We start from the raw sequence: 72,089 nt of genomic DNA on the forward strand, positions 1-72,089 counted from the left end.
GGTGTAGCAAAGCTCCCCATTTGGATCTGATTTGGACTATACTATCCATGCTCCCCCTCAACACATGATGAATCTTCAAAAATATTTTCAAATGAATAACATGACTTTATAACTCAATTGAGTATGACCTTCCTATCACCAAGAACTCATACTTATGTCAATCACCCAATCGAGTGGGGATACATATTTGACTCAACCACCCAACCAAGTGGGATTACATATTTGACGTGACCTCAAAATTCTATAGAGTACAGTCAACATTGCTTTCTAAGTTGTGCTCAAAGCTTCTTAACCTAGCCATATATTCCATTTAAGTTTTCATTAGCATGTAAAGGATGGCTAACTTTGTTTTAAGATAAGCTCCATTGATTATTCTGCACATTGTGGTCCTCTCTTCCTTGACTAAGTCTCCTTCCTATGAAAATCCCCATTGACTCCATTAATTCCTTTGTGCATCGTGGTCCTTTCTACCTTGTTAACCAACTACCGACTCATCGATGCCATCATAGTTAATTTTATGGCGAATAGCCAAAATGGTGTAATGGCCAAACATGGATGGACACCCCTCCAAAAATGTTGATCCATTCCTTTCCCTATATATCACCTCATATAGCACCACATAAAGTAAGAACTTGGAGGCCCACATGCATGTAACTCCTTATAAAATGAAATTCTTCGAACTTTCAAGCTATAGTCTCAGGGTATGGCCCACAATATCCATTAAACCATAGGCCCTTAGTGTTATTTCTTTTGTTATTAGCATATGACACTTGGTAAAAAATACATGTGAAAACCACTGCAAAACAACCATTGACCCCACTCATATACATACACCCCTGTTGATTTGAAGCCCAGATGCCCTGTTAACAATGGTCACTCCTCTTCCTTTACAATGTTATTATGGGGTTTTTGAGCTTGGCCCACCTTCCACTTGTCAGCATTTAAATACCTCTATGTGTTGACTTTGACTTTTCTCCACTTGTCGGCCCCACTACAATGCCTATAGTGCTGAGTTGGAGCCTAGATGCCCTGGCGGTCGTAACTTTCTCAAAATAAAATTTCATAAGAGTTATAGGCTTGTGGGCTTCTAGGCATTAACCCATTAGTGTGTGTCACTTCCAATGCCCACATGACCTAGCGCTCTTTTTTTTGTAATTGGCCCAAAGTCCTTTAAATGATTGCTTGTAGTGGCTTTTCTTTATTAATAGCCTGAAGGTCATTAGTCACTAAAACACATCAAAACCATCGCAAAAACTAGACTTCGGTGCACCTTTCTTAACTTGACAGAACTATCAACTGCCGACAAAATCTCTATCTCCCAACTCTATTTTCCTAGCACTCAATTGAAATTTCTTTCAAGGATTCCACTTTCAAGGAATCTCTACTACATATTTTGTCAATTGAAGGTCCATCAGTTGTTGTCTTATGCTAGCCCAGCTCCTTGCCATCCAATATAACCTTTTAATAAAGTTACGACCTTCTAGATTTCCAGGATTTTGGGCACTTTGCCTACTACCCTAGCTCAATTCTATCTTTGATCTCTTCTAAATAAGGTAACGGGCTTTCGGCCACTTTTTTCGCTACCCCAAATCAATTTTATCCTAAATCTCTTTTAAATAAGGCCATGGGATTCTGTGTCTTTCGAGCTTCAAGACACCGTAACTTTAATCGTGGAGATCGTAACTTTGACTAAACAAAACTTTTGATTCTCGAGACCATTTTTGGAATTCCACATACCATTAGAAATATTTTCAAAGCACTATCCAACTATGACATAACTAAGAGCATCTGAGCTAAGCACATGGGGCAGAAATGCCTCCAAAGTTTCGGACTCCCAACCATCATAGTCATATTTTTATGCCTTCTCCACTAAACATGATACTATGATGATTCTCTACAAATGGCTGTAGACACCATAGGACTCCCCTGTGAGTGCCTCCAAGGCCTGAGACTCCTAACCATCATAGTCATAGTATTACAACGTCTCCAATAAGCCTGCTACTATGATGGTTCTTTATAAGAGTTTGTAGAAACCATGGAACTCCCCTTGAGCTCAACACACCATGCACACCAATGCCAACATATGTTGCCATCAACTTCAATGCTAGTCTAATTGACACTAATGCTAACACAATTACTGCAAATGCCACTTGTCCAATATCACATATCTTAGCATGACTGTTGACATCAATGTTAACACACTTACTGCCACTAACCATCCCAACAATGTCAACTTTCCAACAAAAAATATATATATATTTAATAAAGAATCAAATGAATAAACAAAGATAGATGGAGATTAAATATAAACTAATAATTCACACTGAACTAAAAATAAAAAACAAAAAAAATATAAATCATTTTAAAAGAATGCAAAATTATTAAACAATGATGAAAATATATCAATAAAAAAAATATGGTTAATTGATATATATATATATATATATATGATTTAAGATATTTTAAAGCCATTTTTGACCTCAAATTTACTTTACATACTAAAATTGGTTTCCATATTTTACTATAAATTAAATTAATATTTTAACTAAAATGAAAAAATTGTGTTTAAAAAATCTTGGGGAATAGGTATTTATGGTAAGTCAAGTTTAAAAGGAAAATGGACATTTTTGAGTGTGTTAAATTAATTAAAATAACTTGAATATGGTTATTGATAAATTTATAATTATAGCTTAAAGTTTATAGACGAATGATATTAGGTAATTTATAATTTTTTTCCAATAATAAAATTTTAAATTTATTGGTTTGATATTTTGTAATATCTTGTTATTTAAATTACATAAAAATAAATAATTATTAATTAAAAAAATTATATTTGTGATTATAATTATAATTAATGAATAAATCAATTTATTTTTATTGAGAGGAATTAAATTTCTTGAGGTGAAAATCTCTTTTAAAGTGAAAAGAGATTTTATCTCTACACTTTATAGAAGGAAATGGATCTATTTGGAGAAAGTCTGTGTTGAATCCATTATATATTCAAAAATACATTTTAAATAACAAGCAATCACAACCTTGATTGAAATCTACATTTTATAAAAAAAGATAGATCTAGACTGGTCTACTTTGAGTCCCTCAAAGTCTTTTAAGAATCCATTATATATTCAAAAATACATTTTAATTAACAAGCAATCCAGCGAAGAAAATCATTCCTCTATTAATTAAACTAAACCATTTATATTAAATAAAAAAAAATTAACCATTGAAATTAATCATATAATAATTCACAATAATTAAATACACCATTTTTACATATAAAATTTCCAATACTATTAATGAAAGAATACTGTAAAAACGATGAAAGGGAAAATCCTTGGATCAAAATTACAAATGCTTTTTTTGGGATTCCAAATGACTCTTTATTATTCAAATAAATAAAATTATTCATTGACATTGCTGCTTTTCCTTCCCAGTCCCCATTTTCAATCAATACTTCATTACACTAATTCCTGGCCTCAACAATATCTATTCAAATATTTCCTAAGAGATCCTGGCCGCTACTGCATTCACAACAATTGGACTTACTACCAAAGGAAAAATCCTTCAATCAAAATTATTAGTATTATTCACTGCCAAATGGATCCCAAATGTCTTTATTATTCACTGCCACTTTTCCTCTCCAGTGCCCATCTTCAATCAGGAGCTTATTACACCAGTAGCTGGTCTCAACAATATCTATTCAAATATTTCCCCAGAGGTCTTTAACTTTTCACAACAATTGGACTTTATCACCAAATACAGAGGTCTTTAACTTTTCACAACAATTCGACTTGGAACCAAATACTTGTCACTTCGCCATGTGAGGAACCCAAATGCATACCCTCCCCCAGTGCCCGCAGTGGGTGTGAGTGTCACATTGAAAGATTGAGTGTCCCAAGTTTTAGAGAACTGGAGCGTCGTTGGATCTACTGACACTGAAACTCCAGTAGGAACCACCACAGTTGCATTGTAAGACCCTGGTCCGTCTGCCACATTTGTCAGATTTCTTCTAACAATCACGGTCCCATTCAATTGAGAGACAGTGATGGAAGGATAGTTGAGGTCATATATCGGAGGTGTGAGTGCCGGGCAGGAGAAATCAGTTAGGCCTGTTATGACTTTTATCTGCTCTGAACTATAATTCGAGCTGCAGAGAAAACTGTAGTAATCTTCGATTGATATATCATAGACTAGGCCAGGATCTGCCGCGTTATTTGGATTGACCTGGCCTGCACCATAGTTGAAAGGACCTGCTGTTTGCCCAATCGCATCATTAATTGGCGCAAAGGTGTTGTCTAATATTGAAGCTGTCATTTAAACCAAAAAAAACAAATTAATATGTTGTTATATGTATCTTAAATATTCCAATCCATTCCACTAGATTTTTAATGTTAAGGAATTATTTTGAATTTTTTTCCAAATATTTGTGAGATGGATGACAAGATTAATTTTATTATTCTATTTTTAAATATAATTAACTTAAAATCAAACCGTTATTGCTATATGATTGAAAGAAATTAAAAAAAAAAAAATCTGTAAAAAAAAAATATTATTTAATTAATTATTATGATACTAATCTTTTATTTATGACATAAAAGTTCTATTTTTGGATAGCAACCTACCTAAAGAGTTGATAACTAATTTTATCAACTAATATTATTCAACGGTTAATTTGTTAAATATCAACTTACAATATTTCTCACTAAAGTATTTTAATTTTTTTTTTAATGCATATAGGTATACTATTTTGTAATAGGTTTTTAATTTCTATAGAATATAGAGCATGTGTTATTGATAGGACACGGTATTGTAACAAAACCTATTTAGATATTAAGAATCTTCATGATAAAATGAAAGTGAATCTTGTTGTATTTTGAACATGAAATTTAATTAAGAAAGGAAAAAATCATGCAAGAGGAGGAAACTAAATTCATATATACTGGCACAGAATTTTACATGGTAAGCCTATTTAGATATTAAGAATCTTCATGATAAAATGAAAGTGAATCTTGTTGTATTTTGAACATGAAATTTAATTAAGAAAGGAAAAAATCATGCAAGAGGAGGAAACTAAATTCATATAGACCGGCACAGAATTTTACATGGTAAAATCTTGATAGCATTTTAATACAAAGGCATCGTTACACAAACCATTGTTTGAAGAACAAAACAGGGCTAAATAAGGTAAATTACATTTACAAAGTCTTATAATTGTTGTCATTGTTAGCAATCTCCACCTTGATAACAATTTTTTTAATCTCTTTCCCATCCCCATTCATTATCTTTTTTGCAAGCCAAGAGAAACCAAACACCTTCGTAGATTCTCTACCAAAATTGGTTTCATGAACATGTCTACTCAATTCTCCTATGTGGGGATCCTTTTGAAAGTTACTTTGTTGCCATCAATTACCTATCTTACAAAATGGTATTTTAAATCAATGTTTAGTCTTGTTGTGATAAGTTGGATTATCGGCCAAATGAAGAGTACTCTAACTGCGAGAGAATACATTCTCTTTCTCCTACATCTTTCTAAGATCACCAAGTAGACCCTTCAACCAGATTTCCTCTTTACATGCATGTTAAGAAGTTATATATTCTACCTTAGTAGTGGATAAAACAATTGTTCCTTGAAGCTTTGACATCCAACTAATCACTCCATCTACAAAAGTAAACACATATCTTGTAGTAGATCTCCTTTTGTCCAAGTCACCAACATAATCTAAATCAACATATCTATAGACTAAATCTCCATAACAATTAAAGATGATACAATGGTCACTTTTTCCTCTCAAATGCTGAAGCACCCATTTCATTGCTCATCAATGTTCATTTCCTGGATTTTCCATGAACATACTGGCAACTAAAAATTCATGTTAAATTTCTAGTCTTGTACACATCATCGAATCCATTAAGTTGTCTTCTACATTAACATATAGTACACAAGACATATATTCCCTTTCTTCATCAGTTTTAAGACATAAACCCGAAAAAATATTGAAATGGGAAGCTAAAGGAACATTAATAGGTTTCATTTTGTTCATACCAAACTTTACAAGTATTTTCTCCCTGTACTTCTGTCGTGATAACAAGAGCTTTCCCATTTTTTTATCTCTATTTATCTCCATTTCAAAGATCTATTTTGCTGCTCTAATATCCTTCATAATGAACGTCTTAGAATCTCGATCCTTTAATGTGGTGATCTCTTCCATCATTTTTCTTACAATAAGCATATTGTCAACATACAAAACCAAGATAATGAATGCATACCATTGAAGTATTTATAATACACACAAGGATCATATTTACGTCTAGTGAAGTTCTAGCTCACCATGGAGTCAAACTTCTTGTACCATTGCTTTGGTAATTGTCTCAAACCATACAATGATTTCATGAGCTTGTAAACTAATCTCTTGTTGTGAACTTGCACAAAACCTTCTAGCAATTCTATTTAGATCTCCTCATCCCAATATCCATGAAGAAAATATTTTTAAACATCTAACTATTCTAACTCATGGTCAATTAATGTATTTAATGTTAATATGGTACTAATAGAAACAAGTTTTATGATTGGTGAAAACATCTCATGAAATTCAAAACCTTCTATTTGGGAGTACCCTTTTGCTACCAACCTCACCTTATATCTTTTAATATTTCCATAAACATTTCTCTTCAATTTGAAGACCCATTTACATCCAACAACACTTCTCCCTTTGGGAAGTTCTATAATATCCCAATTTTTTTTTTTGGCCAAGGAATCCATTTCCTCGTCCATAGCCTTCTTTGATTTTTTTCTATCTTCATCATCCATTGTTTCCTAATGATAAGAAGGTTCCCCATATTCAGTAACCAAAGCTATAAATGAAGAAACATCTTCATACCTATTGGGTGCTCTTCTTTCCCTTGTATGCATCTTAAGAGTGACTCGTTATTGAACTTCTACACTTTATATCTTCCTCACCTTTTTCTTCAGAAGTTTCTTCTTCCTTCCAAAATTTTGAAAATTTTTTGAGTCTCCCAATCAATTTGTTGATTTGGTGATACCTATTCATGTTCAAAATTTTCAACATCTTATTTTAGAACATAAAATTCATGAAATGTTATTTTTCTACTAATGATGATCTTATGTATAGAAGGATCCCACAATTTGTATCCTTTCATAGCAACGTCATACCCAACAAAGGCATAACATTTTTCAATTGGGTCTACTTATAATGTTGATTATTTGGAATAAGAGCATAGACATTACAGCAAAAATTTGTTCAGTACGAACAATTGCAAGACAACAAGACCAAACATTTTCAGGAAATTTACAATTAATAGCAACTGAAGGTGATTTCTTTACCAAATAACAAGAAATGGATAGGGATTCTTCCCACAACTCCTCCTATAGATTAGCATTGTTATTCATGCTTCTCGCTCCTTCCAAAATAGACATGTTCATAAGTTCAAGAATGTCATTTTAATGAGTACAGACAATGGTTTTGTGTCCTTCATCATTTCAATATTTTTCAAATGAGAACCAAATAAATTCATCGACAACGTAATTTTTTAATTATTTACTTGTATTGCATCATTTCTTTCCCACCACAACTTTAACTTATTTAAAAACATTGAAAATGTCAACCTTTCTTTTAACACATAAACCGAAACTTTTCTAGAGTAGTCATCAATATAAGTTACAGATTCAAATGCACCTCCATAAGACATTGTAGGAGATGTTCCCCAAAGATAGGAATGAATACAATCCAAAACCCCTTTACTATTATGACTTCTAGCCTTAAATTTTGTGTACATTATTTTCCATAAAAATAATTTTTACAAAAATCCAAACTTAACGAATTCAAATTAGGAAGTAGTTTATGATTCATTAATACTTGAAGGCCCTTTGCTTGTGTGACCCAACCACTGATGCCATAGACAAGTATCTTCTCATACCTCCTCAGATACAGTAACTGCCTCATTGGCTTAAGTAATACCTTTAAGTTTGTAGAGGCTTCTGATCTTTTCTTCTTTCATAACAACTAGAGTACATTTTGAAACTCTCAGTGCTCCACATTAACATGTGAATTTGTAACCCTATGAATCCAATACTCCCAAATAAATCTAATTATTCTTCAACTCAGGTACATGTATAACATTAGTCAATGTTATAATCGTACCATAATATATTTTAATTTTGACATTTCCCACCCCAACAATTTGCTAATATACATTATTACTCATAAACATAAAACTTCAATTCACGACTTGATATGAAGTGAAGCAGTTTTTGAGCGGACTCATGTGATAAGAAGCTCCAGAATATAACAACCAATCTTCAAAATGTTGAGAAATATTGTACATAAACAAAACTTCATCTATCATATCTCATTCAACATATAAAAACTCGTCAATCATACCTCACTCGACTTGATTTGCTTCGTTCTTTGGGTCTTCATTGGATGCTTGTCTTTTCGAATAGTCCTTCTCGAGATGCATTCTTTTGTTGCAGAGCCAACATTTGGCTTTACACTTCTTGCCTCTTCATTTGATCTGGAAGAAGCTCTTTATTTTTCTCCTTTCTCTCGATCAACTTTTTGCTACCATAGATTTTGTCTTAGAAGTTTCAGTGAAAGACTTCCTCCATACTTCTTCAAATAATAGAGATCCCACAACATAATCAAATTCTAGATATTTAGTTGTGCTCAAACTGATAGAAGTCACAAAATGGTTCTAAGGCTCAAGGAAGGAGCATAACAAAGTAATGACTTTATCTACTGCTTGAAAATTAACCTCCACATTAGTCAACTAACAAAGAAGGGTATTAAATAAAGTTAGGTGGTTTGTAATTTTAGTTCCTTCCTTCACCCGTAGGCTATACAACCACCTCTTCAAATAATTTATGTTGATTAGAGACTTGGTCATGTATAAAGTTTCCAATTTACCCCACATGTGTGTTGTTGAGGTTTCTTTGGAAATGTTGAAGAGAACATCATCTTCCAAGCACAACTTGATAGTACTGAGAGCTCGACCATCCAAGTCTTCTCATTCTAAATATGTCATGCCAACATGTCTCTTTATTACCCCATATAATGCTTTGTGAACCCTTGTTGCACCAACAAATCTTGTACCTTTAATTTCCACAATGCAAAGTTATTTACTCGTGAATTTTTCCACCTCAAACTTTGGTCTTTGTCATTTTACCATTTCTCCTCTTACATGGTTAAAGTTTTCTTTAATTTTTAAAAAATTGAGTGGGTGCTTTCAAATTTCCAAAAAGAATCCTTACATTAAGGTTTTCCCTTGTTTAATTTTGTGCTTCCTTATTTGAAATTTAATTTTCTGATTTTTCTTTCTTCTAGTTTTTCCATTGGGGTTTTATAAAAAATAACCCATTTCTCAAAAATAGGTTTCCCCTACTCTTTTTGTGAGAAACCCATAACTTAGAAATGTTTTCAGTAAATCTTTAAAAAATGAATTTTCTTTTTATGAGAATAAATTATTCTTTTAGATTATTTACTGCTAAGCAAAACTCTATTGATGTTTTTAAATTAAATACTCGCTCTACTGCCTAAGATCCCGAGTTGGAGAATCTCAATTCAATCCGATTCTCTATGACTGGCCACTTTTTCTCTGCTGGCCGATTTGTCTCGACTTTTCTATTGTGGTTGTCTGCACCTCTTTGGTGTTTGTTTTCACTTTGTGGCCACCCAAATCCGTAATTTTTGCTACTCGCTCCTTTACTCGGCTTCATGAGTACAAAAAAAGGCAAGATTACAAGTTCACATCTCCTCTGTGGGCCCTGCTTAGTCATAGTGCAGACCTTTTCTATGCACAACTTCACCATGTCATGGTTTCACTTCAAGGAAAAATGATGGACTTCAGCTTGTGACAACTACACATGATTTCTCAACTTGAATTTCCTTACATGTAAACTTTCCACATTCAATTCAATTTTTTCTCACAACTTTCTTTCTCTGAAATGGTTCTCCATCTCACGATCCTCACAATCAATTTGGCTTCGATGCCACTTGTTGTATTTTGAGTCTATAATTTAATTAAGAAAGGTAAAATGCACACAAGAAGAAGAAACTAAAGTCATATAGATAGACACAACGTTTTACTTGGGTGTCTCAAGGAAACCTCCATGGAGCAAGGGATTGGAATGCTTTTATTATTCATGGGAAACAATGTTACATAGTAGTTTAAATGGTAAAACAAAGTTTACTGGCGTAAATTACATATACAAATTCTTTTAATTATTGTCATTATTAACAAATCTCCATGATTGAAAATCTTGTTACATGTTTTTCTAATAGATTATATAAGTTTCATTTATATATTAAAATTGTTTCTTATAATTTTTTAAAATTTAACAATTTAAATAAGCGTTTTGATACTTATTATGAATTGATGTCTATTATAAATCGATTCATATAAACATTTACCAACTATTTAATTCATATAATTAAACTAATTTATTTTTAAAATTATTATCCCTAAACACCAAATTAATATAAATTTTTTATTTGTAAAACAAGATATCCAATTCTATATCACTATTTAACTGATTAATATTATTAAACATTTATTTTATGGAATATCAACCTGCATTCTATGATATACAGATATACCGTAAATAAAGCACCCAAATTTGTATATACCTGTGGTCATAATGGCAATATCACTATTTAACTATTTAATATTATTAAACATTTACTTTATCGAATACCAACCTGCATTCTATGATATAGAGTAAATAAAGCACCCAAATTTATATATACCTGTGGTCATGATGGCAGACCTGATGGCTGCTGGGCTCCAATCAGGATGTGCATTCCTTAGTAAAGCCGCAATACCAGCAACATGCGGGCACGCCATAGATGTGCCAGAACGTATAATGAAAGGTACAGCTGGTGTTACTGGTATATTTGCTGCGAGTATGTTCACCCCTGGAGCTGCAATATCAGGCTGCAATGGAGAAACGGTTAAAAACTTTCTTTGCAAAGGAATTATAATGCTTTGACAATGGATATATTATTTTACCATTATTTTATTTCTTTTATCACCTTGAATCCATAAATTGTTAGAATATGTTAGGTTGAGTTCAAAATCAAATTTAGGTTTAGCCACTACCCCCCCCCCCCCCAAAAAAGGGGCATATTTATCAAGAATTAAATATATCATGATATAAACAAGTGAGTTGTGGGCATTGGATTATAACCTTGAGTATATCAGGAGTCTCCGGATTCTGCCCCTGAGAAGAAAAGCTTGCCATCACCGGAGCTGGCTTTATGTTTATGTCAGTTGGCTGTTGATCAATGGAAGCCGACGGGGAGTCACTGAATGAGCATCATTTAATTGGGAATTAGCGTTTTGTCTGCAATAACATTCATCGTCTAAAAGTCTTCCTAACCAGCTTTTACTACAAGGAAAAAACGCTGTATCTAAATCCTACCCATAAGCGATGTAGTCAAAAACTTCGCTTCCATTAATTGCATCCAAATGTGCAGAAGGAAGAGTAAAAATAGTTGCAACAACTGTTTGGTCGCCTTCGACATCATTGCAGAGAATTATACCTACTCCTCCCGCCGAAAAAACTTCTTTACCTTTATCAACCAGTGGATTGCCACCGCGAAGGCAAGCAACGATGTTTCCCTTAACTTTAGACGGATCCAGTGATCCGGGGAAACAGTGTTGTCTGCAACATTTATCATAAAAACATTTACCATAAAATTGTTTTAACACAGCATCACAAAGAGGTGTATGATTGAACTAATACTAATCCAATAACTTCTTCTTTGGAAAATGTTATCATACCCAGAATAGTTGGTAGCATTTGGGTATATCACGTCCACTGATGATACCAGCGGATAGTGTTGTCCCTGAGGTGATATGGACGGGTCGAGACTTTGTCCCTGGCCTCAAACAAAAACATACAGAATTATATTCCAGCATAATCCAGAATTATATTCCAGCATAATCCAACCTAAAAACATTAAATACCAAATTTTAATAATTCACCCGAAAAGAAATGTGGTTAATTAAAAAAAGGGGAAATATCAAATTTTAAAATTTTCTTTTATGTTTTTCCACATCAAATTTGCTATCTTTACCTTGATGGCAGTATATTTTGGAAATCCTATGAACATGAAATCCAACATCTCCCACACATCTCTGGAATTATATTTCCAAAATCTGTAATTTAGTTACAGTCAAGTTTTCCATGAGAGAATTTCCACCATCAGTTTTATTGGTCTGTTAGCACTATAGTTACCAAATTCGTTTGAATCCGATAAAAACATTTGAAAAGTTGTCCATTTGATTTTAATAGCTAATGGTGCAATGAAATTCAATTAGGTTGATCTAAGGAATTGTTTATGCTCATGTCTCGAATGTTCGAGAAATTAATTTTAACTATTTGTTGCGTGGCAATTTAGGTGTCATAATTAGTTGTTTAGGTTAGTGGAGGAGTTTGATTTAATGTTGATGTTTTCCATGTAAATTATTTAATTGTTTAGAAATATTGAGAAAAATACTTTTACTCTAAGTTTTTTATTCTTATGAGAACAAGAACTTGCATAAAACTCATTCTTATCAGAGCAAGAACTTGCATAAAACTCATAGGCATTGGCGAGTATGTACTCTAAGCTCTGCCGCTACTAGAAGCTTGGGAGCTGATCGGAACGCTCCAAAACCGCAGGGAGCTTCAATGGGTACTTTGGAGATTTTGGAGAGCTTCACTGCAACTGATTTTGACATTTTGGGAGCTTCACTGCAACTTAGGTGTATTTGACATTGATAGCTTGGTTCTTGCTTAAAATGATGGAACTATGCAAAGGGAAGGATATGCCGCTAGGTTTAGATTTGGATATGGGTCTGGAACTAAGAGAAACAACTTTTTATGGAAAGCCCTTCTATCCAAATGAATATGAGGTGTCTGGCCAATCCTGATCTTTGTCATTGGAAAGTTATTCGTTCTCCAAATATATACGGATGGCGGATGGATATAAAAGAATTTAGGAAGATTGTTGGCCACGGGCAAAACCATCATTATGGTCTAGCTAAAATTATGAAATATAAATATTATTCAAAAAACAATTTTTAATTTAATTTTCATATTTATTTAAGTATAAAATATATATCAACTTGGAAATTTATAATTTTATTATACAAACACTTTTTAAAATATCATTGGATTAAAACTCTATTGTTAATTTTTTTAATTACTATCAATATATATTTTATTTGTTCCTATCTTTACCTCTATTATAATTAGATGTAATATATACAATATTGGTGAAGTTAAATCAACCATGAAGAATTGAAACAATATCTTAACATATAGCTTTGCATGAAATCGCCTAATAATAGAATAATAACGATCTTTTTTCTCTTTGGATGTTTTGCATGTTTCTTTGCTCAAAAAGAATTTGATTGAAAAATGATTGATGCTTCAAAAAATTGATTTTTTTATAATGTTTCAAAGTTAAATCTTTTACATGCTTCTTTGTAAAATAGAATTTGATTAAAATTTTTTGATAAAAATAAATAAATTATTTTATTTTTATTAAGTTATAATATATTATATTATTACCGTCCCATCTTAACATTTACTATAAATTTGGCAATACTTCTATCCATAGCAGCTACTCATTCTCAAGTACCCGCCTACTGAAGACTTGTGCAACGTAAATAAAACTCCAGAGATTAAAAAGTCGAGGAGGAGATTAGGTCAAGGCAACATAAATAAAACTCCAGAGATTAAAAAGTCGAGGAGGAGATTAGGTCAAGTCGAGGAGGAGATGATGTCAGCTGTAGTGAAAGCGCTTCCTTCAATAAGCCAGTGGCTACAACTTGTGCAACATGGATAAAACTCCAGAGATTAAAAGTCGAGGAGGAGATGATGTCAGCTGTAGTGAAAGCGCTTCCTTCAAGAAGCCAGTGGCTACGTAGCCTGCGAAGAAAAGGCAAAAGCCAGGGTGAAGCGGATTGTTGACAGATCCATAAGTGGAACTCCGATTTTTTTTGTTTAAAGAAACCCGAGTTGTCCCGGTCATAGTCTGGTATCTGAAGCCACTCTGCATGCATAGGGAGCCTTTGGGCTAAAAAAAAATTGAGGGTAACGGACAGAGCAAAGGAACTGAATTGCTTTTCTGCTGCATCACATCCCTGAACACAGAACATGTGCGATGAAAGCGGCAAACTTACGAGACTACTCTTTCCGTGTTATCATCGGGTGTCCTATGTATCGAAAGGCGTGACATTTCCGAAATATAATCGGGGGCCCTCTGCAATCTTGATCAGGCCTTCGACTCCAATAAAAGAAAGGGCTCTTACAGTCACCACACAATAATGAAAAGCCTTCGACTCCAATAAAAGAAAGGGCTCTTGCAGTCACCACACTATAGAGAAAATAAGGCAAGCACGTTTTGCAGCACAAAAAGTCAACCGTTCAAATTTGGAACAGATGTTCCAGCTCGTTATAAAGATTAAGATTGGGTATCGCCCTGAAATTATAGTTTGTAAAAGCAAATTTCAAAAGCACGAATTATAGTTTGGGAGCACGAATTCTTTAACAAAGCCTATTTCAAAAAGAGCAAAAAGGGTTTCCTGTTAGAAAAGAGAAAGTTCCATTATGTTTGTCTTATAAAATGGGCTTATTTGAGGAATTTATTGTTCATATTTGAAAGTTTTTTAATTAAAAAAAATATTGAGTGTGAATATATATATAATTGGTAGAGAATTGTGCACTTATTTGTTTTTTGGTTGAATTAGAGTGTCAAAGAAGTCACTGTAATACATTATTACAAGTTGTTATGTTTGCAAGTTTATTTGTTTGTTGAGTGGTATCCACCTAGAACTGAACAAATGGGAAAAGTCAAGAGACCAAAAAGGTCAAAGCGACAACAAGCGATGTTCGAGATTTATTTGAAAGAGTTGGAAGCGAAAAGACATAAGAATGTCTTTACATTAAAATGCATAAAAGAATGTATAGATGACAACATTTTTCCCCTCATTGCAAATGCAGATACAATCAAGGAGGTCTCGGATACACTTGAGAGGAGTTTTGGTGTAATTGGGAGTATTCAAGTTGAAGATGAAAGTGGATTTGTAGCAGCAGATCTACAAAGAGATGAGGAATTCTGTGAATCCCACTTGAAAGTGGATGACAGTGATGATGGTTTTTTACTAGAATTAGAGAAAGAGCACATAAATTCTGGTGAATCCCATTGTGCTTAGCCACAAATGGATGTTGATTGTGAAAATTATGTAGAAGAAGCAGAGAAAGAGCACACAAATGCTCGTGAATTCCACTGTGCACAAGCACAAGTGGATGAAAATTTCGTGAATCCAGCAACAGTGCTTGCAAATCACAATGACACTGCCATTGTAGTAGCTAGTATTATGGTGAAACCGACAACTAATATTGTTGATGTAAATTTTGATGAAGAACAATTGACTAATGATGAATGGTTGCATATGATGCAATAAAACATTTTATTGATAAATTGTTATTTCATAAGAGAAGCTCACTTGGGTCTAAAAACCAAGTGGAAGAAAAATTCTTTGAAACAACAAAAGTTAGTAAAAAAGCAAAAGAAACAAAAGCAGAGAAAGAAGTTCAAAGAGAGAAAGCTCTCATTACAAAAAGAAGAAAAGCGATATGGTTCTACAAATATTTTTAATCATGAAATTGATTTCGAGTGTGCATGTAAACATGACGATTATGAAGAAGTATTAAAGTTCCTTGAAGCATGGATTGTAACACCATGTCTTGATAAAGTATTCATAGAAGGTGTAGAAATGAATCTTGAAGACCGCATTAATGATGAAAACATTAATGATATTTTCAGTTATTGGAGTCCTGAAGAGATAAAATTTTATTCTCATCTTATGTTGTAGCAAATTGATGATCAAAATATTAGTGATGAAGAGCACACAATTGAAGATGACATGTGACAACAATTCACATATAAGAATATTTTTGAAGTAGAAAACATGTATGGAAAACCCGAACAAAAATGGAAGAGTTGCACTAGAAAACGAAGAAACTAACATTTGAAGCCTACAACAAAAAAAACAAGCAACAGCAATTCAAAGGATACAAGATCTAGAATAAAAAGGAACAGAAAATGAAATTCAACTGTCATATTTTTTAAATTGTAAGACTAGCTGAGACTTGAACCAATAGACATCTTAGTTTAATTTTTTGTAGTTGTAATTAAGGGGAGCTTTTGGAGAAACTGATTCCAACGATGTGCAAGGTGTCAATTCAAGCGTCATAATTAGTTCTAGTTCAGTTTATGCTAGTTGAGTTTCAGTTGAGTTCGACTTCGATAATTTAATGTTGATGCCTCCTATGTAATCTATTTAACTCCTTAGGAATATTAAGAAGAGCACTTCTGCTCAACTCTTTCATTCTCTAACATAGAAGGTTAAGGTCAATACTCCACTAAACATTAACGCCAATAGTGGGTTGAACACATAGATAGCGATGCACTAAAAAGGAGAGGAAATAGAAATAAGTATAAAATTGAAAAGAAGAAATATTTTTTAAATTAACTCTTCTTAGAGGACTGGAAAGTTAAGAAGACTAGAAAATCAAAATTTGTGCAAGTGGACTGCTTTGTTTTGAAGTGATTAATTCTCTCATATTTTGACAATTTTTACATAAATACATTTAAAATATGTATTTTTTTTGTTAAGCATGAATATATTTTTTTTCTAGGTTAGGCCTTATTTGTAGCTTGAGTAGTAATGATCTAGGGTATCTAACGAATCAAAATTATCAGGATATGTGTGAGTCACACCATCCCTTAGCACATCTTGACTTTTGCCCATAGAGTTTCTAATGAGCACCTTTACACCAAAATTTCCTTAGTAGGAAACCTTGTCACCATATTCGTACTCATAAGAAAATTTAAATAAGTTTTGAAAATAAAAGTCATGTTTTAAAAAGAGATTTGAAAAGGAAAAGAAACCATGGATTTTTTTGATAAACAATCTAGCTAAAACTATTATTGAGATATATTAGATATTATTCAAAATTTAAGATGAATTAACGAGAAAATGAACCGAAAACATCATTATTGAAAAAACAAATATATGTATCTGTTGAAGATAATGGAGAATCTTAGAATAGTGTGAGTTGGTTCATGAGACCTCAGGATAGAAATTAGTTTCTATTTCTAAGGGTATGGTTCTAACAACCCTAAAACTATATAAGCTATATAATGTGTGATGTACATTGAGAATATAGAGCATTCTGCAGAGCCAGACTCTCGTTGTTCAGACTCTCTTCGTAGAGCTAACTAGTGGGTATTTTATTTATCAATACAGCATCTCATTTTAACATGATATCAGAGATACAGGGCTAAGAAACTTGTTCACTGGGTGGAAAGAGGCCGACGCGCCTGAGTCGAAAACAATGCACATTTTTTTGCGGAAAATCGCATCAACCTCAGTACTTCCCTTATGCATTTCTTCTTGGCAACAACAACGTGACTATTTGGTGGAACGACGCGAGTCTGCATTGGAAAATCGCGTCGACCCAGGTGAGGTGAAAAATACTACGGGTTTTTTTCTTTTTACTTGTTGCATGTTTTTATTGGCACTTATCACCTGGACAATCGAGGAGGAATCACGCTATGCGTGGAGATCTATTGCTTTGCATGGTTGGCAGAGAGGTGCAGCGGAAGTGTGGTGGTCATGAAGTAGCCCGCATGGAGGAGGCTGAGATTTCCATTGTCAGCTGTTAGCATAGTCCCTGTTTGCCATGGTTGAGGTGGCCGTGAACATCGACTGCGAAACATCCACAGTCTTTGATAGTGTTGTGGTTGGGAGCTGCATCAAAATATTTCAAAGGCAACCTGCATTAACCAACTGAAACTCCACATCCCCTGCAATCCGAGAAGGAGTCCACGTGTAGGAGGTAAAGGTCGTTGCAGACTGCCAAGGAGGGAGGACAGTTGTGAAGGCCGTAAGCAGTGGTGGCACGAAGCGTGTGCAGAAAAACTTTGTTGGTGGGGATCGGAGGCCGTGGAGGGGGTGAGAAGTACGTGAGATCTGCGGCGATGTGCAAAAGGATGCATGAAAGTCAGAGGAACCCTGCTACTATGGTTGTCTGCAGACTTCGTTGATATTGGAATCACGCTATGCGTGGAGATCTGTTTCTCTGCGTGGTGGGCGGAGAGAGGTGCAACAGAAGCGTGGTGGTCGTGAAGTAGCCCGCATGGAGGAGGCTGAGATTTCTATTGTCAGCTGTTAGCATAGTCCTTGTTTGCCATGGTTGAGGTGCCCGTGAACATCCACTGCGAAACATCCACAGTCTTTGACGGTGTTGTGGTTGGGAGCTGCATCGAAATATTTCAAAGGCAACCTGCGTTAACCAATTAAAACTCCACATCCCCTGCAATCCGAGAAGGAGTCCACGTGTAGGAGGTAGAGGTCGTTGCAGACTGCCAAGGAGGGAGGAAAGTTGTGAAGGTCGCAAGAGGTGGTGGCACAAAGCGTGTGCAGAAAAAATTTGTTGGTGGGGATCGGAGGCCATGGAGGGTGTGAGAAGTATGTGAGATCTGCGGAGACGTGAAAAAGGCCGCATGAAAGTCAGAGGAACCCTGCTACTGTGGTTGTCCAAAGACTTGATTGATATTGGTATCACAAACATTGTCTTTGATAAAGATCTGGGTAGATCTAACATTTTTTTTCCCGTAAAGCATATATTTTTGAATTGTAAAGATGAATAATCAAATAATCGAAGCATACTTGAATGAGCATAACAAACTTCATGGCTCCAATTATACGAATTGGAAATTCAAGATGCAAACTGTGCTTGAAGTGCAGAGTGCTTGGACGATTGCAAATGGGGATGAGATGAAGCCCGCAGATGGATCGACGTCGATCCCAAATTGGGAGAAGAGAGAAGGTAAAGCAAGGACGTTGCTGAAGATGTCAATGAAAGAATGCATCATACCACATATCAGAGAATGTAAATCAACAAGCAAAATCTCGAGAATATTGAAGGATTTGTATGAGATCAGGAATACAAATCGTCTCCTATCCCTGAAGAGAAAGATTTTATCCCTGAAGATGGAGGAAAACGAAACAATTGCTTCCTTCATAGCGAAGATAAAAGATCTGAAGAACAAATTGACAGACATTGGTGATATAGTTGCAGATACAGATTTAGTGACAATTACCATGAATGGTGTGACCGATGCCTACCAAATGTTTATCACTAGGATAAATACAAGAGAGAAAATCCCAAAGTTTGAAGAACTGACAGGAATATTAATGCAAGAAGAAGAAAGAAGATTGACTTTAAAGCCCTAGAGTGCAGATCTTGCGTTAATTGAAAAGAATATATTTTTCAAAGGAAAAGGAAATTTGCAATGTAACAAAACTGAGGAAACCCACAAAAAAGACCAAATCAAACTCAAGGTATGCATTTGAATAGAAATAACTCTGAAATTAAATTTTTTTATTGCGGAAAAATTAGTCATATGGCTAAGGAGTGCAGGAAGAAGAAATATCATGAACAACAAGAGAGGCAGAAAATACATGAAGGTCATCTCGCAAATGATAATCATGTGTAAACCTTCATATTGTTCATGGGACACTTTGATGAGAATGTTGATGCAGACATCTGGTATGTAGATTCGGGAGCATCCACACATATGATGGGAAATAGACAATGGTTCGAAGATTTTAAAGGAATCAACGAAGGAGCACAAATCTACCTTGGTGATGATAGAAGTCATCAGATCAAAGGTTGTGGGAAAATTTATGTTACTTTACGTGATGGTACTGTAAGACATATTTATAATGTCATGTATGCGCCCGATGTGACAAAGAATTTGATTTCTGTATCCATGCTTACACATCAAGATCTCAAAGTTGAATTTTTAAAATCTAAATATTATATTAAAGATCTGTTGGATGGCATGAATAATATTGCTTTAGGAGTTCGAACAGGAGGCCTGTACAAATTGAATGTGAGATCAGCACTAGTTCAAGCTTTGACAACACTGAGTTTGACTACAAAAGTGTCGTGGCATCAGAGATTTGGTCATATCAACTACAATGATTTGTTGTTACTTCATAAAAAGGACATGGTAAGAGATCTTCCTATAACTAAACAAGTGCATAATGATTGTGATGCTTCTACATTAGGAAAGATGCATAGAGAAGAATTCCCTATTTGAGTAGAAAGAAAACAGAGAGACATACTTGAATTAGTGCACACAGATCTTTGTGGACCCATGCAAACAAAGTCATTAGGAGGTGCACTGTATTTTTTAATGTTTGTTGATGACTGCACAAATTTTTCTTGGGTATATTTTTTGAATAAGAAAAGTCACAGATTTGAATACTTTAAGCAGTTTAGAAATATGATTGAAAAGCAAACTTGGAAGCACATATAAATTCTCCACTCCAATCAAGGGGGAGAATACAGGAAGGATGAACTTATCAAGTATTGTAAAGACCATGGGATATTATAGCAATTCAGAGTACCCCATACTCCTTAGCAGAATGGAGTAACAGAAAGAAAGAACAAAACATTGGTGGAATGTGCTAGGAGCATGTTGAAAGGTAAGGATCTTTCAAATGGTTTTTGGGCTGAAGCGTTGAATACTATAGTTTATTTGAAAAATAGGAGTCCTATAAAGAGTCTTGAGTTAAAACTCCTTATGAAGCATTATATGGATTCAAGCTTACAGTAAAGCATTTGAGAGTGTTTAGGTCTAAAGCATTTGCCCACATTCCAAAGGAAGATAGAAGAAAACTAGATTCAAAAGCCATCAGATGTACCTTTGTAGGGTATTCTTTACAATATAAAGCTTATAGGTTATTTAATCCCTCTACTCACAAGATTTTTGTTAGTAGAGATGTCATATTCCATGATCAGGTTCATGAAGAATGTGATAAGTGCAATGAGGAATGGGATATTTCATTCTTGGTGGAAGAAAGTGAAGAAACAAGAAATAACCAAGATTACCAGACAAAGGCAGAAGAAGAGAATTCAGATGCAGCAATCAAGCCAAGTCCAGTAAAGGAAACTCAGAATGGGTTAGAAGCAACACCAACACTAAGAAGATCAGTTAGATAGACTCGATTGTCTGCTAGATACAGGGAAAATGCTTTTATAACTAGTATAATGAATGTTATTGAACCTTCCAATTATAAGGAAGCAAATGAATGTAGTGAATGGAAAACAGCTATGGAACAGGAATATGAATCTATAATTAGGAACTACACTTGGGAGTTGGTTGAACTTCCTAAAGAGAAACAAACCATAGGTTGTAAATGGTTGTATAAACCCAAGATTAATGCAGATGGAACCATAGATAATTTAAAAGCTAGATTGGTAGCAAAGGGGTATTCACAAAAAGAAGGCATTGACTATGAAGAAACCTATGCCCCGTAGCTAAACTAAATACTATCAAAATGTTGATTGCTTTAGCTACTAAGAATCATTGGACGATTCACCAACTATATGTAAAATCTCCATTTTTAAATGGGGAATTGAAAGAGGAAGTTTATTTAGAGCAACTTGAGGGGTTTGTCGAGAAAGGAAAAGAACATTTAGTCTTTAGATTAAAGAAAGATCTATATGGACTAAAGAAAGCACCCAAGTCCTGATATGAAAAGATTGTTCATTTTTTTAGCAACTTGGCTACAAGAGAAGTAAAAACGACCCTAATTTGTATACCATGAAAGATGAAAAGGGGCACATAGTGTTGATTTCTTTGTAAGTAGATGAGTTAATTGTTACAGGTGATGTTATTGCTCTAACCAAAGAAATAAACCAACAAATGTCACATGTGTTCGAAATCAAAGACCTTGGTGAATTAAGATGTTGTTTGGGTCTTGAGATCTGGAGAGATTCAGGACAAAATTTTCTGTCCCAAGGTAAGTATGTTAAAGGTCTACTGCAAAGATTCAGGATGGATCAGTGTAAGGTTGCAGCAGTACCACTACAACAAAACATTAAACTTTAGAGTGAGGATGGCTCTAAAGAGGCAGACGCGACACTATATAGACACCTCGTTGGGAGCTTAATCTACCTGACCACTACTAGACCGAATTTGGTTTATGCAGTCCGTATGCTAAGTCAATATATGTCCAAACAACTTGAGAGTCGTTGGAATGCAGCAAAATGTGTTTTAAGGTATCTACAAGGAACTATAGACTATGGTATTATTTATACTGATTCCTCTTATGTTATATTGACAGGATTTACAAATTCTGACTAGGTTGGAAATGTAGACGACTACAGATCCATGTCAGACTATGCATTCAGTGTTGAATCCGGGGTGATTACATGGAGTAGCAAGAAACAGAACACAGTTTCCTTGTCTTCAACGGAAGCAAAGTATCTAGCTATGTGTGCAGCAACATGTGATTCAGTTTGGTTGTGGAGACTTCTCCAAGATGTCGGGGAAGAACAGAAAGATGCAACAACAATTATATATGACAAACAGAGTTCAATCAAACTTTCTAATAATCTGGTGTTTCACAAGAACATTAAACACATTGATACACAATTCCACTTTCTCTGGGAGAAAGTACAATCAAAAGAAATCCATATTGTATATTGTAAAACATGTGATAATGTTGTAGACATTTTCACTAAGCCTCTTGACTTTGAAATGTTTAGGGAGATGTTAGGCATATTTGTGAACCCCTTCTCCATTAAAGGGAGTGTTGAAGATAATGGAGAATCTTATAATAGTGTGAGTTGGTTCATGAGACCTCATGATAGGAATTAATTTCTATTTCTAAGGGTATGGTTTTAACAACCCTAAAACTATGTAAGCTATATAATGTGTGATGTACATTGAAAATGTAGAGCTTTCTCACTCTCTTCGAACTTTTTCCGTAGAACTAACGAGTGGGTATTTTATTTCTCAATACGGCATCTCATTGTAACAATCTCCAAGTCTAAACTGTAAAATGTAAAGAACCTAATTTGAAATTTTTTCATGAATTTTTTTAATATTTTATAGAATTCAAACTTGTTAACTATGTTGAGGCTGGTAAATCGAATTTAATAGGATGACATAGACGTGCCTACTTTCCTCAAATAGAGATAAAATGATGAAATAGTTTTACGTACTAAAAATGTACGGCCGTCTCCGAGACTAACAAGTGACGGGAAGTTTCTATCAACGCTGCTTGCTGCAACAGTTATGACCCATGGTGCAATATTTTGAACTGACCCTTTATCTGGACCATAATTGCCAGCTGAACAGACAACTACCCTTCCACTTTGGACAGCATGGAACGACCCAATGGAAATTGCGTCTCGAGAATAACCGTCAGGAATGTAACCTTGCGCACCTCCGATGGAAACAGAGAACACATCAACTCCATCACTTATCCCTGCGTCGAATCCCGCAAGAATATCTGTCTCTTCACAACTCAAACTCTCGCCTTCGGCAGTCCAACAAACTTTGTAAGCTGTAACTCTGGCGTAAGGAGCTGCTCCTTTTGCAACCCCTTGTGCACGTCCATATAAACTTGCATTTGCCACAAATTTCCCACCTGCTGTGGACAGAGTGTGCGTTCCATGCCCATCCTGGTCATACGGGGAAAGATTATTGTCTGCCGGAGGCCCGTGTACATTTTGAAATCCCTTGTAGAAGTATCTGGCTCCGATCAATTTCCTTATATCAAACAACACTTTAGAGAGAGACTTTGATTATAAGAATGAAAAGCTCAAAGGCTGTTTTCCAATCAACTTCTTATTGCAAAACACTTCATATCAGGGGAATTGGCGTTCTATTAACATAAACAAGCATGTACAATATCAGGGGAATTGGCGTTCTATTAACATAAACAAGCATCTACAAAGAGGTAATAATAACCACATTGTATTACTAGAATAAACCACAAGTAAATGAGCATTCACATCTTTATCTTAAATTCAGATTTCCCGAATATTTTGGAATTCTACAATTAGGAGAGGACTGAAACAAATAACTTATTTTCTGACAATTCTACAATTAGGAGAGGACTGAAACAAATAACTTATTTTCTGACTATAAGATTTCAAAAAATTTACAATTTATATAAATTTAAGATATACGAAAAAATGTAAAATAAGTATTTTAGAAATATTTTGAAATTTAATGATCAAGGAAAGTCAAACAATTAATTTTTTTTAATCATTCAATTCAAAAATAGTCCGAAAACTTAAAAAAAATCAAACAATTAATCTTTAATCATCACATCCACAAATATTCCCAAAATTTATGATCCAGCCCATTTCTACACCATGAGACTCTTACCGACCCAAAATAGGTTATTTTGTTTTGAAAATGCACTTATGCTGAGAGAAAATATCACTCCCCAGTTGAAATCTGAGCCTGGAAAGATCAGGACTTTTGTTTTGGACAGATAATGAAATGATTATGGAGCGAAAAAAGATTTGGCTTCACTTGTCTGGTGATTATGAGAATTTTTTGGGACTAGATCAAATAGTTAAATGGTTATTTTCTAAAATATATTTTAAAACTAATAAGAAAAGTCTTTTATTTTGGAGTAATGCATGAAAAGATTATGATAAGGATAAGAGACTTGGCTTCACTCTCTGACATGATTATAATTTTTTTTTTAAATATCATCAAATATTCAGTGAAAAATGGTGACTTTTATTTAGAGTGTAGATTTTTAAAATATAGTTTAGAATTACATAAACAGAAGTCAGATTAAACAACTCACTTTAAATAGAGAGGAGTGAGATGAAACAATTGATTTCAAATAGATAGACAGGAACGAGATTAAATGATTAACTTTATTTTAAAATATTGTACAAATCTACTATCGAATTAAATTAGAAATTTAAAAGCTTCAAAATGTAATTCAAATTGACATTTACCATCACAGCAAACCATTCTTAAATAAAAGAAGGAAAATTCAAAATAGTAGCATGTTTAAGCTACCCACTATTGATCCACGTACTTGTTGCATTGAGCTGGACCAAAGCCGGCTCCATTTTGGCAGACCCCTTTCCATTTCGAAGGAATATCACCCATATCCTTGTCACTGAAGCTTTCTGATTGGGGCCATACCCCTTAACGCACAAGAACAACAGCAAGAATATGAACACCAACAACACAATCCAAGTGAATTCATCTCGTTATACAGAGCTATGTCATAGGGGCTACCTGAATCCAGATTACCGATGATGACATCGTTCCCAAAACTGCCACTATTCCACAGAGAATTCGAAGGAACAGAATCATCGTCATTTTGCAATCCAAGGAATTCGGTTGAACGAGTGGTATGCAGAACTATTGTTTTGCTGGGAAATACAGACACAACTTGCGGGAGTTCTGAACAGTAATAATCCCCAACACAATCATCAATTCAGTTATAAAATGAAAGTTATGTCTACATTTAAGTTGCCTGGTCATTCATTTTTTTGAAAGAGACAAGACTTATATGGCTTAATGACAAGTAATTTACTTGAGAGAGCAACAGCCTGGTCTTCGTCAAGGGTAGCAGCAAAACCATTCATGCTTCTAGTATAGGAGTAGAAGATGTTGTCTTTAGCAGCCTCCTCGCTGTAATTTTTCATAGAAAAAATAATATGTATAAGAACCCAAATTATAGCTTGCAGGATAAGAACCAAAGCTTGTAGCAGCATGTCTACATATAAATGAAAGAAAGACCTAACGAGGGTAAACTACTCTTGTCATTTCAAATAAATTTTAAACAACACTATTCATCTTTGCAAGATATTCATTCAAATAATTACCTTGCTAGCACTGATCCCAGAAGCTGATGATGAGATTGAGCTACCAGTTCGCTTTCTAGCTTTTCATCATGCTGTCCTCCTAAATGTTGGAAATTTGTGAAAATTCCATAATAGACAGACAAAAAAAATGCTCTGTTTTTATACTCTGTTTTAACACAGAAAACCCAGAAAATCGCTTGCTGGAAATGGTGTTTCAGCAACACAGTTTTTTTTTTAGTTGCTGAAACACGTGTTTCAGCAACGCTGATCGTGGTGTTTCAGCAACGTAAATTTTTTACGTCTGATATTTTTTTGGTTACGGTGTAACAGCAACAGGAAAAGATTAACTTGCGTTTATTAAAAGTAAACTAACTGTTACAGGAATTTCATAAAAGATTGTTCTTTAAAAAACTTTCCTCTTGACAGAGGGATTCAACAAGGCTACTTTTAGAGACAGTTCAAGACTTAAAAATTTCATGCTGTAAACAGAAAATACATTACTGTGTCTGCACTGCTGTACATTACAGAAAACAAAATAGTCTGTCTCCTCTAAGAAAAATCAACACGCTGTTTTTGACTGCTGTGTCTGCACTTTGCATTGCTGTGACTGCACTCCTGTGCATTTACAAAACATGTTGCTGTAACACTCTGTTTCAGCTCAGAACGCTGCTGTAACACGCTGCTGTAACATTTTACACTGCTCTGAGTAAAATACTTTCATACATTCATGCTGCTGCACACATAAAAAAACTTCTGCACTGCTGTGCATTACAAAGAGAGCTCTGTCTCTGTTCCAAAAAAAAACTTACGCACACTGCTGTGTCTACATTACATTTTTCAGATTTTTCAAAAACTGAACTTCACATCTTTTTACTTGCCGTAAAAGCAAAACTATACCTGTGAATTAAAATAAAGTAAAATTAAAATCCTACCTACATTTACCAACTACAACAATAAATTACCATCATTCCGTGAGTGACCACCATTCTGTAATAAATTGCTGTGTAATGACTGATTCAGGAAAAGACTGGAGCTACGGCTGTTTAATGGCAGTTTCATCAATGTAGAGGTATGGTTGTTGATTCATCAGTACAGGAGTATGGCAAAGGACAGGCCCTGCAGTTGAAAATAATATTTCAACACTCCCCTTTAGTTTCAACTGCTGGGTTATCAGTCATACCCAGACATTTCCTCAAAAATTCAAAACTTTTCTGTCCCAAAGGCTTGGTTAGAATGTCTGCAACCTGCTCTTGAGTTTTGCAATGTACTAAGACAATTTCTCCATCATTTACCAACTCTCTGATATAATGAAACCTTGTGTCTATGTGTTTCGTTATCTTATGAAACACAGAATTTTTGGATAATGCAATAGCAGAACTGTTGTCACAATAAATCACAGTTCCTTTTACCTGCTCTTGGCCTAAGCTCCTTAACATCCTTCTCATCCAGACTGCTTGACATGCTGCTGCTGTAGCTGCCACGTACTCTGCTTCTGCTGTAGACAATGCCACAATTGGCTGTTTCTTGGAAGCCCATGAAATGGCTCCTGAACCCATATGAAAAACATAACCGGAAGTGCTTTTCCGATCATCTACACTTCCAGCCCAATCACTATTAGTGTATCCAACTAAATTTGAACATTCTGAAGTAGTATATAAAATTCCAAACCTTTTGGTACCTTTGACATACCTCAGAATTCTTTTTGCTGCCTGCCAATGTGCCTCCTTTGGCCTCTCCATAAATCTGGAAATCAAACTAACAGCATACATTAAATCAGGCCTAGTTGCTGTTAAATACATAAGGCTGCCCACAATGCTTTTATACAAGCTAGGATCAAAGTCCTTGCTGCTGTCCTCTCTGCTGAGCTTTAATCCCATCACTGTGAGAGTGATCGCTGCCTTGCATTCTTCCATCTTAAATCTGCCCAAAACTTGATTTACATATCTTGCTTGAGATATAAAAATTCCTTTTTCATTTTGATCTACTTCTATGCCTAAGAAGTATCTCAACAAACCCATGTCAGTCATTTCAAATTCATCCTTCATGACTGATTTAAAATTCTCAATAAGATAAATATCATTTCCTGTGAAAATAACATCATCTACATACAAGACAACAATTAAAATTTTACCATCATTTTCCTTGATATAGACTGTGGGCTCTCCTTCACATTTGTCAAATTCATTATCCAATAGATATGAATCTATCCTGCTGTACCATGCTCTTGGCGCTTGCTTCAGCCCATAAAGAGCTTTCTTCAATTTGCACACTTTGTGCTCTTCACCTTTCTTCTCATATCCGAGAGGCTGTTCCACATAGACCTCTTCCATTAACACTCCATTTAGGAATGCTGATTTCACATCCATTTGGTAGACTTTCCATTTGTTTTGTGCTGCTATGGACAACACTGCTCTCACGGTTTCCATTCTTGCAACCGGTGCGAAAGTCTCCTCATAATCTCTCCCATACTGCTGTTTGTACCCCTTGACAACCAGCCTTGCCTTGTGCCTTTCTATCTTGCCTTCAGCATTGCTCTTGGTCTTATAGACCCATTTCACACCAATGACTTCTTTGCCTTTTGGTAGCTCAACCAAATCCCATGTTTTGTTTCTCTCTATGGCATTAATTTCCTCATCCATAGCTTCTATCCATTTTCTATCTTTAATAGCTTCTTCAAAATGAATAGGATCATCAACATGACAAAACAAGGCAAATAAGGAATTCATTCCTTCTTCATAAATTTCACTTAGATTTCTAAACTTCTTACCTCGTTCACTTGGTGTGCAAGTGCTTGAAGATGCACTTGAATTTCCTCCTTGTGGTGTGCTTGGAGAAGCACTCTCATTGATCCTCAATGGTGTTCCTTGCTGTCCTTGTGTTGGTGCTGCTGTTTGGGGATTCATTTCAGCCACCTCCTCTTCATCTTCATCATGAGACAAACAGTTTTTAATGTTCACTGTTTTCTCTATGCTTCCATCCCAAGCTTCCTCTTCAATGAATTGAACATCCCTACTCACAAAAAACTTCTTGGTAGATGGAATGTACAGCCTGTAAGCTTTGGATTCATCACTGTATCCAATGAAGATGCATTTCTCCCCTTTGCTGTCCAACTTCCTCCTTAGCTGATCCGGAATGTGTGCATAGGCCATACACCCAAAAACTCTCATGTGGGTGACTCCTTGCTTTCTCCCACTCCATGCCTCTTCTGGCACTTTGTTCAAGACTGCTTTTGTAGGACACCTGTTCAATATATAAACTGCACAATGTACAACTTCAGCCCAATACTCATTTGGCAAATGCTTTGCCTTCAACATGCTCCTTGCCATCTCCATGATGGTTCTGTTTTTCCTTTCAGCAACTCCATTTTGCTGCGGAGTGTATCGAGTTGTGAACTGTTTATGTATTCCATTTTCTCTACAAAATTTTAGGAATTCATTTGAGATATACTCACCTCCTCTATCAGTTCTCAATACTTTTATGTGCAGCCCGCCTTGGTTCTCCACAAGTGCTTTGAAATTTTGGAATTTCTCAAAGACTTCACTTTTGTTCTTGAGGAAATATATCCAAGTCTTTCTTGTAAAATCATCAATGAATGTCAAGAAATATAGGCTGCCAGCTAATGATGGAGCTTGCATTGGTCCACACAAATCTGAGTGGATAATCTCTAAGGGTGTCTTTGCCCTTATGCTCTTCCCTGATGGAAAACTTTATCTGTGTTGTTTTCCCAAAATGCAGCCTTCACATAGGCTGTCCGATTTCTCTATCAATGGTAATCCCTTTACCATTCCTTTTCTGCTCAATAAGTTTAGACCTCCAAAATTTAGATGCCCAAATCTCAAGTGCCATAACCAGTTCTCATCCTTTGGCACGCTTTGGAAGGCCTCTTGGGTGACTGCTGCCATTTCCTTCTTGTTCTTCAAGTCTGCCATGATCCGGAGAGGGAACATCCTGTTCCTTGTCATCTTCACTTCAGCAATGCATCTTTTGCTGGGTGGTATGTCCATGATGGTGCACACATCATTTACAAAGTAAACATTATAACCCCTTTGGATAAGTTGTCCAACACTCAATAGGTTACATCTCATTCCGGGGACATAGTAGACATCTGCTATGGTTTTCCTTTCTCCTTGCTTTGTAAATATTTTTACCTCCCCTTTTCCCATAACAGACACTTTACTATCAGTTCCTAGTGTGACCTCTGATTTCAAATTATGATTTAAGGCTGAAAAGAGGGCTATATTCCCTGTCATATGGTTGCTGCAACCTGAATCTAAAAACCATATGTCCTCACTATGTGTTTCAGCCATGTTACAAGCCAACAGGACATTTTCTTGACTACTGTTTTCTCTTGTAATATTTGCATTTTGTCTGCTGTTCATATCATGTTGTTTCTTTCTACAATCACTAGCATAATGTCCATACTTTTTACAATAATAGCATTGAACATTAGATTTATCATACCTTTGTCCTTGAGCATGATGTTGTCCTCCTTGTTGGCTGCTGCCTTGGCCTTGGTTCTGATTTGTATTGCTGCCTCTTCCTTGTGCATTTGCTGGGCTGTTCCTTCCACCTCTGTTCTGGCTTCTGCCTCTTCCTCTTTTGTTTCCTCTTCCTTGACCTCTTCCTCTTCCAAAGGACATCTGGGTCTTGAAGGCTTGCTCAAGGGATGAGTTTTCATTCCTACTCAACCTCTGCTCATGAGTTATCAGTGATGCATGTAGCTCATCAACTGAATAGTTCGAGAGATCCTTTGTCTCTTCAATGGTGGTGACTATGGCATCGAACCTTGAGGGTAAGACCCTCAATATTTTCTCCACTATTCTTCTATCTTCAATTGTTTCTCCATGAGTTCTCATTTGTGTGATTACACCAATCACATGAGTGAAGAATGATTCAATGTTGTCTGACTCCTTCATTTTCAAGTTCTCAAAATCCTTTCTCAGCAATTGTAGTTTTGCTGTCTTCACTCTCTCCATGCCTTGATAGGCTGTCTTGAGGGTTTTCCATGCTTCATTTGATGTTTTAGCTGTTGCTATCCTTGGAAATATACTCTGGTCTACTGCTAGATGCAACAATAAAGTGGCCTTTGCATCCTTCTTCCTATTACTCTTCAGCTGATCCTTCTCTCCCTGAGTTAATGCATTGAACTCTGTTTCATCTGCTGGTTCTTCAAAACCATCTTCAACTATTTCCCATAAATCTTGAGAGGCAAACAGGGCTCTCATACCAGTGATAAACATACCCATACCAGTGCTTGTGCTAGCCATTCTTTCAATACTTGACTGTGTAAAAAAATCACTGACTGTCTTCACTCTGCTGGTGAAGTTGCTACAGCAATAAACCCTTCCTTCAGCTTCTTTGACACTTCAAAGAGCCTGGACTAGCTCTGATACCATGTTGGAAATTTGTGAAAATTCCATAATAGACAGACAAAAAAAATGCTCTGTTTTTATACTCTGTTTTAACACAGAAAACCCAGAAAATCGCTTGCTGGAAATGGTGTTTCAGCAACACAGTTTTTTTTTTAGTTGCTGAAACACGTGTTTCAGCAACGCTGATCGTGGTGTTTCAGCAACGTAAATTTTTTACGTCTGATATTTTTTGGTTACGGTGTAACAGCAACAGGAAAAGATTAACTTGCGTTTATTAAAAGTAAACTAACTATTACAGGAATTTCATAAAAGATTGTTCTTTAAAAAACTTTCCTCTTGACAGAGGGATTCAACAAGGCTACTTTTAAAGACAGTTCAAGACCTAAAAATTTCATGCTGTAAACAGAAAATACATTACTGTGTCTGCACTGCTGTACATTACAGAAAACAAAATAGTCTGTCTCCTCTAAGAAAAATCAACACGATGTTTTTGACTGCTGTGTCTGCACTTTGCATTGCTGTGACTGCACTCCTGTGCATTTACAAAACATGTTGCTGTAACACTCTGTTTCAGCTCAGAACGCTGCTGTAACATTTTACACTGCTCTGAGTAAAATACTTTCATACATTCATGCTGGTGCACACATAAAAAAACTTCTGGACTGCTGTGCATTACAAAGAGAGCTCTGTCTCTGTTCCAAAAAAAAACTTACGCACACTGCTGTGTCTACATTACATTTTTCAGATTTTTCAAAAACTGAACTTCACATCTTTTTACTTGCCGTAAAAGCAAAACTATACCTGTGAATTAAAATAAAGTAAAATTAAAATCCTACCTACATTTACCAACTACAGCAATAAATTACCATCATTCCGTGAGTGACCACCATTCCGTAATAAATTGCTGTGTAATGACTGATTCAGGAAAAGACTGGAGCTGCGGCTGTTTAATGGCAGTTTCATCAATGTAGAGGTATGGTTGTTGATTCATCAGTACAGGAGTATGGCAAAGGACAGGCCCTGCAGTTGAAAATAATATTTCAACGCTAAATACACCACATAATCATCAATGATTCATCAATTCAGCAACGTTTATATATATTTAGAATCTGCAATCAATGATTCATCAATTCAGCAACGTTTATATATATTTAGAATCTGCAATCGAAATAAGAACAACTGCATTCAACATCTACAAAACCTAAAATGACCTAAAACAACATTCATCATCTATCAATTATTTGTTCTTGCCTTCTTAACGCACGCAGCTGAACCTATGAACAACGATAACACCACAACTACGAATGAAATTTTTATCTCCTCCATCGTGACTGATGCCTTCTTCTCATGGATGGTGGACAATTATTTCTAAGAAATTGCTTTTTACACGACGCTCTAAACTTTGTGCTCCCTACAAGTTCGGAATTTCTCATATATTTTCTCATAAAAGAGGATATTTATCGCGAAGTATCCTGTCACAAGTTCAAAGGATTCAATCTGAGGGCAATCTCAACTGAATAGATTTCTTCTGAGGCCAGGGAATGCGCAGAGTAGCATGCCTGGAATGTGCAAGGATGATCCGAGATTTCCTTAGTAGATAAGGAGAGTCAAGATTTTCCATTTCGACAGCCACCACGGCGATAAAAACTCGAATAATGTTAGCATAAAAATAGATAACAACCGAGATAATCAAGAGTAAAGTTGTTAATTTTAGCATAGTTCTAACAAATTATGTTAGCCCAAAGTTCGTAAATGTGTATCTCAAATAAATATGGTATCGGATTTTCATAAATGATTTTTCCATCCTGCATCGATTCACAGAGTATATGTATATATAATGTCTTGCTTCTGAAATTGGTAGATCTTGAGTTTAGTAACATAGGAAAATGGGGGAGCCCTCCCTTATGAATTTTGTAGCTGAGGAGAACCAAAGGAGTTGCATGCCTTATCTCTATGTGAAGAAGATTCAGAGTGGATCTCATTGACCAACGTCAAAGCATACGTAATCATTTATTAATCGTTATTATTTTTTTTAATGTTTATTTAAATATTTGTTTTTTTATTTATTTACTATTATTAGCACAACTATATTTATATATTTATAAATGTGATTGAATTACCTCAATAAGCTTTAGCTATTACTATTATTATTAAATTAAAATTATTATCATTAATATATTCATCATTATTAATTAATATATTCATAATATTAATTAAAATTATATTATTAGGGGATTAAATATATATTAAATATTATTTACTTAATATATTAATCATTATGATTATTATTAACATTAAAGGTATAGTATCTCAGTAAATTTTTCTCTTGATGAAAAAGGTTGGAAACATGAAAAACCCTGCGCTCAGAGCCGACATGCACAGCTAGGGTTCTGCGCTCCTGGCCTTCTCCACCAAGGCGCTCTTGTTCTCTAAACGCTGGTGCTTCTACTGACGACACCATGATGCCGCTCTCCAGAGGGGCGGGCACAGCCCCCTCTCCCCCTTACAATCCAAATCCTGACAAGTCAACCTGTGCAGAGGAAAATGCCAGCCCCGATTCTGAACCGCTGGCAGAGCAAGAAAATGATCAAGTCACAAATGTTGAAGGCGACTTCGTTACCAGCCCATCTACAGCTAAAGACAAAGGCTCTGACTAGAACAAATCCATGGCAAGACCCAGAGCATACTCTGCTACATGCATCCCCAAAATGGCAGAAAGAATCAAAATAGATCTCCCCAGTGAGCGCATCAACAACGAGATTCAATACATGAGGGATCATGCCCTCATAGGCAAGTTTCTAGGCTTCTGGCCTACTGAAAAAGCCTTGCAAGGCTGGATTGCCTCCAAGTGGAAGCCAAAAGGTCATGGAGGCAAGTAAAGATGCTAAGGGTTTTACAAAGTCCCAAGTAGAAGAAGGCATGCTAAGAAACCCCCTGTGGACCCTGAAAATCTCAAGAAACCTACAACCCGAAATAGTTTTGATACCCTGACTGCCTCGGATAGCATGGAGGACAACCCCTTAATCCCCCTTGCAGATCCATCCCCCTCGTTGCCCCCTCATTCACCCAAGTCTTCAGATCCCCTCCAGAACTCCAAAGCCGTCATCACCCCCACCTCCACATCCAATACTATTAAAGACAAAGATACAGATCCACCATCCTCCAACATGGAGTTAGACGCAGCCTTGGCGCTAAGCATGCAACAACATTCAAAGGAGGAAGAACAAAACACACTGATTCATATGGAGGAGGAACCAGAAAGTGTGGATCTGGTAGGTCTGGACATACTTAAGTTGGAAGCAGCATGCAGACAAAAGGAATACAACAATATACATACTCGTGAGATAAAAAGGTTAGAAGAAGTGTTAACCAGAGGATGACAGAACAAATATCTAGGCATTCAAGCAGGCAGTCATTGGGATGGGAAAAAAATCTTGAAGGAGACAAAGAAGCGCAGAAGCAAGACAGATCTGCAGAGGACTATCATCCTTGGAGAAATGTTGGTGGATTCTAGTAGATTCCCCAAGCTGACCAAGTTCTACAAAGCTCTTCCCCATAGTTCCCCATGAAGCTCGTCTCATGGAATGTGCAAGGGCTCAATAACCCTGCAAAACACATGATGATCAAAAAAATGATTCAACAAGACAGGCCTTCTATAATCTACCTTCAAGAAACAAAATGCAATAGCACAGTTCTGGAAAAAATACTAAATAAAGCCTGGCCAGGGTGCAGGTCAGTCTCTGTGGATGCCTCTGGAGCTTCTGGAGGGCTCGCATTCATATGGAATCCTCAAGAACTCTACCTTCATGACTTTCATGCCTCCCATTTCTTCATACAATCCACCTTCCACCTTATTGGAACAAATAGCCATGGTCATCTATCCAATGTGTATTTTCCACAAGAATTACAGAAAAAACTGGATCTGCTTGAAACTATTTCTGAACTCAATGCTAATAGATGCTTTCCCTTCTAGATATGTGGGGGTGATTTTAATATCATTACCTCTCTGGAGGAAAAGTTTGGCGGACGCTCGAGACTAGATGAAGATAGTAACAGCCTCAAAGACTTCATTCACCAGAATCAATTGATGGACCTTCAAACATCCAACGACATTTTTACATGGACCAATAAAAGACAAGGTTCACAGCAAATTGCTTCCAGACTAGACTGATTTCTCATGTCGGACAACTCTATTCACATGGGGGGAGACTTTCATGCCTCCATCTTGCCTCAGGCAGGCTCCAATCACTGGTCCATCTTATTACGATGGTCGCGACTGGGTGTCAGGAGCAATAGAAAATTTCGCTTTGAAGCATTTTGGTTTTCACATCCTAACTTTAAAGATGTGGTACTCGATGCCTCGAAATCTTTCAATCCCCCAGAAGGAGCCAAAATGTACCAGTTTCAGCAGAAGCTAAAATTTATCAAATAAACGATCAAATCCTGGAACCGTACCTAGTTTGGAAATATTTTTGACCATAAGAAGTTGTTGGAGGAGCAAATGAACACTCTGCAACAGTGCATTATCTATGAGGGCAGAATCGAAGACTATGCGCTATAGGAGAAGTCACTCCTAGCCAAGATTGAAACTCGACGGAAGCAAGAATAAATGTTGTGGCACAAAAAATCCAGGGTCAGACGGCTCAAGGATGGAGAGATAAACACCAAATTCTTCCACAGAACCACAGTTCGAAGGAGAATGCACAATCACATCGCCTTCATCAACAATAATCAAGGAGAATGACTGGAAGCGCATGAAGATATGGAACAAGAATTCAAAGAGTATTTTCAGGACATCCTGAAAGAGCCCCCAGGTAGCAAAACACCGGCAATACAATCTATTATGCAACATATACCAAATATCATCACGGAGGACCACAACAAAACGTTTCTCCTACCAATATCAATGCATGAAGTGGAGGATGCGCTAGCCCAATTAAAAGATGGAAAAGAGCCAGGACCTGGATGCTTTACAGCCAATTTTTTCCACGGCTTTTGGGAGCACATTAAAACAGAGGTATGGAAACTTGTAGAAGAGGCAAGATTGATGCATTGGATCCTTTCCTCTCTCAATTCCACCTTCATAGCGCTTGTGCCTAAGGTGGAATATTCCAGCACTCCAGATAAATATAGGCCTACTGCTCTCTGTAACGTAATCTACAAACTCATCTCAAAAATATTGGAAAACAGGCTAAAACCTCTCCTCCCTCTCCTCATCTCTCCAGAGCAGACAGGGTATGTTGAAGGGTGCCAGATTCTAGATGGCATCATACTTTCACACGAAGTGATTCATTCGCTCAAGGTTCTAAAAAAGCTAGGTATGATTCTCAAGCTTGATCTTTCCAAAGCATTCGATAAACTCAGTTGGTCCTACATTAATCAAATTCTTTTAGCTTTTGGCTTCAGCGCTACCTGGACGTGTTGGCTCATGAATTTGATTACCTCCCCCAGTTATTCCATCCTTCTGAATGGTTCCCCCTCCTCGCCTTTTCGACCCTCCCGCGGCATTCACCAAGGTGACCCTCTCTCTCCGTTCCTCTTTGTGCTTATGGCCGAAGGTCTCAGTCGTCTCCTTCACTCTGCTATCTCCTCTCACTCTCTAAAGGGCATTTCTCTCCATGGACTTTCTCCCCTCTCTCACCAACAGTTTGTTGATGACACAATGCTCTTTGGCCATCCATCTGTTCATGAGGCTTCAGTCCTCCTTGACCTTCTTAATCTATTCTCCGAAGCCTCAAGCACCTCCATCAATGCTGCCAAATCCCAGCTCTTCTTCTTCAATACTCCCAGTATTTCTCAAAAGAATATAGCCAGGATCTTCGGGTACCCCATAGCTACGCTTCCCTTAAAATACCTTGGTGCTCCCCTGATAATCTCTACCATAAACCATGCCTCCTGGAGAACTGTCCTTGACAATCTAGAATCCAGGCTTTCCTCCTGGACCTTCCGCTCTCTCAATATCCCCAGCAGGCTCATTCTTATCAAATCTGTTCTTCAAGCCATACCCTTCTTTTATTCTCCATATTGGCAGCTCCCAAATGGGTTTTGAAGAGAATTCACAATCTCCAAAGAAATTTTTTATGGGGCTCCTGAGGTCTCAACAGAAAATGGACACTTGTCAAATGGAGTGAGGTCTTCTTACCGAAGTTAGCTGGTGGAATTGGTCTAAGGGATCCCCTCCACAGCAACAACACTATGGGTGCTAGAATTTGGTGGAAATGGGTCTCCAATCTGCACTCTCCTTGGGCTCGCATATGGCACGCCAAGTATGCCCCAAGAAGGCCCCCGGAGGAGCTCGTTCGTATAAACATCACCATCCCAGGTTAATTAATTTGGAACGCTGCCAGAAAACACAGTGTCTTCATTCAAGCACACAATTTTTGGGAAATACACTCTGGTACCACAACAAGATTTTTGGAAGACTCTGGGAAGTAGCTCCCCAAACTTGTTGCTCTTTTCCACAAACCCAAATGGCAAGCCACCATGCAACACAGTGATCAAACCCAGGTTTATCAATTCTGGCAGCAGCACTCCCTTCAAGGCTATCAACAATGGAGATCAGCAGACACATGGCAAGCCAACTGGCAAGAGGAAACCTTTGAAGAGATTGATCAGGAGCTCAAACTAAGGAAAATCAAGCTCTCGGATCAAAGGGACAAAATCCGATGGGGATATACACCAAAAGGGACATTCACCACCAAGGAGGCATACCAAATTCTCTATCATCCAGAGCAGATAGTAAAAGATCAACTTTGGGACAGGATCTAGCAACCAACTATTTGGCCAAAAGTCTCCACGTTCCTATGGCTATTAAGCAAACAATGGATCCTCACCTAGGATAATCTGTAAAAGCAAAGTTTCATTGGGCCTTCCAGATGTCCCAATTGCAACAGCCACCCAGAAACCATCATGCACCTTTTGGATACCTGTCCGCTAACTGTAGAACTATGGGAGAAAATTGCTCTATGCAACAGAAGATCAGGAAGACAAGTAGGAAAAATCATAAATACTATCAGGAATTGGCCTCTGCAAGCCTTCCAAAGTCCAATACTCAACTCCCTATGGATCCTTATTCCAGGCTTTGTCTATTGGACCTTATGGAAGGAGAGGAACAACAGGATCTTTAAAAATCTCCATTCACCCCTGGACTCCCTCTGGCTTCTTCTTAAACAGTATATTCAAGAAACGCTGGCTCTGAAACACTGGAAAAACTTGGATCTGCCATCCACGCCTCAGGAATGCCTAGTACTGGATAATTGGAATATGAATCTCACCTTCTCTGCTCAAGCCTCCCTAAATCCCTCCATTCATTCTGAATCCCCCCATCATTGGTCTCCTCCTATCTTTCAGACCATAAAATTAAACTTCAATGGTTCTACCAAGGGAAATCTGGGGCCGACTGGATATGGAGGTATTTTCAGAAATGCTAAGGGTATGGCTCTCCACATTTATCATGGCTCAATAGGAAGAGATACCAACAATGCTACTAAGCTGGAAGGCTTATGGAAGGGCATCTGCACAGCTGTAACTGAAAATCTCTTTCCTCTAGTGATAGAAGGGGACTCACAAATCCTAATTGAAGCGGTTTCTTGGATTCAATCAGGCACATCAACTAGAAAGATCACCTCTAGTTGGAGGCTCCTAAGTAGACTAGAGCAAATTGAAGATTGGCTCAGGTCTCCTCGCAACGTTACTTTCCAACATGTTCGGTGATCTGCAAACAAAGTAGCGGATAGACTGGCTAACCAGGGATCTAATCAACAACTCCCTTTCTTCTCTGGTCCTCTAAGCAGATCTAATGATGAGAAACTCAAACACGAATGCACTCTTCTGGTGCAGCAAGATCTATCCCTCCTGGATGCGGGTGATCGGGACAGATAATAGAACGATGGCGGCGGTAGAAATCGGCGCGTGGAGTACTTCATGTGCCATTTGGCTTCACCTGCGGTTGGCATTCAATACTTCAAAGAGCTCATTCCAAGCCGAGTTAATGATGCCCGACATTTTACACAGGTTCCCCTGCTCAAATCAAATGGCGCATACCATTTTAGCTTTGTTCCTTTCTCTCGCATTTTAGGCCTCCTTACAGGTGCTATGCTCTGTTTGGTGGAGCTTTCAGGCTTCCATGGTATTCAGGATCGTGGAGAAACTACGGTCATCATTTTCCTGGCACGCCACAGCCCCTACAACATTCTCCTCAGCTATATGCCTTCCCGCTCTCTTAATTCTTCGAAAATCTTGTTAAATCACCCCCTTCCTGTCTCCCCTATTCACCATAGCATTGTTGTTCCTGCGCTTTATTCTCTGGGCAACATGACTATCCTGTGACAAAGAATGGGTTGTCGCAGGGGTGGAGTTCATGGTCGTCCATTATGCCATGCCTCGTCCTATTCCGCGGATACATTCCCTGGCTCTTCCTCTGAGAGTCATCCTGCTCCCAGACGTGGGAGAGGTCGCGGCAAGGGACAACAGGTGGCAACTTCGAGCTCCCATCATACTCATGAGCACTCGGCCCACTTTCAAATTCCCTGCATGCTAAGCAATCATTCTTTCATAGCCACAGTCACGATTCAGTTAAGTGAGGGCGCAGCAGGTATGGTTTCGGCTTCTCCACATGCTACACCGAAGTCGGGGGTGGAAGATTTTTGCCAAGCACCTCTCAGAATTAGTGCCAGCAGTGTGAAGTCCCAAAGAATTCTACATTCCAGGTCAAGCCTGCTGTGGCGCATTCAAATCCTCCAGGTGATGGGAGTCCACCAAAAGAAAAGGGTCTTCCCTCTAATGAGGACGACCTCTCAAGTTTCGGCTGTCCAATTGTGGAAGAATCGCCCTCCACTGCTCATGATGCCTGATAAGGTTGTCGTTCGTTTTGAAATTATTGTGTCTGTTCAAAGGAATGCTCTGTTGTTTTTTGTCTTAGTTCAGTTGGTCTATATCTATGTCAACAGTTTGAGTCAATAGTATCACCTCTGTTAAGTAGTTTTGGAACTCCATATAGTCTTCATTTTGTCAAGGCGGTTCCAGTTTAAAGGCTCCGGTAATAGTCCTAGATCTAGGCAGTCTGATGCTTGTTTCAGTGGATTATTTTACAAATTGTTCATGCGAGAAATCCATTTTCTAGGCTAGATCTCTTGAGGTTGTCGTCTCGTTGTAAAATTTTTGTATCAATAATAGCAGTAGACTTATTGAGATAAAAAAAAACATTTAAAGGTATAAGAAACAAGTACATCATGTCCTCATGGAAACATCATAAAGAATTCATATTGGGCAAGTGCATCATAAGAGATACAGTGAGCCACAAAGTTAGTAAACCAAAACATACATTGTAGTAGATCCTCCAAGGTCGTAGCCAAAACAAGTACTCAATATCACTTGCCTGTAAATGAGAGCCAAAAAATAGTAACCAAAGAGGTTGTGTTATAAGTCTAACAAGAAATAAACATGAAAGAGCAAATGCCAAAATTAAGTATGGTGTCGATAGTGACCAAACTATGTGGAACATAAACAGTAAAGTATCATCCAAAAAGTGTCATGGTGCCAACATCCATATTGTAGTTGTCCATCCCTAGAGTGATAAGCATGCTTCTAGTAGAGTCTAAAATGCCCAGCTTAGACATGTCATCTGCAGTTGTATTAAATTCTCGGTGAATATGTTGGAAGGTAATATTTTGAAATGTTCTTTTAAGATATTCAATGTTCCTAAGCCAACCCTATAAATATGGATGGGAGATAGAGGAAATTTATAGCATGTGCTTGATAATGGCTTGTGAGTCCCCATAGATCTTTAGTCTCGGAATATCCAAGTATCTCACGAACCATAATAATCCCTAGAGTGCAATGGATTTAACTCTCGTATTAGTCCCACTGCCGCAAGCCCAATGGATTCTATAATGTTGGTTTTGATTGATCCGAATCCACACACCGCATCCACAAATACCACCCTGTTCTGCACCATCGAAATACCCAGCTAGGAAGGATATATTCAAGCCAGTTTTTCTATGAGTGACTACATTGTGCACTGTGTTAGTCTGCAATAGAAGTCTGAACTAGGAAGTTATATTGTTGATAATGTGAGCAACATTGAGTGTGTTACTATCAAATATAATGGAATTCCTTGCCTTTGAGATTTCCCAAAAAATCACAAGGGTGATTACCGTTTTTTTTTCGGCCTATGGCTCCACCATAACAATCAAACATCAACAATGTCATGTGTTATATGTGTGAAAGAGAATAAACAAGAGATCCTTGACCATACATGTTCATCTATTGGGCAAAGCAACAAGATGTGCAAATTGTTCTCCTCCTTCAATCTGCATAAGACGCATTGTCCAGGTCCATTTATGCCTCCTTCCTCAGATTTTCCGAAGCCAATGTCTTATTTTTCGATGCTAGCCATGTATATAATATAATTTTGCATGGGACCTGGACTTTCTAGAATCTCGTCAACTAGCATGTGTTCTGTATATTGAGTATGTTGCAACAAATGTATAAGTAGGTGTCCACAACAAAGATAGAGCCCCAGTATAAACACCCATCCCACCCAATCGGATCACCAATCTCAACTTGGCAAGCATATTAACATATTCATCATTATTAATTAAAATTATTATCATTATTAGTATATTAAATATTATTTAATTAATAGATTAATTATCATCATTATGAAGTCTCACTGAACCAAACGTCTTGGGTTCAAATTTTGTGCTATCCCCCGATCAGGGTGAGAAGTTGGACATGATGAAGATGTAGTCCTACCAAGCTTACAAAAAAAACATAGATTCAACATTATTAATTAAAATTATTACCATTATTAATATATTAAATGTTAATTAAGTAATTATCAATATTAAATTACCTTATTAATTATTAATAATTATTGGCTTATCAATTATTAATTATTTAATAGTCAATTCATAAAATAGTAAATTCTTAAATCTTAATTAGCTATTTTTTTATATATTAATATTAACTTGATTAATATTAATTAATCAAGTTAAAAATTAATTTATTATTATTATTATTAATCAAGTTAATAAAATTTAATTAATTATTAATATTAATTGATAATCAAGTATTAGTTATTTTTTTATTAATATTCACCATTTTTTCCAAAGAAATTTTGTAATTTTATTAATGAAAACAAAATTATATGTTGTAGATGCTCACAAAGCATTCAGTCAAACTAGTCAATGCTATGCTCATAGAGATATAACAGAATAAAAACAAATAAAAATAAACATGACCTTGATAGAAGAACTTAGTTACCCTTTTCTTCCTTTCTTCCTTTCTACCTTGCACCATTCTCTTGAGTGGGCATTAAAAATGATAGTTGATTCTCTTCATTCATCCTTGGATTTTCCTTATCTGAATCAGAACTCTCAGAAACATGATGTCGTTTGAAACCTCCCGTCTCCTTTTCTTCGGGCATCTTCTCCTACTATATTGTTGGGACTGGGATTCCTGCTACTTTTGGGTCTCTTTATTGATAAGGAGACCAATTTTGTCATCATCTTCTTCATCTTCAAATTGTTGCTCTAGAAATTTCCATCCCTTGGGTTTCTTCAATTTTTTCTTTCTCCTTCTTCGATCTTTCTTCACTATAGTACATGAATTTTGTATGTCCTGTTTGTCAGCATATTCGACACCTAAATGTCATGTTTTCAAAGTTTAGAAACTATGTCCAACATTGCTTGTTATGTGTCAAGACGATGCTATCCGAGAAGTTTTTTCTAAGGTCCACTTCCACATAAATTCTGGCAAAAGTGTAGATTATTTCTTCAATTATTTGTGTATTTGTCTTTATATACCTCCCTAATAAATTCCCAATTCCTTCTAGCATTTTATGGTGATAGAAATGAAGAGGGAGATTATGTAATCTAACCCAAACCAACATTTTGGATACCACTATTGTATTGACATCAAATTCTAGAAACCGTGGGCTGAGAAAAAATCCCGCATTACCCTAGAATCATGGGCCCTCTGGTAAGATATACTCTCTTTCTTCTGATTATTCAAACTTTACTCTGAAGAAACTTTACAATTAATTTTCCATGTTGTGAGAATTCATTGAAATAGACCCACTAGTTTTGGAAAGAAACCATTGAATCAACTACCATTACTTTATTATTATCATTATTATTAATCAAGTTAATAATTAATTAAATATTTATATTAATTATTAACACATTACTAATTAATTATTGTCCAATAGTGCTTGTTAGGTGTCAAGATGATGCAATCCGGAAATCCCTTGTTGAGGTTCGCCTCCACACAAGTTCTGGTCAAAGCATAGATTCTTTCTTCAGTTCTTTGTTTATTTGTCTTTAAATACATGTTGTAGCAGCTACAACCACCTCCAAAATTTCTCTTTACTTCGTTTTGGAGCTTCCCTCCTCAATATCTTAGCAGCATGTCTTGCACTGCTCATGTACATGTGTTTTACTTGAAGTTTTCTCTCACTTGACAGCTTTTGTTTTCTAACATGTCTTGTTTTCTGACCGCAAGTTGATCTCATGACTTGGTTCACATCTAGATCTTGTGTTGTCTTGGAAAACTTCACAATCCTAGAGGGAAACCAGACTTGCTCTCAAGAATTTTGTAGAGCAACCCGACAATCAACACTACTCTCTGGAAATGTGCAATGCAGTCTGACAGCCTTGCTTAGAGAAATTGCAAAGAACATTCAAGCACTCAGCTTCGGCTTAGGAAATGCACTGACCCATATAACAACGTGTCTTTAGCTAGCATATTACGCAGAGCATGAGAGGCAGCTAGAGCCACTCAACACAGGAATTGCACAGAAGCATTCCTCAGTTTGTTGTCGGAGGCATGTTCCAAAAAGTTGCTCGGTTCCTTCCAAAACTGTGCAATATTCCCATGCATACATGACACCCTTTCATGAAAATTTAAAATAAAAAAAAAGAAGCAAAAAGCATCCCTAAAAAATAGGGATCTATTTTTAGCACTTGGAGTTACATGCGAAGTCGATTTTCGAAACTTCCTATTAGGTTTCATTTTTCCTAGATTTGTGGCATGCAGGTCATAAACCCTAAAGCTTCTACATATATTTAAACGATGCCCCAAATCTTATTCTACAAATTTGATATTGGAGCTTTGGCATTCTTGAGGCATCAAGGAACCTTCGGCACAGTCGACGCAACTTTTCTAGGTAAGTTTTAGTTTTCAAGTCTTTTGCTGCTTTTTTTGTTGCTTTTATTTCCTTCATTTGTGTGAGTGTTGTTTTGCATGTTTTAATGAATGACCACTCGTGTTTTATTTTTTTTTAACTTGTAGAAGTGTTGTTTCAAGTTTATCATTGTCTTTCTTAAGAATCACATAGATAGCATTGTTTTTGCACTAACAGTCGTCGTTGCGGTGACTTTCCCCATTAGCTTCATTGTTCATATGTTTGAATGATTCCTGCATTGGTTTTGATTGCATGCATGATAATTCATTCCCATCTTCACCATCCTTTTCTCATGCATTCAAATCTACTCATTTTCAAGTTGCCCTTGGGCAAATCTAGGCTGCCTTGGCTCAGATCTCGATTTTCTCGGCGTGCACTATGCATTCCCAGAAGTCAAGGCTCTGTCTTACAACCACGAATTGTGCACAAGATTCTTGTCAATGGCCTCCACCAGTGCTGACCACTTTTCTCAGAGTCAATGCCGAGTCTTGCTCGTTGGGATTGTGCAATGCGCAGTCCCAGCGAGTAGTCAAGCCAGACTTAAGTGTACATTGCATAGTTCTAATCCTCAGTCAGCCTAGCTGGACTACCCTCTACATAGTTTCAGTTAGTAACAAGTACAATAGAAGCTCGGACTACACAATGCGGAGTTCCAACTGACACTCCACGACCTCTCAGAGTCACCAGTGCACAATATTTCCCAGCAGTCACATGGTTTGTTTCATGATCGTTCCTTGAACTGCATTATGTTTTAAACTGACATTTTCTTTCCATGAATGTTTTCTTTGTCTCTAGGTACATCAGTTTTTGAGGAGTCCCTCAGCAGTACATGCATCATGGTTTCCAAGGGATCTGGATCAAAGAACATTATAGAGAGTAGCACTAGAGACATGGTTCAACAGGGGCCAATAAACTTGCCCATTTATGCAGACACGCATTTGCTCACAGAGAAGGACATGAAGAGCACATGGCAAGAGATAAATGACATATTTGCAGGAACTTTCAAGGAAGATATGGAATAGTTTCAAGTCTATGTCAACATTCATAAGTCAGGCTTGTACAAGGTTGCATGCGAGTACCCCGCTTTCCCGTGCACGGATGTCATTCACCCAGTTGTCTCACATACTGATATCGAGACATTGACACTGAGAAGTGCCAATGGAACGCAACTTGCCACCTTCAGGAAGGAAAACTACCATCAGATGTATCACTTTCCATAACCGATGAAATACATGGATGCACTATTCTTCACTACCAACAATAATGTGAACTAAAGAGATATCTTGCAGCATTGGGTAAAAGAGCCAACGAATTTCAGAACAATTCCCAACGAGGTCTACAAGATGAAGTCACTCAAGAAGTATTACCAACTCTTGGTCATATTCGCATGTCACTTGTATGGGAAATATAGCATAGAGACCTTTCCACAGAGATGGGTTGCCAGGTTGGATCAGTTGGCAAGTGAAGGAAGGCCTTTCAACTATTTAGACATGTTGGCTCTTTAGTTAAATGTGCATGTGTCAAATGCCTGGAATCTGCCTAAGGATGAACAAGCAATATTATATATATCTGTGTACTATTTGATGCAATATGTGCCCAACAACAGTTCCCTAGCATGGGTTGGACATGAACGCCATCAGAAGAAGCTGTGAATTTTTATTGCAAGTTTCTCTTTGAGTGTAGCTACCGAGGAGTCATGATGAGGCTGTTTGGCCACCTCATCACCCCACCATAGTGGATGATATTTGAACATGACCCACCTTATACATCACAAGAAGAGATGCAGGCATTGCTCAACATTGCAAATTGGTATGCCTCACTTAGTAGCACCTCGTCAATATGTTTGGTGTGGAGAAGCCTTCGCATGAGTTACCAAGGTTTTCCAGCAAACAAGTTGGTCATGCAAAAGGTTGCATACCACATCTCCATAAGGTTTTTAGCAGCACTGCATAGGAGGAAGAAGGTACCATGGCCTACTCTTCCTTTGCGGATTGGGTTGTACGAGATCAGTACCTTGAAATATGAAGATGTTGAGACTCAGTACTTGAAGAAGCTCATGACCAACACCAAGAGTTTCAATCCATATGATCCACATTGCATATGCAAGAATCACCGTGGGAAGGTGTACTTCCCATGGGTCCATGGGGCATGTCATTGGCTAGAGGAAAATCCTTGGAGGTATTGCTATAACTCCTCTAGGCTTAATGAGCCAGTCAATATGGTTGTAGAATGGAAAGTGGCACTACATGCAGCAACACCACAGGAAGCAACAACAAAAACATCGATGAGAAGAAAACTGACGTAAGACAAAGCCCAGAGGAATATTTCCAAGCGATGAGAGGCTCAGAAAAGCTACAAGTTCAAAGATGATCCACTTGTTGGTAGAGTAGGTTTGGAGATAGATGAAAAGAGGCAACAACGCAACATGAGACTAGCGTAGAGAAAGAGGGAGAAGCAAATATTGGAAGAGACAGAAAGGAGATTGCAAGATACGGAGAAGAAGCTGAAGGCAAAAAAGGAACTTGGGAGGAGAGAGAGTGAAGAAAGGGTCAAACAGGATTAGGAGGAAGGACAAGGTGCACTAGCATAGAAAACTACGCAGGTACAGGTTGAGGTAGCAGAGCAACCGGTAGATGATGAAAAGGGAGAGCAGGTGTAGGTTCAGGAACTTTCTCAGTAGATTGAGTAGTTGGTTGATGTAAAAAACATTGAGACAAAACTAAATCTAGAGGACTAAGACATCAATCTCATGCAGAGGGCATCCAAGGTCATACCGTATCCTCTGCCACCTCGAGAACCATAGCCAGTACAGAGCGAGAAAGGAGAAGTTATTCTCCTTGAATCTGATCCAGAGACAGATGTGTACAATCTAACATTTGACGAGACACAACAAAGGATTGAACATGCACAAAGAAAGTGGCTCCTCAATGATCATACATCACCGGTGGACACAGAAGAAAGGGTGATTGTACAAAATGTTATAAAACATCCAAATTCTATGGCCGAGGCTTTTAAGGCTTATGCAAGAACCACGAGTTCGACAGTCAAGTTCTTTATTAGAAGAGAATGATCTGATGGCAAAGGACTTATCAGAGGCCAAGCAGAGAGCAGAGAAGTCCACAAAAACTACCATGACAGAGATGAAGGAAACAATAGTAGCAGAGATATCAACTTTGGAGGCCACCATGCAGGCAATGTATCAAAGATTTTTCACAGTGCACAAAGCGGTTGTCCATTGACATGGCTTTCAGCAACATTACTCGTAGAAAACCCAAACACTCAAATACATTCACACTGTTATGTCACACATGCAAGAATGGACAATGATGTACAAAGGAGCCTCTATTTACTTGCACAAGAAGATGAAACCATGGGCTATGCTAGACAAAGCACAGATTCAGATGCAGATCCAAAATTATGAGCAGCTCCCACCACTAATCACTAACATTAAGGCTTCCTATGCATGACTGTTCAGGAGTTTGGATGTCATAGTGAGAATGAAAAATATACCTTCCATCGGAACCCTCGCCCAGGCCATGAGGAAGAACCAAGTCATGATATATTTCGACAAGTACCTAGAGCAGTTGATGCTCATAGCCACTAGTGATGACTTGTAGATCAACACAGTTAACATGAAAATGTACAACAGTGGTCTAGCCACACTCAAGACAATGTTGTGCATGCTTCAAGATGAGTTGGACAAAGATTTCAGAACCATATACCCGGAAGCCATGGAGGCAAGGGCTTGCTTCGAAAAATATGCCATCAAATAATACGAGGACATAATAGAGTAGTATTAAAGTTGGTATCAGTTCATCGTCAAAGATCACTATGAAGAGGTTACCAAGTTGGTCCTTCCCCAAGACCCCAAGTGATGTTGTTTGTCTTTTCAGCCTAACTCAAGCCTATTTTTTCCCACATGGGTATATGTGGAAATTTTATTATTTTAAATTTACTAAAAGTGAAATTCGCAGTGTCTTTAGTGGAAAGAAAATAGCCATATGTAATGCAAAGAGTCATGTGTAATGGAGTTGAAGAGTCATGAGGGTAGTCCAAGGGTTGAAGGGGAATGTTAAGGGTCACTCCACGCTTTTCTATATATAGAACCTCATAACTCATAGTATGGGATTTTGGGAGCCAAGATTTTAGCTAGGAATTGCTTAGAGAAGGCTTGGAGAGTATTGTGATGAGCCTTGGCTTCTCCGTAGTGCAAAAAGAGTACATCTCTTTGGAGGAGTAGATGGTGTTGACTGTAATATTCCAATATTGACACTAGTGGCTACCAATGGTGTATTTATGGATGGAACTTTCACTTTATATCTATATCTATATATATATATATATATATATATATATATAGAGCCAACACGTCTTCATGCATATGTTGTTATTGTAGTTTGAATATTCTGGTTACATTAGCAATGTATGTTTCTTAACATACACATTTGTGTATGAACTATTTTGTATATGATTGTATGAATATTTTTGAGTTCGTGTTGCTAGTTCAACCTGTCACTTTGGATCATGGAATATTCCACTTTCCAGCTTTTGATGTCATTCAGCTCATGTGTTCCTTATAGGCTGCGTAATATTACAGGCCTCTAAGGGACATACTTCCTTTTTCCTCCTCTACGTGTTATAACCCCCCTACATCTCACTTGACTCGCTACAAGGTCACACACTTGATTCTAACAAAGATATCAAACCTACCTCTGCACACTATTGTAATCAAGGAATAGCTTTACTACCCATTGGTATGACTCCTACTCAAAATGGTTTGACATCTAGTTGGGACTTGTTAACAAGGAGATCCCCTAACATGTTTGTGGGTCCAACACTGTCAAAATTTATGGCACTAAAAGGAGGGCCAGATGAGAAGATGAGTCCTCAAATTCTATTTTGAATCTCTGCACATATTTCATGACTAACATCACAATCTAACCTCTGACATGTCTGTCTCATGCACGTGATTTTGAATTACCAGAGGATGTCTTCAGTGACTTGTCACATAACTCGTATGATGGTGAAGGTGGAGAAACTTTTCGCAGTCACGATGTTGCCTTCATGGGTTTTTATGAAAGAAATGAAATTCATGAGGATCACATTTCCTTATCGTTGTTCGCATTCATGTTTCAGGGGAACACACTACAATGGTGTGTCAAATTTTCTCTAACACCTATTCACTCTTTTAATCAATTGACCAGGGAGTTGGCATGTGCTTTCTATTGATACATTTGTACAACACTCAATAAAAGAATGCTAAAACTACGAAAAGCACCTAATGAATCCATTGAGAAATTTCACAAACGATTTCGTAATCTTTCATTTCAAATTCCTGAATATGAAATTGATTGGAAATTTCTCAATGAAATATTTTAGTATCTTCTTCGCATATCCAAAAATATGCATATGTTGGAATCATTTGAATCCCTCCCAGCATAAATTGGCATTAGAGCTTCCAAATCTAAGACAAAAAAGTTTTCTATCACAGGTGACCCTCTGTCTGCTTCTTGTCAAACAACTCTAGCTCCATGGTGTGAGGTGGGAGAAGGTGTGCACGCATCTGTTGAACTACCAAATCCTCCCACCCCACCTGCTTTGAACATCTACATAGATTTGGAATGCAAGCCTGTTGGTTGTCGTGTTCTCTTGTATTCTCTACTAGAGTCCTCTGGTTCCTTTGATCCTCTAGATTGTACTATATTGTGTTCTCCCATTCCACATTTGTTATTCACAAGGATCAAGTTATCGACGGAGTTGGCGTTGAGTAGCCAAACTGCGTTGTCATTTATGATGAGTATGTGTGGGAATCTGAAGAATAACTTGCGGTGAAGGATGACCTCCTTCTGTCTGCACCTCATCGGATTTTTCCTGACATCTTTTTTTATTCTTCCATTTCTAATTTGTCTTGTGAAAATCCATCCTTCGGTGATTTTACTTCCAATCATTAATAGAACACATCAAATGTCAGTTTGTCATTGCATTGCGGAGAGGACACGTCTTTCTTTGGAAATTCTCCCTATTAGTGTTAGTCTTTGCAGCCTTCCACCAAAAATCAAGCGTGCTCTTGCAAAGTGGTCTTAGGGTGTCAAAGTCAAATTTTGTCATTTCAGTGTGTCTTCAAGTAAAATTTGGTCATTGCGTATTAGTTCTAGGATTTTTTTCACTCCTTCCAAAGTTTTCCATGTGTTGGTCCATGTCACCATTCAGCTGAGTGTAACATCATACAAAGAGTTGTGTTGTTGGGAAAAGTATCCAATACGGAATGACCCTATCCCACTCTAAGGGTGATAGTACCTCAGCAACAATCAAAGCAAAGCTATCTAAGATTTCTTCTTTATGAAAGTAAAATAGGGGAGAAAGAGATCCACTAACCGATGTCTTTCACTAATGGTTGATCCAATCTTCTCTCCTTGCTGCTTGCTCCCAGCTCCTTGCTCTTTCACTGGCCCAGCTACACCAAGATCCTGCAAAATGGCAAGAGAGGGAAACTACAAGAAGCATACATTCATAATTGATTCAAGGATTAGAATAAATCAAATACACAAGTATAACAATACATCATTGAGACACATGCATATAGAAGAACCTCAAATGCTTTATTAATGGAAGAAGTAAAGTTCAGGAAGTGATACAACCATAAGAGGCCCAATCCAGCATCACCTTCCCAGCAGAAAGAAATCTCCTCTTCACCTCCTTCAAAGAAAATCACCCAATAGTTATAAACTCAAACCAACAGCAATTCTTTACATTCACAAGATTCCCACCTCCTTAGACCTCATGAGAGAGATCTATATATAGGAGTTTTGGAGAAAGGATGAGTCAGCTTGAGCTTGGCATGAAGCTGACTAGTGTCCTCTCTCACTTCAGTTATTCTTCAGTTCTTGAATCCACTTGGAGGTTCTTGCTTCCACTTGGAGATCTAGAACCTCTTACTCATCACCAGTCGAATTCCTTGATCCAAGTGTCATTTTGGAAGCTTCCTGGGCATTGACACCTTGAGGAATGACTGTGCCACATGTCCAAACTCGCCCAGCACAGGTAGCCTTCTTTGCAGTTGACATTCAGCGTAGGTAGACAGTGGAGCAGTTGACATTCAGCGCAGATGCTCAATGGAGCAGTTGACATGATCCAGAATTGCCTTGTTTTTTAGTGTTTTTAGGTGGAGAACATTTATTCAGTGTTGTGGTTTGTTGACCTTGTTCCTCTAGGGGTAGGAACAACATGTTTAGGGACTTTGGATCCCTTAGATTATGGACATTTCATGCTTCATGCTGTAAGGCACAAAAATGTCTATAACAGTTGCCCCCTAAAGTATGAGGTCGTTTATCGGGTGAAATGCTTTATCAGGAGGATCCGAAGTTCATTCAATCACTGAGAGGTGACCTGTAATAAGATACAATACAATACATTATTTTTCATATTGTTTTCATGATCTAGCTGAGGCGGGCATTCCCATGCTCAGCTTTATAAATTCCTTTTGGTACATAGAACAGACGATCTTCTGATGGTAGACTGATAATTTTGGTGAAAATTATCATCCTTTGAGTAGGATGATCATCTGCTGCAATGATGTACATGTCAAATGTCTTTATATTTCCTGAATATATATCGCAACCCGGATGGATGAAACTAGATCCGGGGTCTTCAAACTCGTTCGATCTTCACTCTAAGTACAAGTCGATCCATGCGAGAATTGCGCTGAAGTCGAACATGGAAAGACATCGCTTGATTACCGGTCAATGATGTAAACCGTTAACAAGCGCAAGAGGAATCACCGATAATGATAATGACCCTCAAGGTACTGCAGTACAATTCACGTGGTGTGAATATAGGACTTGGCGTCGAACACCACGCAAAATCTTCTGGTCGAAGGTCATTGATGTATACCTGTCGCCGGAAGTGAGAAACTTGCCATTGAGGCATGCAAGCTTCAAAGTACTGAGGGGGTTGTTCCTAGATCAACTTCTTGGATAATGAGCTGAAGTTGACAAGAAGCGATCCGTCAAAGGAGGGCCTTAATGAATCCCACATCATTGACACGGAACGGAGCTAATGATTTTAATGGAGGTGAAAACAATTTGTGAAATATGATTCAGGGTGGCGGTCATGAAAGGATGAAAGATGATGTATGGTAGTGGATGGGACACAGTTGACTCTTTCTGAACGGCATCTCTTGAACATATAACGACACTAATGCGATGGATCGGTAGCATTACCCCAAATGTGGATGGTTTGGCGAGACCATGGTGATGAGATCGGTGAATGAAACAACCCAACCCGATGTGATACAGAGGAAAAGTGTCATGTTCAAGAGCGACTTGCTACCATTAAAGCTTTGAGGTTATCCCAATTTTTCCCCAGTCATTTCTGACCAGTACCTCTTTATTTTTTTCAAGCTTGAGGAGGATAACATATGCTTGTTCTATAACCTGCCCTTCGGGCAAGCCCATCGCTATGTTTTAACGAGCTTAGCGATAGGGAAACTCGTTCTCGTCTAAAGACAAGTTTGTCGCTATTTAATCATTTTAACGAGTCTAACGACAAGGAAAACTCGGTCCTTTTCATTTTTAGAGAGTCTGAAAAGGTACGTAAAGTCAACTCCAAAATTCCTTTTTCATCATCTAATCCCTTAAGTCCGAAAAAGTATAAAACAATACAGAAGGGATGAGTTTTCGATAACTTTAACGAGCCGAATAAAACAAGCGCTCGACCTTTTTGTGCAATAATCCCTCAGGTCCAAAAAGATTAAAATCTAGAGGAGGGATAACTCTTCCGGTCACTTTAACGAGCTGGAAGGCCAAAACTCGGCAAACTTTTCTTACGAGTCAGATGAAAAGAGCTTAAAGAAGACTCGTCTTTTAAGGAACGAGTGATAAACAGGGATAGCAACTGATTCCAGGTACAGGTTGGAATTTTCCAATCACGACAGTGTCACAGGGATGACTAGGTGAAATCACTCTTCGCAGCTGTTCCTCAAAATGGGTAAACAATCATATGGAGGTGAACGATCGGCCAAATGAAAGTGGAGGTGGCAGGTGCATACACGACCAAGGCTTTTTATGGCTGATAAATTTACGATCACAGTGGTTATTTACCGGGATAGGTTCATTTTTTAGTTAAAAATGAGCTTAAACTCTGGAGGAAACATTGCTCACTGCTTATATTTATTTTTTAACGAGCATGAAGACCGCATTAAAACTGCTCGGATCTTGCGTTTATTTTTTAACGAGCATGAACTTTATGCTAAAACTGCTCGTTTATACCAGTCATAAGATAAGAAATGTCCCTTGTGAGATCTCTATTTTTTAAGGAGTTTCATCTTCACTAAGCTTTACTCCATATCCTTTCTTTATGCAAGTTCGGAAACGGCTAATCCCAAAAACAGATAAATAACCGCTCTTAGCTTGCACTCCAAAAGGTTTGCATGGCCCCAGGTATAAAATACAATTTCAAGGTTGCCCCTCCTCTCCCCCACCTCTATTTTTCTTTGGGTGTTCACAGCTACTTTTCGTCTTGCTAGTCTAATGTTAACGATACTTGTCTTCTCGTTATTTTTAACGGGTCTTATGCGGTACTTGTCTTCTCGTCAGCCCAACTTTTAACAAATCTTTCGCAAGATCACAAGAGAACAGCTACTTGCAACAAGAGATCAGCTACTTGCGACAAGAGAAGAACACTACTCAAAGACAAAACATTTGTGTGATTGAGGGAGGCTTACCTCTTTCTGGTTACCCAAAGATTGTCTTGTTATTTTTTCAACAAAATACTTCCTCGGCAATGTCTACCGAAATAGACAAGGGTGAATGACCTTTGTCAAACACGTAACTTTGACAAAAGAATCCTATTCTAGAACAACCCCTCTTCCATCCACGGATGGGGTACGGACTAGTCATATTCTCTCGCGGAAATTCTACCTTATACCCAAGGTTTTTTCTGCCCGAAGCAGACCAGGATGCATGCCCCTTGGGTTCCAGTCCCATCTTTCTGAATCACTCGCACTCATCGGGAAGAAGGACTGGGGGTGGAGACATTTCTTGATTGAATAGACCATTCAGGGTTGGTATGTGACTATTTGCGATGCGTGATCCCGGAAATGAAAGTTGCTCTACGAGCTTGACCATTCTTCCTTCGTGTGGAAAACACATTACTCTAAAGAGTGAGGAGACTATTGCTCCCATGCAATATATATAGTCTCGTCCAAGGAGTAGGTTATAATCCAAGGGTCCTTGAACGACCATCACGTTCATTTGAACGGTCTTCCCTTTCAATGTAACAGGCACATTGGGGAGGATCCCTAATGGTCGACTGGTTCCTTTATCGAAACCCGAGAGATTTCTTATCTCAGGCAAAAGCGCCGGGGAACCCAATGCTTTCCAAGCAATAGAGGAAAGGATACTCACAGATGCCCCTTCATCAATGATAGTGCCAGCCATTACCATTCTGTATATTTGGACTATGATTCTGAATGGTATACTGGCTGGCAACCGGGGTCTGCCTAGTTGATTCCAATCAAAGGATACAACCAGGTTGCTTGGTAGTGGGACCGAATATACGGCCGGATATGACCCTGACGATGTTCCTTCCTGCGATAAAGGAATGGGTGCATTGCCCTGACGCTCGTCAGAGTCTGTGTTGATGAAAAGAATCTGGATGGTGTCATCCTTATTCTCTTCAGTGAGGGTGTCATTTGAAGATGAATCTTCAGTGACGGTGTCATTTGAAGATGAAACTTCTGAAGGGAGAACCGGGTCAACTGTCGTCTCGACCTTTGGACTTTCATCCGGTCTGGATTCAGTAGGTTCATTTTCAATGACTGACACTTCAGCTGACCACTTGAGCGGGCCAGCTGTATTCTCAACCAACGAAGGACTTGGCACGAGTTTTTTGTATCCAGGAGGAAGTCTCAACAGTGAAACCGGACGATCTTCCAAAACTCTCTTCGCTTCGTCTAAGAAGGGACAACGGTGGATGGCGTGATCGACTTCACACAGTTTGCAGGGGGATCTTGCTCCCCCTCTTTCTCTTGAACCTTCACTTTCACTGGTTGACAGTAAGCATTCAACATGGCTATCAGAGGTTGATGCTCCCGAACTGTGCAAACGAGGGGACCAGTCCCTTAGTATCTGGGGAATACAGGGACAATCTCTATGGAAGTGGCCTCCTCTACATATGACACATGGCGATTTAGGCTCGATCTGTGCTGTGTGTGGATTTTTGTCAGATGTATTTTGCTTGCCCCTAGTCGCCTTATGCTCCTTCTTCTTCTTCTCTCTCTTCTTCTTCTCCTTCTTCTCCATGGGAGCTTGGCTTTTGCCGGCTCTACCTTGCGAAGATGAAGGATTGGAGGAAGAGCTATAAGAAGTAGAAGGCTAGTGGGCAGCTCTAGACTGATCTAACTGTTGACTCGACTGTTCAGGAACCATGGTGTTCTGAACTACATTGGTTGAGAATAGCCAAATTGGCAGGCCAATTGTCAGTCCTGGAAGCGACAATGTGGCCATGTGGGGCGCACCAACTTCTCCCCAAGAGGAGAAAGGACTAGGATTTCCATCATATGGAATTCCTTGGTTGGTGCGTTCCATGTTCTCGACCTACAGATCAACGAAGGAATAGGAGGTGATTATGTTCCGTTTAAAATAAATTTTATAACGACGCTTTAGACACAACTTTCTTTTTCACTTTTTAAGAGTCGAGAAAAAGCTAAAGATGACTCTAGTCTCCTTCGATGTTTTAACGAGCCCGAAGTGACAAATTCTTGGATGGACTTTTTCAGTTATAGAGTTTGAAAAAGGCCAAAAGAAACTACTCTGGAGATCTAGGCAGAGGGTGTGCCAAACTTTTCGCAAAACCACAGAATACGTTTTACGGTACGGGTGGTCGATCTTCGTGAATGCTGTGTTCACTGCATTGTGATCAGTAGGGCGGCCGACACGGCTTCCTAAGGATAAAGGCTTTGTTCCTATAGGGGTCTCCCAATATATACGCGACGGTACGTGGGAGCACAAGTCCGTATTGATACTTATCGCTTCACCGTGGAGGAATCACCCAACCACTCAACGCTAAGATATCACGTTTAACGACGCCGGAACACGTCTCTAGCTTAGACCTCTATGTGTTTGCGTTATGTTTCAAAGCGTTGTTATGTAAATTCAATTCATTTTAGGTTGATCTTGTTTAGCATTTTGCCTTTATGGATCACCACGAGATGTATGGTACAACTCCTAAATGCAGTCTAAAGATGAGAAGCAAGCTTTTTCAATCTTTTCAACTTATGAAAATCTTAACTACTAAGGGAAAAGAAAGACATCATCTTTTCACACAGATCATAGAGCACACACTAATGCACTTTTTCCTAAATCAACATGCAAGCTGTCAAAATGCACATGCACAATGCAGGTATTTCTTTTCTCTTTCTTCATGTTGATGTATTACAAAAAGAAAGCTGTTGTATAACTTTGAATTCAATTTCAAGTGAAAGAAAACAAGATTTTGTCCAAAATCAAAAGACACCTTAAGATTTACTTGTTTCAACACTAGAAATACATAAATTCAAACCATATGACGAAAGAAAAAGCTCAATCAGCTATGAACAGCAAACAAACTAACTCTTAAGATCAGAACGACACTTATCACAGGTCTAGATCTAAGAGGCCACAGCAAGACTAGTTCACTTTCGTTATGGGAAACTGTAAATGATGTAAGAAATACACAAAGAACAAATACCGTTTCTTTATACAACCGAGGCAGAATAGTGGCAAAGAAAGGTGGTTTCAGATAGGTACATTGACTGATAACAGGCTGCAAAAACAGGGATGAAAACAGGGCAACAGAAAGCAAAGAACCCCAGTTGCACAAGGCCACACTGGTTCAGCGCAGGTAGAACACTGTCAGTTTGACATTCAGCGCAGGTAGCCCCTCCGGGACCTGCGATGAAATGCAGACTACCTTCACAGTGCCTGCAATGAAGAGAGAAACTTTCGTTTTTCTCAGCTTCTGGGTCACAGATTGCTCAAAAATCAACAGTTTTTGGCCAAATCAAAGCTATCAATGAAGTACACACTAAAGGATGAAAAGGAGGATGAAAAGCTATCACTAAGAGCTGTTCAGAGTCCTTGTGGATCACCTCTTCAAATCATAAACATGCCCAAAAACTGAGTTAGAGTAGCTGCCCTCTACTTTGCATTTGAAAGTTCCAAATGCAGTTCGATTCGGTACTCCCCGTGTTTAGGAAATGAATAGCAAAAACACAAACAACCAACAAGATACGATCCCCAGCGGAGTCGCCAATTTGTTGTTGGGAAAAGTATCCAATACGGAATGACCCTATCCCACTCTAAGGGTGATAGTACCTCAGCAACAATCAAAGCAAAGCTATCTAAGATTTCTTCTTTATGAAAGTAAAATAGGGGAGAAAGAGATCCACTAATCGATGTATTTCGCTAATGGTTGATCCAATCTTCTCTCCTTGCTGCTTGCTCCCAGCTCCTTGCTCTTTCACTGGCCCAGCTACACCAAGATCCTGCAAAATGGCAAGAGAGGGAAACTACAAGAAGCATACATTCATAATTTATTCAAGGATTAGAATAAATCAAATACACAAGTATAACAATACATCATTGAGACACATACATATAGAAGAACCTCAAATGCTTTATTAATGGAAGAAGTAAAGTTCAGGAAGTGATACAACCATAAGAGGCCCAATCCAGCATCACCTTCCCAGCAGAAAGAAATCTCCTCTTCACCTCCTTCAAAACAAATCACCCAATAGTTCTAAACTCAAACCAACAGCAATTCTTTACATTCACAAGATTCTCGCCTCCTTAGACCTCATGAGAGAGATCTATATATAGGAGTTTTGGAGAAAGGATGAGTCAGCTTGAGCTTGGCATGAAGTTGACGAGTGTCCTCTCTCACTTCAGTTATTCTTCAGTTCTTGAATCCACTTGGAGGTTCTTGCTTCCACTTGGAGATCTAGAACCTCTTACTCATCACCAGTCGAATTCCTTGATCCAAGTGTCATTTTGAAAGCTTCCTGGGCATTGAAACCTTGAGGAATGACTGTTCCACATGTCCAAACTCGCTCAGCGCAGGTAGCCTTCTTTGCAGTTGACATTCAGCGCAGATGCTCAGTGGAGCAGTTGACATGATCCAGAATTGCCTTGTTTTTGAGTGTTTTCAGGTGGAGAACTTTTATTCAGTGCTGTGGTTTGCTGACCTTGTTCCTCTAGGGGTAGGAACAACATGTTTAGGGACTTTGGATCCCTTAGATTATGGACATTTCATGCTTCATGCTGTAAGGCACAAAAATGTCTATAACAAGTTGTCATCATTATTTCAAGTTCCAATGGGTCATTTTACACCTTGTTTGTGCTTCAGTTGTGCTTAGGTAAGGCTCATTTCCCTCTCCTAGGGTTTTGAAGGTAATTTTTCTTGGATGGTCAAATCATCAAAAAAACTTGTATCCTAATGCTATTACACCTTCCCCCATCCTTCATATACCTTCTTAAACATTTCCCATCACTGATATCCATCAAATTAATCATTTTCCCACAAACCCTAGCCTATTGCTACAATTTGACACTTTTCTAGGTTAGACTTGTGTTTTGCCCTTTTTGTCCCCTTCTACTCACTCAATCCTTGAAATTCCACTTTCCCCTGCTTCCTAACATTCCTCCATACTTCTCAAAAATTTCTCAAGAATTTATAGGCCCCTTGTCCCCTTCATTTCCCTTTATTTCTACAAATCCCCTATTCCACACATCGTGATAGGTTTTATTAAAATGGTGTTTCTAAGCAAGAAAATATGAATTTGATAAAATTGAGAGAGGCTTTTATCCATCATAGACACAAGAAGAAAAAATTCCTTCCGTTTTTAGACAAGTCTCATGGTTTGGGAGAAATGTCTAAACAATCATTTGCCACAGGAGGGTTGCTGCCCTTCTGGAGTGAGTTTGGTAAAATCAATTTTTATTCTATATGGAATGTCCAAAAGACTTGCTTGATACATCAAATGATAACTAGACATAGATAGATTTTCAATGAGCTATCATGAGCTCAATTTGGAGTTGAGAAAACCTCCAAAAGTTGACTGAAACAACACTCTGCATTTTGGCAGCATCATTCTTCACATTTTGACACGTCTTGGGAGATTGAGCTTTTGACAGGGAAAATGAGCCCAAAATTGAAAAATTCAAGATGTTCTGGAAAGTAGACTCGACAATATTTCCAACACACTATTCCACGCCCAATTTGGATACCTAGAAGGCCTCCAAACGTGGCCTACAAAAAGAACTGCACGTTGAGGGAGGGCACTGCGCGTTGCAGAAATTTTGCAGTGTATTTTTACACCGCATTGCGCGTTCGGGAGTGTTGCTACGCTCCTGCAGGGTGCACTATGAATAGTGCCAGTGAGCATCAAAACTCACAGTCCATCATCCAAAAACCATTTTTTCTATCTTGGACCCTCAGAAAAGTAAGTACCTTTCTTCTTCTATCCTCTGGAATTTAGTTTGTGATTCTAAAGTGGTTGGTTGTTTGTAAGAAATTTGCAAACCCTAGGTTCCAAATACACTCCTCCACTCATTCCCCATATCCTAATTCCATCAAATTCCACTCATTCCATATACTCTAATCCCCTCAAATAAACACTTCCATCTATCCCTTGCCCCATTTAACCCTAAAATAAAATCATCCCTTGCCCCATCAAACCCTAAAATGAATTCCTAAAACCCTCATAAACTCTTTAGCACTCTCACAAACTCACTCATAAGATCAAACCCTAATGAGCTCACCTTCCCTTCCCCTACCCCAATTCACCATAACTCATTCCTCAATTACCTTCTCTAGGGTTTCAAGGCTTCAAAACTCAACCAACATGGACACAGAGGACATAGATTATGAGGAGGAGGAAAACAATGGCAGTGAAAGCATGGCAGATGAACCTCAGCGTCAAATAAAACCACATAAGGGAGATAGACATATCAGAGGGGAAAAATGAAATTGTTTGTAGCTCATAGGCAAGTGTTTTCTCGACAGGATGTGGAAGGGACCTTGCCTTCTTCATCAACTCATAGGCAAATACATGCTCCACAGGATGTGGAAGGGAAAGAATAGATTCCAGAGGAAAGCTTTGATGATGAGGAGAAGGAGAGAGACTTTGATTTAACAGAGCATGATGAGTTGGAGCAACACTATACTCATCATGGCATGGAAATAATTGACTTAGAGGCTCAGGATGAAGAAACAATAAAGGACATCATCATATAGGAAAAGGAGGCTCATGTCCAAGAATTGATGGAGAATTTGGAGAGAGCCAAGTATGTCATCACATATTTGGAAAAAGAGAACAAGCAGTTGAGAGACAAGTAGGTCTTCATGGAGCTGGAACTTCTCAAGGTAAAACGACAAGGTGACAAGGAGGCACCAGTCACTTTGTCTCCTATTGAGAAGAAAATTGAGGATGATAGAGAGATTGGGATTGAGAGAATCAATTTACACTTAGAGATAGGGACAATTAGATGATCAGGCACATGGCCTACCATTACAGGATCCGAAACAAAATTTGCAACATGAGGGTCAAAAAGATGAAAGATCGGCTAAGGCAGGCTCTAAAGGGAAAAAAAAGAGGAGGATAGGCTTAGGTTGCTTGCTGAAGGCTCCTTGGCTCATCAAGATGCTTGATGGTTGTCCTTCTCACCAATTTTGGTCAGGTTTGGAGAATATTTTTTTTTTTCAAATTTTGGAAATTGGACACGCAGAAAATCTAGCTCAACGTGCAGTGTCACTGGCACTGCGCTTTTCCTAGGGGAATACAATGGAAAAATGGCTTACATTTTTGGATTTATAGTGATGAGTACATGCACCCTATGCATTTTCTATGTTTCTGGGGCATAAATAGTCCACCAAAAGGTCAAAAAACACCCTAAAAATGACATTTCTACCACTTTTTGGACACACAAAAGTACTCTTGGGAGAATAAACTTATTAGTGGTCAAATGAGCTTCAAATGAAGAAATTCTAGATGTTTTGGAAATTATACATGAAGATATTTCCAATGAGCTATCATGAGGTCAATTTGGATATCGGGAAGGCCTCCAAAAGGGACGTGAAAGTGGCGCTGCGCATAGGGAAAATTTGGCACAGGATGGCTATTTTTCTATGTTTTGACTGTGTTCATGGATTTTCTCTCATGGAGGATGTTTTAATATGGTAGATGATGACTTGGCTTGTAAATATGATGGATAATTAATAGTAGAGGGTAGATTCATTAGATTGAAAGTCAATTTGAGCTCAAATGAATCTGTTTTTCACGTTTAGAGGCAAGTTGTTAAGATGCCTATATTCCAGTTTCTTGTTCCGAGTTGGTTAGATTAGCTCCTCATCTTAGGGATTCAACCCCTGAGTATTGGAGGAGTTTGAAGCAAAGCCTATATCTTCTACTTATTTCTCGTTGTAAAGGGTTGGACTCAATTGGATGCTCAAACCTTGGTTGTACATCATTTTGTAGCAGTTTTGTAGGAGATTAATAAGAATTGTTTATGAGATCCATGTGGGATGGAGTTTTAGTATATTTTCTTCTCTTATGATCATATGTTAGTATGTTTTGTGTATTTCTTTAATCATTTCATTGCTTCTAAGTGAATGCTTGCAAGTTGATAGGCAGAATTCATTACATCGCTACTATGCTTTGGGAAAATATTCACCATTATATGTTTTCTACAGTTTGGGAAGGATCCATGATAATCACATGCTCTTCCTGGCCTCTCACTAGTCTTAAAAACCTCACCCATCAAGCCTTATAGTGCTAAAACTTTTTCCTACCTTGCCCCATTAAATAACCTGCAATTTAGACCTAATTCCCTAGCCCTAAACTGTCCAGCTCCTCCTGATCCAGCGAAACCCCTTCAAAATCCAATCAAAACTTCATGTTACTATACCTAGCCTAAAATCATTTTCTTGATCTAGTCATCTTGTTTGAGATCCTTACAGAGAGAGCCCTCTTCGAGCCTAGCAAGGCTAGCTACTTGGCTAAGCATGGTTTGTGGTTACCCTAGCATTGCCTTCCTTTAGCCTGAGGTTCAATCCAGGTGATAACATAGTGGCGACCATACTGGGCAATGCAGTTTTACGTTCCTCAGCAAAATGTATCAAGTTCAGATATGATTGTTGATGGTGAACACCGATCAGACACTAGAAGTCTGAAATCATTCACCTGGCGGCTCCAAATCACTTTCGAGATCAGATCCAAGGACTCCACTGGAGGATGAACCTGACCAACAAAAACATGAAAGGACAATATGGAAATATTAGGTATTCAAGTTGGAATTTCATCCAAGACATTACGTTCTTTGTTATAAAATATTTCTTCTCTTTTCCCGAGAATGTCAAGAAGCCTTTACAAAGTATATTGTATTTGAGAAAATATCCTAGACCTACATGTGATTCCTTCCCTTCGAGGATTGTGAATACAAAATATTCACATACCTTTGATCTTGATCAAAACCCTTCTTCTGAATCTTATGATGACCGTCTTCAAAGTGATGAGCCTAAAGAGATCAAGAATAATTCTATAGCTTTTGTATTTATTCCTATAAATTGTAAAATTCTAGATAGATACAAGCCTCTAATTTTATCTCCTATATCCCATGCTTTCCCTAAAAATCATGACCTCTATCTTCCAAGATTTGATGATGAATGTGACAACATCACTATTGAGAGACATGTACTGAATTTTGAGTCTTTTCTTGACCTTTTTGAAGTTTATGAAGAGGATGTCAGTATTAGGCTTTTTGCTCTTTCTTTGCAAGGAAAAGTCAAGAGTTAGTTCAAAACCCTACCTGGTGCGAGCATCTCAGATTTCCAACAGTTCATTAAAATTTTCCTCGACAAGTGGGTGCTCAAACAAAACCCTTTCTTGATTCTAGAAGAGTATAACTAGCTGAAAAGACTGCCAGGGGAGACAGTACAACAATTTTCTGCCAGGTTTAACCAAGTCTATTTTCTATGCCCGCTAATATAAGGCCTTCTACTGGATCCACTCCCACTACTCGGAGGCCTTTGATCTAGAAATGGAGTTTTAGCTGAGGGAAAGGAAACTTGCAACACTTGAAGAGATGAAAAAATTGTAGTAGATGTAGAGGCTAATCTACTGATCAGAAGCGAAAAGTTGAAGGAAGAAAAGACGAAGAACCTAGATCTAGAGGAATCGACATATTTAGAGGTAAAGCTCGACATTTTGGTAAGTGCAGTGGAAGAGATGATGCCAAAGATCACCACAAGGAATGAGTGTGATGTTCAAGACCATGGCTTGTTGATTGAAGAAGAATAAGTGGCTGATCAAAAACATTTTCTTTCTTATCCCAGTTGTCATAGATCTGATAATGATTGTTTTATAGATCATCTTGGAGAAGAGAGATCTATTGATCTGACATGTATGCTTGATGATGTGTTTTATGTTGATTATTTTCCTAAGTTTGATCAATATGATGATGATCATGTTCTACAAATAGAAGCTAGTCTTGCAGACAAATCAGCAGCTGGTTTGTGGAAGGAGAAAATTCACTTTCAGCAGCTCGAATACAGTGATCAGCTGTTGCATATAAACTATGGAGGCGAGGAAAGTGCAGAAAATTTTGAAGTAAGTGAAGGATATTTACCTCTTTGTTTTACTTCATTTCAGTTCATCAGAGACAACTTTTGTGCAATCAGAAATAAATCATTGATAAGTTTTGATATTGACCATCTAGAGGGCAATGAAATCCTTGCTCAAGACTTCCCATATCTAGATTTGCAGCCCCCGAATGCCATTGAATGTCAGGTTGCAGATGAAGACTTGGAAGCTAGAACATATGATCAAATGATGCAAGATGATTTTGTACCATTATGTTTTGAATCATTTTAGTTTTTGAAGGGAAATTTGGATAGTATATCTTCATTAAAGGATGATCATCCTGCAGAAAATAATGCAATATCATTGGAACCAATTGAAAATGGGTTGCAATAGTCTTTCCAATTTTTTCATGATCCAATAGCTGATACCTTGGATGATATCTGCAATCAATGTCCTTCTCCATTAGCTAACTTGAGCTTGAAAAAAGTATTGATACAAACTTGATCCGATAATCGATTCCTTTATCATTTTCAGCAAGAGTCTCATCACAAAGCTCAAATGAAAGTTTGAATTCATGGTATGAGGAGAAGCAAAGTAATCCATTGGATGAGCTAAGTCCCAGTGGACATGAATTTCAAGATCTTCATGCAGCATTTTTGGAGTCAGATAGAGAGTCCACATTATTCAATCTGGAAAAATTTTGCTCTGTTTACAAGTTTTCATGGGAGTTGCATTTTAGTAGTTCTTTCTTCCTTCTCATAAACAAACACTTGTGGAGAATTAAAATAGCAACCATAAGGCTTACTTGGTTGCATTGGTTGTTTCATTTCACTTGATCAGATGATGAATGGAAAAGTTAGAGTAGGTATTATTGAATAAGCTCCATTTTGAGCATCTTTTCCAGTTTGTCAGTTGTGTTTTAGTATCGAGTCAGCTTTTAGTTGAGGAAAATTCAGTTTGTGTCTTTGAGTCATCAATATTTAGTCATGTATTTCAGATTGAGTTTTTTTTTAGTCCATGCCCAATGGATAAGGCTACAGGGTCTACAGTGTTCTTGGCACCTCCAAGGAGAAACCATCCCGAATGGAGCCAATGTTAGTGTCAGTATTTGTAGCCTTCCACCAGTGATCAAACATGCTCTTACAAACTGGTATTAGGGTGTCAAAGTCAAATTTTGACATTTCAGTGAGTCTTCAAGTAAAATTAGGTCACTAGGTATTAGGTCTAGGATTGTTTTCACTCCTAACAAATTTCTCCAAGTATTGGTCCATGTCACCATTCGGCTGAGTTTACCATCATTCAAAGAGTTTTCATCATTATTTCAAGTTCCAATGGGTCATTTTACACCTTGTTTGTGCTTGAATCAGTTGTGCTTATGTAAGGCTCATTTCCCTCTCCCAGGGTTTTGAAGGTAAATTTTATTGGATGGTATTTCATCAACAAAATTTGTACCATTGATGAGCCCCAAAAATGGATAATTATATGGGCTCATTCAACCTCCTAGTTTGACTTAATCACCATTCTCATTAGTTTATTGTCTGCTTTTGATTATATTTATGCTAACAGAGTGAATTGGGTTAGTCATTATGCCAACAAGTCTAATGTGTGCTTTGTGTAGCCTTTTTGGTCAATTTGGAGACAAAATTGAAGGTTTTAATGAGCACTTGGCAGCCAAATTCGTGGGAGAACAAGGGAGAGGATTTGTAGGAAGGCATCCCCTTCATTTATGGGACCTTACCTTGAATTCTCCACCATCAGCTTGGAGTTCAAGGGCCACCAAATCAATTAGCACAAGGGCAGCCAAGCAAGTCAAGTAGGACTGCTGTTAACTACAAGTTTTGGGAAGTCGAGTCCCTAAAGTTTAGGAGGATTGTTGGGGTCCTCAATTTGTATAAATAAGAAGGCTTAGGGCCTCATTTTGGTTATCTAGTAGTTAGTCATTTTTGTATTCATTTTGTAGTCATTTTGTAGTTTGATTTTTAGGCAGTAGATTAGCTTTGCTTTCAGCACATTTTCAAGTTCTCCTTGTGGACAGTTTTTGGAATGTAACATTTCTTTTAATCAATAAATATGAATCCAACTTTGCACCAGCTCTAAATATCTCTTAGGAGGCTGTAGCTCTTAGGGTTGGGCCCATCTCAAGTGCCCAGTACCTCCTTTGTTTACTTTCATGTGTCTTTGCTGCATTCTTAGAATAAAATCTGCTATTTAGATTTAAATATTGTGTTGTTGTTTAGGTTGCTTTTGATGATTAAAAAGGTTTTTCATGTTCAGATTTGCTTGATAGGTTAATCGTAGGGAAGATCTTCAGAAAAAGGCTACCAAACACCTTCGATCTCACCTCCCCCTCAGTGGAATCATGAGCTGGGACCAATGTGACTTTGCTGCCAACAAAAACGTTGTTTTGCTTTGCCATGCAATTCTTAGTGTTGGAATCCTCTTTTGTAGATGCTGATATTAGTAGTGTTTAAATGCTTCAGTTGATGATTTCTTAGTGGCATAAGTTAGTTCATGCATTTCATTTCGAATAAACTGCTTTTCATTTCCTTTTTTTGTTATTTAGGTCAGAATAGAGTAAAGTAACTAGGTCATAGGTTTTATAAGTGTTTGTTTGTTCAGATTGAAAAACCACTTGCAGAGTACCTATTACCCATCCTTACCTGCACATAATCCATCCAACCTACCTGTTTCATCCTTCACTTAGAACCCTTACCTTACATTTACCTCATTCGCTTACTTTGCCATGATTCTCATCTTCTTGTGCAACATCGTTTCATCCCTCCTTGAACAAATCCCACCATCCTTGCCACTCCTCAGCTCCATTCCCCAAGTCTTGAACTCCCCTACACCCCTATTTCACCTCCATACTCATTCCTCCACCTTTTTTCCCTCCATCCATGCTCCAAAATCCCATTTCTGAACATCCTGTAGAAAAATTACAGAACATCCTGTAGCAATTACTAAACATCCTGTAGAACCCCTGCAGACTTCCTGTAGAAGCTCACGAATGAGGTTTCTTGATAGCTAAAATATGCAAAACTCTCTGGAAGGGTGTTAGGGACCCCTTAGGCCCTCTCTGAACCTTCCCGGCCTCTTCCAAGCATTTCCTCTCGCCAATCCACCTCTGCACAGTCACAAACAGTTAAAAGCACATGCATGATAATTCTAATAACTTATTCAAAAATACAAAAATATGTTTTATTCAGGTAGAGGTAGTCTAAACACATGTATTTTACCTTCATAGAAGTAATGGCATCCCTTCCAGTTGTTTGCATTCTCTCCTTTGCATCAGTAGGGCTAGCTGGTAGAATTAGGGTTTGCTAGGGTTTGTGTTTTCCTTCAGTTTTTCAATCTGTTTTCGCAAATAGATTAGCTTCCTTCGAGTTATCTTTCATCCATCAATTAAAAGGCTTCTTCTAAGAGCTCATAGAAGTTGGCTTAAGCTCCTAGCGGACTTGTGCCAGCTGACCAAGTGACAGCTGCGGCAAGAGCTAGTACTTGTGCATACAACACCGTCGCTTCCAAGTTTGTTACGAACTACCGGGTTGATAAAAGTAAAGAAGGGAGTTCCAGGAGTTGCAGCATTATTGTTGCAATACTAGGGCCCACCATCTTTTTGGCGCCGTTGCTGGGGAAGCGTCAGAGTATTGGTGATTGCTGTTTTTCTTCTATTTTCTACTACAACCTTCTGCTAAGTAGTTTATTTCATTTCCATTCTGCAATTTCATTTCCACAAAAGTAGATTAGACATTTCCTGCTTTCATAGATTAGCATTTCAATTCCGCAATTTCAATTATGCAATCGTAGACTAGCATTTCATTCTTGCAATTTCATTTGAGCAAAATAGATTAGTCCTTTCCTGCTTTCATTTCAATTCCGCATTTTCATTTCAACAAAATAGTTAGTTGCAATTCAATCTATTTTAGTTTTGCAGGTACAAGAAGAAAAAATCAAAAATCAGCCAAAAATATTTCCTTTCATGCCTTGTAGGAGTAGAGATAATTCAGAAAAATGATTGCACAACACCCCCACTACTTCACACAGCCAACCTTCTCTCTTCTTTGATGGCTGTGACTTAGGAACCCTTAGGTGGACAGTAAGACATATTTGAAGAACCTTAAGGGAAGAAGAAGAAGAAACCATTCCTCTGGAGTGAATGGCTAGAAGCAGAAATGTTGGGAGTAGTACCTTCTCCAAAAATGAATTTGAAAATCATATGGAAGATTTCGAGAGTGAGGTAAGATAGTTCCTTGCCATGCAACTGGATACCTTGCGGATCCAAAAGAAGCAAGAAGAAGCCAAGAGGGCTTTGGCCATTTTTTGTCCTAGATGCACTAGAAAGAATCCTAGGAACGAATGTCCATTGTACTCCATAGAAGTGTGTTTTGTCTGTGAAGAATACCATCCTATAGATCAGTGCCCTTCCTTACCCAGAATCAAAGCTTCATATCAGAGAGCCAAAGGAGCCACTGAATCATTCTATTATATGAATCAAAGGAGGTCGCATGGACCTAGATCTTACCAGTAGGAACTGCAAGTGACACTCGAGACCTATTATGACCCCTATCAAGCCACTTTCATGCCTTCTTGAGGTCCCCCTGCTCATTCTTTCTGGTTCACACCTCCTCCTTGTTCCTTCACAGATCCATATTATGCCCAACCAGTTGCTCATTCGTTTCACTCTTATGCTCAGCCACAGCCTCAGTGGAATGCACCTCATCAGGGGTGGAGGCCCCAGTACAACTCTCCTCCCACTCATTTGCCTCCACCACCTACCCAACCAAAACACCATCCACATCCATCTCAAATATACACCCCCACTCAACTACCCATACCACCATTTCCAAACCCACACATTGGAATAGCTCAACCCAATTGCAAAGCTGAGGCACAACATGTCCAAATGACTCCTCTTGAGCTTAATGATCTTCACCATAGCTCAGGAAAAGCATTGCAAAAAAGAGATTATCTTGAAAGCATTGAAGGACCACATCCAAAAAAAGAAGATTCAAAAGAGGAGATCAAAGAACCATGGGCTGCACTTGATGAAGAGAAGAGATCAGAATCAGAGATCGAGAGAGTTCCTTCATGGTTACCATCAAATCCTCCATGTACTCAAGAGAAAGATCAGCAAAAAGAGGAAGATGAGAAGGTCATGATAGAAGGTGACATGAAGAATGATCCAGATCAGCAAAAGGACCAAGGATATCAAAGCTATATTGAGACATGGTTCTAGACAGTCACTAAGTTGCAGCAATACTCTCTTCCTCAGCTATGTTTGATCACTTCAAAGTCAAATCATTTGGTCTCTGAGATCTGGATAGCTGTCACAGCATGCATTTCATGTCGCCACATCATTTTATCTCTAATCTCGATGTGCACATGGCTCCATTGGAAGTATTCTTATACTTGAAAAGAATTTTGTTTTTTTCAAGTAGGGTAGGGTAGAAAAAAAAAAAAAAAGAAAAAGAAAAAAATGAAAATAAGATGAAAATAAAAATATAAGGTGAAAACCTCCTTCGAGGCACCTTAGATTGGCTCATTGATTGAAAACCTCCATGAGGCGGTCAATGGGTTGGGAAAAAAGAGAAAAGAGAATAAGATCTCTGGGTGAAAACCTCCCTTGGAGGCGCCCAGGGCAGGCAATTAGGGTGAAAACCTCCATGAGGCGCCCTAGTTGTTTTTCAAAAAAAAAGGAGAAAAAGAGAAATAAAAATAAACCTAATTTCCATTGGATAATTGCAGGTTGCAAGAAGGACATTGCAGGTCAGGAGGATCACTCAAAACAAAGACAAAGGAATTTTTGTGCCTTCTACAGGAAGTTCTGTATTTCTACAGGAAACATCCTGTAGAACCTTCAGGCGAGCCAGATTCGATTTTGGAAGGGGATCTAAAGCTTGGAATCTATTGGTTATGCCTGCAAGCATCCATGTTTCCATTCCTCACCCTTTCCCATCATTTTTTTCCACCTCATTGTGCTTCTTTTATGAAAACTATGTCTTCTACAGGAAGCTTACAAAAAAGCCAAATTGATCTCCGAAGAGGACCCGAAGGCTGGGAATATGTCCATGAGGCCTGCACACATCCATTTTTCCATCCCTCAGCCTTTTCCATCATTTTTTCCATGTCATTGTGCTTCTTTCCTCAAAACTATGTTTTCTACAGGAAGTTCCTGTAGAAATTACAAGAAGTTAAAAATGGATTGAAACAAGTAGTTTGGTGAACATGGTAGCTTCCTCAAGGGTTCAGAAGTCCTCCTACAATTTTCAAACTCCTCCTCTATCATCTCCATTCCTGCATCACAGCTCAAGCTCATTCTTTTTCACCATGCAAAAACTTGCAGAATGCTTTGAAGAAAAAAATACATAGAACAGAATTTGTTTTTTCCCTAACTTGAAAACCATGCATCCATTTGAAAAACCGTTTTATGGGGAATTGTACAGCACTGATGGCAACATGCCTGAGAAGTTTCAGCCAATTCCGGTGCACGATTTCCAAGAAATTTGCCTCCATCACCATCAGCCATTTTTGCATTTTCTCCATATCCGTGCATCTATTTCAAAACTTGTTTCATCGGCAGATGAATATGGGTGATAGCAACCTACCCAAGCAGTTTCAGCTGATTCCGATGCACGGTTTCCGAGAAATTGATCTCTGAAAGCTTCAGCCATTTTCCATTTTTCTCGAAATCTGTCCATCCATTGATCTCAATTTTGCTATGGGAGGTGCATCGTGATGATAGGAACATGCTCAGTAAGTTTTAGATCGATCCGATCTATCGTTCGAGAGCAATGGCAAAAACAAGTTTTGGTCTTGAGAAAATTCAGTAGCAGCAGCTTGAGGGTGCAGATCTGAACGTGGAAATGAACTCCTGCAGCTTAGATCCGGCTAGAGGATACCTGCACAAGCAAAATAAACACACATCAGACAAAAAAGAGCTTATAGCACAAGGGATCCATCATGCAACCACCAAAACAGATGCATGCAGCAGCAAAAGCACCTCACAACAACCATTTGACTTCAGGTACGTGACTAAAACTCATTCCTTTGATTGCATGAATGTAATTCAGAAACAACATGAGCAATGAGATGGTCGGGATTAAAAAGATCGGTGGCAAACTAAATGACCACTGTCATCCAGTTCAATAGTGCTCGGTGGGTGAATGAGACACGTGTGCTCAACCATCTCAAGAGGAAATTGGAAAACAGGTAGTGATGACCAGTTAAACTTCAGCGTGATTGATGGACGAGATTATAGGTAGAGAACAAACAGTTAAAAACTACAGTGGGGACCAACAGTCTGCATGGGGCCAACGTGCAGTTGGCCAGCTCACCCTCCATCAACGGAAATCTTCATAAGCAACCAATCGAACTCTCACCGCTGTTGTTTCCAGTTTATCATAGTCCTTGCAGCTGCAACAAGCTCCATACAAGCCCCATAGCAACAAACCAAGCTTTCTCGGCCATTTTTTTAAACCCACCTACGCAAGGGCATTCTACAGGAAACGGGGGGGTCTTCTACAGGAATTATGGCACAATGTTCTAGAACAAAGAAACCTGAGCTTTCCCTCGCCAGATTTGGAGTTCCAAGAAGGGTAGGCTCGAAAACACTCTTACATGCATGATATATATTTTGAAAGGTGGTGAATTAAACTGTCTGGAGTAGGAGAATTAGAGACCAGTTTGCATGTAAGTCAAAAATAGCGGTGTGATTGTGTGTTACATGGAATTTCTCAGTTTTTCTGCATCTGTCCACGTTTCCGGTCTAAAATTCTCTTATAAGGAAGGCATACGTAGCTGTGAGAGCCAACCTGTGGATGAAAATTTTAAATTTGCATATTTGAATGTGTCCTGAGAAGAAAACTTGGTCTTTGTCTTCTATCTATAGAAGCAAAACTCTTCCTCTCATAACCAGATAGCTGAAGAATTTTTAGGGTCCTTGAGATCTCTTTCTACCAAAAAAGAAGAGAACCAAAGAAAAAACTTGGTTAGGGCATTTTTCATGCATGAACATAATTGTTAAAACAGAGTAAGGTATCATATCAGAATTTGATGCAGGTGATCCACGATTGTAAAGGGATGGAAATCTTAAATTTGGTAGGGGACTTGGAGAATGAAATTAGAGTCTCACATCAAAGGAGAGACATGAAGATTATGTCACAGATCCAAGCTAGTTTGGAGCTGTCTAAA

General features: G+C 38.0%; 1 protein-coding gene across 1 annotated transcript; it reads right to left on the bottom strand.

The window, feature by feature from the left end:
• Positions 1-3,768: 3,768 nt before the first annotated feature.
• On the bottom strand, positions 3,769-33,559 carry LOC149173608 (subtilisin-like protease SBT5.3). Its single transcript, XM_089426750.1, has 11 exons — positions 33,455-33,559; positions 25,748-25,818; positions 25,456-25,553; positions 25,155-25,322; positions 24,949-25,060; positions 23,102-23,651; positions 11,800-11,897; positions 11,438-11,680; positions 11,204-11,321; positions 10,764-10,950; positions 3,769-4,307 (listed from the first exon to the last, which is right to left on the bottom strand). The coding sequence occupies exons 1-11, from the start codon at positions 33,557-33,559 to the stop codon at positions 3,769-3,771; spliced, it is 2,289 nt and encodes a 762-aa protein (XP_089282876.1).
• Positions 33,560-72,089: the final 38,530 nt, after the last annotated feature.

The sequence above is a fragment of the Pinus tabuliformis genome, chromosome 4_2 (genome assembly GCF_031772625.1).
Source record: "Pinus tabuliformis cultivar Carrire ecotype Pingquan chromosome 4_2, CPIR1, whole genome shotgun sequence".
In the NCBI taxonomy this organism is placed as follows: Eukaryota; Viridiplantae; Streptophyta; class Pinopsida; order Pinales; family Pinaceae; genus Pinus; species Pinus tabuliformis.

Excerpts from the sequence above, each read along its gene's own strand:
- LOC149173608 (XM_089426750.1), bottom strand. The coding sequence starts at position 33,559 with ATGGTGTCGTCAGTAGAAGCACCAGCGTTTAGAGAACAAGAGCGCCTT. Across the intron at positions 25,061-25,154 it reads CATCGGTAATCTGGATTCAG|GGGTATGGCCCCAATCAGAA; the intron begins GTAGCCCCTATG and ends TTGTGCGTTAAG. Across the intron at positions 11,681-11,799 it reads AATGCTACCAACTATTCTGG|ACAACACTGTTTCCCCGGAT; the intron begins GTATGATAACAT and ends TAAATGTTGCAG.